We start from the raw sequence: 72,089 nt of genomic DNA, 5'->3' as shown, positions 1-72,089 counted from the left end.
TAGGCCTAACTGAAACCAACAGTTGCCCTAGAATGTCTGCTGCTTGTGGAATCTTGGAGCCAATATATGGTCTAGGGTCAAGTGTAAGATGACTTGTTGCTGTCGTGGGTGTACTTTTATTTGTGGGAATTTTGTTGCTTGAGATTACAAAGCACCCAATGTTTGTGGTCTTATTACTCAAATGGCACTTTGATGGATGCATGCAATAAAGAAATCCCTCCCATGTTTCTTTATTTATTGTCCAGGCCATCTAGAGTTCTCTCTGCGTATCCACCTGCCAAGACTGAATCTAATTATATATTCAGGTGATTGTAGGTCCTAAGATGACAATAAATATGCTTTCTGAAAAGAAAACATATCGATTAGGGTTGGGAATATCGCAAGTGAAGGAAAATTGAGATTGATGTCAAAGTTGGTTTGGTCTAATTTTGTCTAGTAGTACATGCGCAAGAAAGCTACATGCCAATACTTAGGAAACGTATAGTTTAGCTTGATCGAGTATGGAAAGGTTTTTTTTTTCTTTTTTGGTACATATAGAAGTTTCTTTTTTTCTGAAGGTGCAGTATATAAAGGTTTCCACCAGTTGTGGATGCTATATAAAAATTCTTTGAGATATGTGCTGGCTCCTTTCAGCAAAGGTGGACATTGCAGGCATCTGAGACTGAAAGCTTTTTTAAGTGAAACATGTCTATAAAGTGGCTAGATTGGGTAGCAACATATGTAGCTAATCAACTGGATTGACTTTGAGGATGGCTTTGGCAGACATTCCATTTGAGCTTTTAGATATTTTGCATGTTTTCTAATTCACACGGGTGTATTTAGTCTAGATTCGTTTAATAAATCCGGTTTACCAAAAAGAAATAAAAGCTGGCTCTTTTATCTCAAAGGACTTCGAATTTAAACGCTGAAGGACCGAAAGTGGTCTCTTTAATTTTTCTTTTCCTTTTTCGAAGGGAAATATCATCAGTATAAGTTCGAAAATAGGAGGGCCAACAATATTTAAGTCAGGTTGGCACTTTTCCCCGGCTGGTGTACCAAGTCCAAACCTAGATGGTGCATTCCCACCAAGATGGTGGTGGTGGTCGCTATTGTCAGAGGAGAAAAGCACTTCTATTGTCTTATAGAATTTGGTTTCAAATATAAATATAATCTTTGAGCTTGCATTTAATGTAGTTTTTGGCTTATCATCAGATTCCATCTGATTAAGGATAGCCTGATACGCCCAGCTGTGGAACTGCAACTATGGTTCTGTTCTCTGTTCCTTAAAATATTAATTGTTAAGCTTCAGTCATTCTAGATTTATGGTCAACAAGAAAGAACTGCTTCTAGGTAAGTGGTGATGGGTACAAAGTCTACTTTAACCGTTGGCCTAACACCCTCCTGCAAGGTAGGAAATAAATTCTTGTGAATAAAGCAATATACAATTAATCAGCTTCCTTCCATCTGTATTCAATGAGAAGAGATGCACATGAGACTGGTAACCGTCGCCATACATTGTTTTCAAACAGGTGGAAGATCTCTCTCTCTCTCTCTCTCTCTCTTACACACACACACACACACGTACACGCACACACAAATATTAATTTAAGGTGTTGAGTGTATCTTTATGGGAATGGAAAAACCTAAGTGAGCTCAAAAAAGGATTAGTTTTTGCCAAAGAAAAACACGAAATATTGCACCGATAGCTCTTATCTATTATTGTTTCTCTTCGTAGTTGGTGAGTTTGATAAGCTCTAGCTACATGCACATCATTGTACTAGGATATGGTCCTGAATCGTAGGACTCAACCGGAAGGTAATACCAGAAAACCAATCAAGCCTCTTGATTTAGCCACAAGCATTAGTTCTGATCCATATCGTAGTCTATGACAAAGTAGCTTCTCTCTTTCTCTCTCTCTCTATCCATCTATCTAGCTAAGGACATATTTTGTGGGATCATGGTTTTCTTCTTCTACATAGATGAACCTTCTATCTTCTAAAATGGAGAAATCTGTTGGGTTGTTTATCTACTTTAGGATGACAGAAACAGGAAACGGCAGAGATGTTCTTGGGTCATGAATTTCCCCTCCTACATAAAATAAAGGCCTTTTGTTGCTTATGATTGAAATATGTATCTTGGCCTTGTTCTTCCCATCTACATGACCTAAGGTGGCATCGACTTGGGAAGATATGCTAGAGTCTTATCTACATTGCATGGGCAATGAATTATCACAAAAACATCTCTTTTTATAAGAAGAAATTAGTTCAAATGTAGACCACCAAATCAATTTCCTTGGCTTATGACAGCACCTAGTGTTCTTACGTAAACACCTTGTTTAGGAAGAGTAAGCTAAAATTCAAGTCCATGCAAATTTGGACCTATAGGCATCTGAATTCCTAATCAACACATGCATGCGTCGTAATTTTATAAATGGTGGGACAATGTCCAAATACTAAACTTCCAAGTACATATATGCTGTATAGCACATGAAGTACAGTCTAAAGAATGCGAATACCTGAACTGATGGCTTGGAGATTAATATTGGTTGTGTCTATTGAAATGGAATCATTACCATAATTTCAAGACTTCAATCTTCTCAAACAAAAAAGAGAACTAATTTCAAGAATTAAAAAGTGGCTACTTTCCTTTTGTTGGCCAAACTCTATGGTTCAGGATATTTTGCTTTTCTACTGAAGATAGGTCTGGGAGGCCTATCTCTAGGATTCAGGCTACGATTAGGGTTAGGGTAGGGGTTTCTGGATGCAGAAGTTATATGAAGCTTTCAACCTGATGAACAACGTGAGGCCTACATTGGACCCACCGAAATGAACATGTTCCTGAGTTCATTCCAACAGAATACCTACCATACCTAACCACATACTTTCGTTCACCTATGTTCTGCCCTTTTGAACTTTTTTTTTCCTTCTTTTTTTTTTTGATACCATCTTGATCCATTTCTTTAAGGAAAAGCGTCCCATGTGAAGGGGCTTGTGTTGGTAATTAAGCAGCTTGAAATTATCATAATTCAAGCCTAAGGACGCAAGACCATTAATTAAGCAGCTTGGAATTATCATAATTCAAGCCTAAGGAAGCAAGACCATTAATCATTTCTTATACTGTCAGAAAGGCTTCCTATGATTTGTTACAATTAAATTTTCATAAATTGTAAAAAACATATTTCTCCAATGTAATAAATGGAATCAGGTGACAACTGTTACAATGAGTCAGGTTTTCTCCAAAAAAAAAAAAAAAAAAAAAAAAAAAGTATACAGAAAAAGCAAATGTCAGGTAGAAAAAGACTATGAAGCATTCTAAATCGAAATGTGAATGAGAAAAAGGCCTCTTTATTCCCTTACCAAGGATTAAAAGCCTAAAGTAAATAAATGGGTATCCCAATTCCACATTCTATATGGAGACTAAAGGGTAGGGAGTTTTTTGGTACTAATTTCATTTTTCTATACTATAGAATTAGAAAATGAACGGTTGATTCCCTCGTGAGACACTTTTGATTAAAATAGTTCTACGAATTCTGAAGAATTTTAGTTTTCATTTTTTTAAACTTGTTTGATCTTTTGATTTTTTTTAACCTTTCAACAGTAATTCATCTCCCACAGTTGTTTTTTGTATTAGGTACAGAGAAAGGAAGTGAGTATCTAAGCTGAAAGCGGTACATGCTTTTATATTCATTCTATACTCAGAATGATGGAATTTGACACCTTTATCCAATTAACCGTTGTCTTTTGTTTGACTAGTTGCAAACAGTGATGCCTATTTTAGCAATTGCCACATCTAGTTTGGCATTCAATCCACATCAAATACCAAGAGTTGTTTGCATATAAGATTATATTACTTTCACTAGGCTTTTCGGCCAGTTTTTATGATCACAAGGAGATAATGGTTGTGGCCAACATAAGTGTTTCTGATTACATCATGTTTGAAGACATCCAAAACAAAATAATTCATACTAAACGACAATATGAGAACCCTTTTGCAATTAATGTTGATCTAGAAATGAAGAAAAGATGCCCATAGTGATGTTTACGGATTTTAAGAAGTAAACATGGGAAAGCAATCCATTTCATTCAGCAGAAGTGCTGCTAAACACAATGGAAGTCAAGAAGTAAAGGTGATTAGAACAACTGGTCACAATCTTACTGAAAGCGACAAGTATATAGACTGATTATAGTCTTCACTAGAAAGAACACTGGGGAAGAAAGAATGAATTCTTGCAGACTACTCAATAAAGCAACATGCGGCAAAAGTTAGTGGATGATGATGCTTATCACACCAATTCAGAATCCAATTCAAATGGACAACAATGGATCATGGGGATTTTAGAATACGGTATGCGTGAAATCAAAGGAATATCCATATGGAAGAAACATAAAAGCCAATGATCTGTTAGGCAAAAGACAATGATATAGTAAGAAACAAATTGAGGTGGCTGTGCTGTTAGTAAGTTATGTAGAATGATCAATCTTGATATGTATTACACGTGGCAAGGATGATATGCTAAATGATAGTGATTAATCTATTGGTCAATATTTTGATATTGAATTATTAAATCTTACTGGCTGTTTTCATCAAAAAAAAAAAAAAAAAAATCTTACTGGCTGTGATCATTGATGCCAGTTCTAATCAAATGTATCAGTTTTTTTTTTCTTGACTATAAAGTGGAGAAGAAAGAAACTTCCCCCAGCAAATTTTATTGAAATAGAGTAAAATGTACAAAATAAAGATAGGAAGCAGTTACAAGGGACTGGAGACCAAATATTTGCAACAATGTACAAAGGGAGAAATTAAGAGCTTGATGACTTTGCTTTTCCATGGGACTTAGCTTTAAAAGGTGTACAATGTCTTGGAGAGGGTTGTATTAATAGAAGATTTTCTACCAAGAATGATTCTAGAGTTCCTCTGAAACCAAATATGCCAAAAAGGAGCCATGATAAGTTGATCCTACGCTCTTCTTAACTTGGATAATCTTCCTTCGATGCTAAAAAGTCCAAAGATCATGGATTTTAGAAGGCCATCCTTTAATTTTGTAAGTTGAATCAAGGTGAACCTGAGGCTTTTGATGAAGGGGTATTTCAGGAATAGGTGCGTGACTATTTCAGTATTACTGCCATACAAAAAGCAGCTTGAAGGGGAACCCCACACTTTTCATGCCAAAATCTCTACCATGTGCAACTTATTTTTCAAAGCTAGTGTCATAAAAAGTTTGATCTTCCTTGGAGGAGCCGCCCTCCAAATGGCTTTATAAAAGGGCCACAAGTTAGCTCCTTGGTTAATAAATTTATGAAGTCAGTCCACCGTATATGTTCCATTATTGTTAGTTTCCATTACCAGCACATATTAAGGAGCTTGCCCTTCCATATAGAAAGCCTAGAGCTGATTCTCTCTAACAGTGGTAGCCAGCACTACTTGGGTAATTTCTGAGTGACAGGCCAAGGTAGGTACAAGGAAGAGATCCTCTTTTGCTATTCAATTAGGTGGACACGCAGCTTGCCTCGTTTACTTCTATGTTAATGTATATCATAGACCTTCTATAAAAAAATGATCTTCAACTCTGAAGCTTCCTTGAATCCAAGGAGGATTTCCTTGATAATGACAATAGTCTTTGTCTTTCCAGCATAGAGCATAAGCGTATCATGTGCAAAATGAAGGCTTCTTAGATTTGAAAATTAGGGTTTGGAGTCAATACATTTAATATGTCTTGAGACCTAGGTTGTTAATCCAAAGATTGATTTTGATAATGCAAAATACTTAAGTATATTTGATACTAATGAAAATTTAAGAGCATGATTGTAAAAGAAGTTTTTGATGTTCATAAGTTGCACAAACAATCAAGAAGAAACTTCTCAAAACTCATCAAGAAGAAGTTGCTCAAGATGCTCAACAATGGAATAAAGGATAAAAGTTGATCCTGATATGCTTGAGCTAGCTCTGCACACTCAAACTAAAGATTTCACAGTCCAAGAGTCGACTCCAGAAAATCATGAGTAAACTCAACCAGATGAGTCAACCCCATTAAAATGAGAGCTGACTTCTGAATGATTTCAGAGTGCCCAGAGAGTAGTAGAAAAAAATATCTTGAACATGAGCCGACTCCAAAAATTTATGAGTCGACTCTACTAGATAAGTCAATACCACTAAAATATGAGTTGACTCTAGAATTATCTTAGAGTACGACAAAGAGCAGTAGAAACATTGAGCACAACTCGAGCCACCTTCAGAAATTCATGAGTTGACTCTAATGGAACTCGAGTCGGTTCCAGTAAAAGCCGACTTGACCTCAAATTGACTATAGTCAGAAGATAAAACTATACAAAGATACTGTGGATGATGAGTCAACCCCAGAAGAGCCGAGCTAACTCCTAAAGATTAAGAATCAACTCTTTTGATTTCTGACAGCATAGCAGTCGGTTTTTAGAAAATTTCTAACGGCTAGATATTATGTGCAATAGCTAGTTTAAACTTTGCAATGGCTTTCTCACCTCCTCAAGTAAATTTTGAACATATTTAAGTGCTGAATTCAATTAGAAAGATAGATCTTTTTTATTTTTAAAAAAGAAAGCAACAGTAGAGTGAAAAAAAGAAAAGAACACTTAGGAGAGTATTCAAGTCCATCTTTCAACTAGTCGATTGAATTGAAAAGAACTTGAAAGTATTGATTGAGTGATCTACTAGCTAGAGCATCTTCTTCAAGTATTTAATCAAGCCACTCTTGAAATTTAAAGAGGAAGTCATTGCATTCAAGAGATCCCAATACCAACTTCCTAGGGCTATAAAAAGTTTGCATTTCTTGAATTCTAAATTATTACTCAATGTATTCTTGAGTTTGTAATAAATTTTTTGGATATAGAAACTTAAAGATTTAAGCTAGACTAGATAATATCTATTTGAATCTATTTTTGTATCTGAATCTATCTAGATATGGATAGAAATTCAAGCATCTAATTAATATCTATATCTGTATCCATATCCATTAAAGAAAAATGGATACAAATATGAATAGATAACCATCCGATTCATATCCAAATATTTGATTGTATTTGTAATCCTATTTAATTTTATATAGCTCTAATAAATTTTAAAAAAAATAAATAACCATATTGACATGCTATTAACTTTAGGAGGTGTTTGGTTCATGATCGGAATCAGAATCGGAATGGCCAAATCCTCCGAAGCGCTTGGTTCATGATCGGAATCGAAATCAAAATCAGAATAAAAATTTAAATCCGTAGGAAAGAGTGAGGATTGAGTTCTAGGTAGATTGGACTATTTTCATTTTACCCCATAATCGGAATTGGAATGGGACTCCTCCCAACCAAACGGTTGGAATGGGAGTCTCCCATTCCCATTCTGATTTTGGACCCCCACTCTCTCCAACCAAGCACCTTTTTATTTCTCATCCATTTAATAATATCTTTGGTTCTGTGGTTGCAAAGTTTAATTATCTGACTTATATTTCTATATTTTTAGTATCCGATTTGTATCCATATCTATTTAAAATAAATATAGATATAAACTTTTATATCCGATTAATATCTATATCTGTATCCATATTCATTAAATAAAATAAATATGGATATGGATATGCTAATATCCGATCTGTTTTCAATCTTAGTTATTTGTGATCTCAAAGAAAATAATTATACTATAATCAAGAGGATTATAGTAAAATTTTTAAGTAGAGAGACTTAGAGTGTGGACGTAAATACTGAATTTATCACCGAACCACTATAAATTTATTGTGTTTGTAATTGTATGATTATTTGTTTTTAGCTTTCGCCACTTCCTATATTTTTTTCTTGCACTTCACAAGTATACTTTTAAAATTGATGGTTAGTGCACATACATGTTTAATTGAAAAAATTTTAAAAAAATCCTAATTCACTCTCTCTCTTGGGTTGCTACTTCTGGGTAATGCAGGTTGTTGGAGTATTCTCGATAGAACAACAATGACTAGATTAAAGAGAGGAGGGTTGTCCTATTGAAGGCCTTGCTTACATCTGTTCCATCTACCTAGAATCCCAGTAATAAGCACAAACACTAAGATAGATGATAGGAGAGCCTATACTATCTATGCAATCCATTGGAAGGAAATTCTTTACCCTATAACATTGAGAAGAAAATGTGATATCCAGTCCTAAAATCCCACCCCCTTCACAAATCTTAAGGCATGAAAAAGAAAATAAAAAAATATAAAATAGAAAAAAAGAATATTGGAGACTCCCGCTGGGAGTCTTCTTCCACGAAAGCAAATTAGAGAGAAAGTCAAATTCGGAAAGGATTCAGCCTCCCCGATGCCCTATATAAAACCACTCTTCCCTCCTCCATGGTTGGCTATGGCGAGCACCGATTTTTCCTTCTCTTTCTCCTCGGATTCCTCCATTGAAGCCGCGGACGCTCTCACCGTGTTTGTCTCAAATCCTTGCCGGAGACCTCACCAGTGATAGAGGTAAGCCCCGACGATGGAGGTAAGCCCCGGCCCTCCTTCCTCTCTTCCTTTTCCTCCTTTTTATGACATCGTATACCCCCGCCAGCCGTCGGATTTGCCAAAAAATCTATAAAAAGGAATGTCCTTATTTTTCTCCTATTCGATCGAGCCCTCTCTTCCTCATTTTTGGCCACCGACGCCGCCGTCCGTGGTGCCACACCCCTGTAGCATGACCCCGACCTCTCTACCTTCCTTCTCCGAAGGTTGTGGCCGTTGGTGATCAACTGATGATTGTGAAAATAAAATAAAGGGATCGGGTCTCCTATTTTTGGATCTTTTCCATGTTTCTCCCATCGGCAATCCTTACTGTCGGCCGTCCCCTGCCCATTATTGTCGGCCACCCACTACGGTCGGCCGCTACTGGTCCTCCAACCAAGAACCACCAGCCCCCACCCGCATGCCTCCCTGTTCGGCCAAGAGAAGAAAAGAAGAGGAAAAAGAAGAAGAAAAGAAAAAAGAAAAGAAAAAGAAAAAAGAATTTCCTCTCTCCTCTCTTATTTTCTCACTCTCTTTCTCTCTCTAAAATTTTTCTCTCTCTATTCTCTCTCCATCTGATTCATGGATCCTTGTATGAACTTGAGATGATGTACCAAATACAGTCTAAAATTACTTTAATATCCATGCAAGATATCGGACCTCACCCCGATCATGTCAAATACCCTTGAAACCTATTATTGATGAACCTATTGATTAATCTTGGCCTTGATTCCACTTTATGCTTCATGATCCTTTGATTGAGTCACCTTCATCTGATCCTTGGTTAGGAAGATCCTGAATTATCCCAACATCCGGACTGCCAGTCGAACTGGCCACCTAATCTATAGTCTTCTTTCTTTATTATTGAATTAATAAATAGAAATTAATAATTTTTTTAATATATTAAATAGGTTTGATAAATTTATCTATCAAAGTTTGAAGGGCTAGAACGAAAAAGGTAAGTAATCCCGACACTTCTTATTTACTTTTAAAATTATTGACTATTTTATCATGAAAAGAATTATTCTATATTTTCATAAAATAAGGATGGAGCATATATATTGTAAAATTTATGATTTATCATAAAATAATAATTTATGAATATTTTAATATGAATAACTTTTTTTATGAAATATGAACTCCATATTTATGAAATGTATGCCTTGTTATAAAGGAATGATTTCCAATTATTTTACTATTAAAGATTATTTATAGATTATGAACTTCATAAAATTATCTAGTATCTTATTTATACATGATTTAAGAAAATATGATTTGATGAAATATGATTTAAGAATATCTATCTTAAGAAATATGAAAAAAAACTCTTAGATAGCTATGTACGACCCTGCCAATGGGTAATAGTTATTAGCATATGATCCTGCCAGTGGATAATAATAATTGATATACGATCCTACCAACAGGTAATAGTAGTTGGTATACAACCCTGCCAACGGATAATAGTAGTTGGTACATGATTATAGCCCTATCACAGGTATAATAGTGATCTCAGTATTTAGTCTGAGAAAATTATAAAGAATTATGATATGAAAAGAATGACAAATGATTTATGACTTTATATACGATTGACATAATTTATGAATTTATTTATGCTATGTATTAAAAATTATGTTTATGTAAATTGCATGATTTATGCATATGCAAGAGCATTATTGATTTATGATATATTGTTATTATAAAAATTTTATGTTTCAATGATAATCATCTTCTCTAAATGATTTATTAATGTATGTATAAACTTATGCTTGATCTGGATAAGATAGTGTAAAGTTTACTTATGAGTTGGTGTAGCTCATATCTTTTTCTTTTTCTTTTTTTTTCTGTCCAGACAAATAAGGTTAGGAAACAAAGATGATCTAGGCTAGAGGGTCTACACCACTAAGCATGGAGATTTGCATTTGAAATTGAATTTATAGGATTATTATGGGCTTGTAATCAACTACTGATAAATTTTGATATATGGGTTTAGTATTATCTTTTGAATTTAGTCGCTCTGATCCATATTGGTTTATTTACTTGATGAATAATAAAATTAAATTTTTTTATCATAACTTATTTTTGATGGATTTTAATTGATTATGATTGATTGGCTTCGTATTATCATGGGCCCCATCTCTTGATAGCATGGTCGTGTTATGTCGCAGATATGGGGTGTGACATTTAATGGTATCAGAGTAATAGGTTTGATCATGGGTAAACTTAAAGTCTAACAATAGGTAGATAGGTCTCATTTAGCTAGATCATATTTAACTAAATAAGAATAAACAAGTTTTCTTAGAGTTTCTGTTACTCATTTAAGAAAGTTAATTAATGTTAGTATTTTTTTTATCTAAGTGATAATGAGCAACAGAGAGAATGAAGTCTCGATGAATCCTACCAATAGAAAGAGAGGAGCAAGAAGGACTACTAAGAAAAATACCAGCCAATCGATTGAGCAGGCCTCTACTTCATCAGTCACTCAGGCAGACATTGCTGGAGTATGCCAAGTAGTGGTCTAGCTTATTCAACAACAGCAGACACAAGTCACTCCTAAATCTGCACCATTTTTAGAGTCATATTACGAGAGATTTAGAAGGCTTAATCCACCACTGTTTGAGGATGGACCTGACCCTCTAGTTGCAGAGACATAGATTCGAAAAATGAAAAAGATGTTTGATGCATTATAGTATCTTTAGGATGTGAAGGTTAGGTTAGCCATTCCTACGCTAAAAAAAAATATCGAGTTTTGGTGGACTGCAATAAACATTACATATGAAAATAATGATAATCAATTGATATGGGAAGAGTTCAAAAAAAGATTTTATGATCAGTATTTTTCTAAGTCAGTGAGATTAGTGAAAGAAAATGAGTTCTTGGATTTGAGGCAAAAAAATGATATGACCATACTGAAATATGCAAACAAATTCAATGAATTAGGTCGATTTTGCTCCCAACTTATAGAGTCCGAAAAAAGTAAAGCAAATAGATTTGAGCATGGTCTAAGATATGAAATTCGCTCTCGTTTGTCCTCTTATCTTTTTAATGGCTATAAGGATGTACTAAAATGAGCTTTGAAAATTAAATTAGATATTAAAAGATTGGAGCAAGAAAAAAAAATAGGAAGAGATCTAGACCAACTGGGACTCAGAATGACCAACATGACAACTTAGAGAACCACTCTAATGAGAAGAAAGGAATCGAGACTTGTGAGTACTGTGGTAGAAATCAAAATGGGTCTTGTTATAAGAAACTTGGAATGTGCTTTGAGTGTTGCAAGAAGGGATATTTGGTACGAGATTGTCTTAATAAAAAGAATGACTCTAAGTCCACCAAACTCACTGATCAAAAATAAAAAGAGAATGCATGAGTATTTGCTTTGACTGAACAGGATGCCAATATAGGTGATCAAGTCATTATAGGTACAATTCTTATCAACCCGTAGATGCCTATGTGTTGTTTGATTATAATTTTGTTAATCTTTTGCATCTTCCAAGTTTAACTATATATTCAAAGAATTGAATAAATAACTATATGTGATCTCTTCACTTAAAAAAAGTTATTCTCACCGATGCTTTATTTAAGAATTACGTCATAAAAAAATTAGGGTTGACGAAAACTAATCTAAAGTATGATAAAGATAATATGAAGATAAAGTATCCTCATTTATTTGAAAAAGTTTCGAGGACGAAACTATTTTTAAGGAGGGTAGAATGTAATATCCCACCCTAAAATCTCACCCCCTTGCATAAATCTAAGGGCATAAAAAAGAAAACAAAAAAAAAAGAAAAAAAGAAAAAGAATATTGAAGACTCCCACTAGGAGTCTTCTTCCACGAGAGTAAATCGAAGAGAAAGTCGAATCTAGAAAGGATTCGGCCTCCCCTTCGCCCTATATAAAACCCCTCTTCCCTCCTCTATGGTCGGTCATGGTGGGCACCGATTTTTTTTTCTCCTCCTCGGATTCCTCCATTGAAGCCACGGACGCTCTCACCGTGTTTGTCTCAAATTCTTATCGGAGATCTCACCGATGATAGAGGTAAGCCCCGGCCCTCCTTCCTCTCTTTCTTTTCCTCCTTTTTATGGCATCGTGCACCCCCACCGACCGTCAGATTTGTCGAAAAATCCATAAAAAGAAATATCCATATTTTTTTCTATTCGGTTGAGCCCTCTCTTCCTCGTTTTCAACCACCGATGCTGCTGCTCGTGGTGCCACACCCCTGTAGCATGACCCCCATCTCCCTACCTTCCTTCTCCGAAGGTTATGACTGTCAGTGATCGGTAGATGATTGTGAAAATAAAATAAAGGGATCGGGTCCCCTGTTTTTGGATCTTTTCCATATTTCTCCCATCGACAATCCTTGCCACTGGCCGTCCCCTGCCCATTGCCGTCGGCCACCCATTGCGGCCGACCGCTGATGGTCCTCCAACCAAGAACCACCAGCCCCCACTTGCATGTCTAGCTATTCGACCAAGAGAAGAAAAGAAAAGAAAAAAGAAGAAAGAAAAAAGAAAAGAAAAAAAAGAAAAAGAGAGAGAAAAAAAAGAATTTCTCTCTTCTCTCTTATTTTCTCTCTCTCCTTCTCTCTCTAAGATTTTTCTCCTTCTATTCTCTCTCTATCTGATTCATGGATCCTTGTATGAACTTGAGATGATGTACCCAATGTAGTCCAAAACTGCTTTAATAACCATGCAAGATGTCAGACCTCACTCCGATCATGTCAAATATCCTTGAAACCTACTATTGATGAACCTATGATTGATCTTGATTTTGATTCCACTTTATGCTTCATGATTCTTTGATCGAGTCATCTACATCTGACCCTTGGTTAGGAAGATTCTGAATTATCCCAACATCCGAACTTTCAGTCGAATTGGCCACCCAATCTACAGTCTTCTTTTTTTATTATTAAATTAATAAATAAAAATTAATAATTTTTTTAAATATATTAAATAGGTTTGATAAATTTATCTATCAAAGTTTGAAGGACTAAGACGAAAAAGATAAGTAATCCCGACACTTCTTACTTACTTTTGAAATTATTGACTATTTTATTATGAAAAAAATTATTCTATATTTTCATAAAATAAAGATCGAGTATATGCATTATAAAATTTATGATTTATTAAAATAATAATTTATGAATATTTTAATATGAATAATTTTTTTATGAAATATAAACTTCATATTTATGAAATATATGTTTTATTATAAAAAAATTATTTTTTGATTATTTTACTATTAAAGATTATTTATGCATTATGAACTTCATGAAATTATCTAGTATCTTATTTATGCATGATTTAAGAAAATATGATCTGATAAAATATGATTTAAGAATATCTATCTTAAAAAATATAAAAAAAAACTCTCAGATAGCTATGTACGATCCTGCTAATGGATAATAGTTATTGACATATGACCTTGCTAGTGGATAATAGTAATTGACATACGATCCTACCAACAGATAATAGTAGTTAGTATATGATTTTGCCAACGGATAATAGTAGTTGGTACATGATTATGGCCCTATCACGGATATAATAGTGATCTTAACATTTAGTTTGAGAGAATTATTGAGAATCATGATATGAAAAGAATGACAAATGATTTATGACTTTATATACGAAGTTGACATAATTTATGAATTTATTTATGCTATATATTGAAAATTATATTTATGTAAATTGCATGATTTATGCATATGCAAGAGTATTATTGATTTATGATATATTGTTATTATAAAAATTTTATGTTTCAATGATAATCATTTTCTCTAAATGATTTATTGACTGATGTATAAATTTATGCTTGATCTGGATAAGATAGTATAAGATTTACTTACGGAGCTGGTATAGCTCATTTTTTTTTTAATCCAGACAAATAAGATTAGAAAATAAGGATGATCTAGGCTAGAGGGTCTACACCAATATTCATGGAGATTTGCATTTGAAATTGAATTTATAGGATTATTATGGGCTTGTAATCAACTACTGATAAATTTTGATATATGGGTTTAGTATTATCTTTTAGATTTAGTCCCTCAAATCTAATATTAGTTTATTTACTTGATGAATTTTTTTGTCATAACTTATTTTTGATAGATTTTAACTAATTATGATTGATTGGCTTCGTGTTATCATGGGCTCCATCCCTCGATAGCATGGCCGTGTTATGTTCCAGAATTGGGACATAACATTTAATGGTATTAGAGTAATAGGTTTGATCATTGGTAAACTTAAAGTCTAGCAATGGGTAGATAGGTCTCGTTTAGTTAGATCATATTTAACTAAATAAGAATAGACAAGTTTTCTTAAAAATTTCATTACTTATTTAAGGAAGTTAATTAATGCTAGTATTTTTTTTATCTAGGTGATAATGAGCAACAGAGAGAATGAAGTCTTGACGAATCCTGCTAATAGAGAGAGAGGAGCAAGGACTACAGAAAAAAATGCCAGCCAATTGATTGAGCAGGCCTTTAACACACCGACCACTCAGGCAGACATTGCTGGGGTATGCCAAGTAGTGGCCCAACTTATTCAACAACAGCAGACACAAGTCGCTCCTCAACCTACACCATCTTTAGAGTCATATTATGAGAGATTTAAAAAGCTTAATCCATCACTATTTGAGGGTGGACCTGACCCTTTAGTTGCAGAGATATGGATTCGAGAAATAAAAAAGATGTTTGATGCACTACAGTATCCTGAGGATGTGAAGGTTAGATTAGCCATTCTTACACTAAAAGAAAATGTCGAATTTTGGTGGACTGCAACAAGGACTGCATATGAAAAAAATGATAATCAATTGAAATGGGAGGAGTTCAAAAAGAGATTTTATGATCAGTATTTTTTTGAGTCAGTGAGATTAGTGAAAAAAAATGAGTTCTGAGATTTGAGGTAAAAAGATGATATGACAGTATTGGAGTATGCAAATAAATTCAATGAGTTAGATCGATTTTGCCCCCAACTTATAAAGTTTGAAAAAAATAAAGCAAATAGATTTGAGCATGATCTAGGATATAAAATTCGCTCTCATTTATTCTCTCATCTTTTTAATGGCTATAAGGATATACTAGAACGAGCTTTGAAAGTTGAATCAGATATTAAAAGATCGGAGCAAGAAAGAAAAAATAGAAAGAGGTTTAGACCAACTGAGACTCAGAATGACCAACATGACAACTTAGAGAACCACTCTAATAAGAAAAAAAAATCGAGACTTGTGAGTACTGTGGTAGAAATCATAGTGGGCCTTATTATAAGAAACTCGGAATGTGCTTTGAGTGCGGCAAGACGGGATATTTGGTATGAGATTGTCTTAATAAAAAGAATGACTCTAAGTCCACCAAACTTACTGATCAGAACCAAAAAAAGAATGTACGAATATTTGCTATGACTGAACAGGATGCCAATACAGGTGATCAAGTCATTACAGGTACAATTTTAGTCAACTTATAGATCTCATGTGTTATTTGATTATAATTTTGTTATTCTTTTGCATCTTTCAAGTTTAACTATATATTCAAAAAATTGAATAAATAACTATATGTGATCTCTTCACTTAAGAAAAGTTATTCTCATCGATGCTTTATTTAAGAATTGCATCATAAGAAAACTAGGATTGACGAAAACTGATCTAAAGTATGATAAAGATAATATAAAAATAAAGTATCCTCATTTATTTGAAAAATGAAGGTATGTCAAATTTCGAAGGTGAAACTATTTTTAAGGTGGGTAGAATGTGATATCCAGTCCTAAAATCCCATCCATTTGCACAAATCTTAGGGTATAAAAAAGAAAATAAAAAAAATAAAATAGAAAAAAAGAATATTGAACACTCCCACTGGGAGTTTTCTTCCATGAGAGCAAATCGGAGAGGAAGTCGAATCCGAAAAGGATTCGGCCTCCCCTTCGCCCTATATAAAACCCCTCTTCCCTCCTCCATGGTCGGCCACGACAAGCACTGAGTTTTTCTTCTCCTTCTCAGATTCCTCCATTGAAGCCACGGATGCTCTCGCCATGTTTGTTTCAAATCCTCGTCGGAGACCTCACCGATGATGGAGGTAAGCCCCAGCCCTCCTTCCTCTCTTTCTTTTCCTCCTTTTCGTGGCATCATGCACCCCCACCGACTGTCGGGTTTACCAAAAAAGCTATAAAAAGGAATGTCCCTATTTTTCTCTTGTTCGATCGGGCCCTCTCTTCCTCATTTTCGACCACCGATACCGCCGCCCATGGTGCCACATACCCCTATAGCATGACCCCCACCTCCCTACCTTCCTTCTCTGAAGGTTATGGCTGTCAGTGATCGATCGATGATCGTGAAAATAAAATAAAGGGATCGGATTTCCTATTTTTGGATCTTTCCCATGTTTCTCCCGTCGACAATCCTTACCGCCGGCCATCCCCTGCCCATTGCCGTCGGCCACCAACTGCGGTCGGTTGCTGCTAGTCCTCCAACCAAGAACCACCAACCCCCACCTGCATGCCTCCCTATTCGGCCAAGAGAAGAAAAGAAAAGAAAAAAGAAGAAGAAAAAAAAAGAGAGAGAAAAAGGATTTTCTCTCTCCTCTCTTATTTTCTCTCTCTCCTTCTCTTTCTAAAATTTTTCTCTCTCCATTCTCTCTCCATCTAATTCATAGATCCTCATTTGAACTTGAGATGATGTACCCAATACAATCTGCAACTGCTTTAATATCCATGCAAGATGTCGGACCTCACCCCGATCATATCAAATACCCTTGAAATCTACTATTGATGAACCTATTGATTGATCTTGACCTTGATTCCACTTCATGCTTCATGATTCTTGGATCGAGTTACCTACATCTGACTTTTGATTAGGAAGATCCTGAATTATCCCAATATTTGGACTGCCAGTCGAACTGGCCATCTGATCTACAGTCTTTTTTTATTATTGAATTAATAAATAAAAATTAATAATTTTTTAAATATGTTAAATAGGTTTGATAAATTTATCTATCAAAATTTGAAGGACTAGGATGAAAAAGATAAGTAATCCCGACACTTCTTGACATCCCCAAATCTAGGATATAACACGGCCATGCTACCGAGGGATAGGATCCACAATTGTTGGATGTATGCCCTAGAAGTCAATCTTGACTGACGCATATTATATTTCTAAGACATTATTTTATACTTAATGGGTATTTATATTTTTATTCATGTTATGTGCCCATGAATCATCCAAGAGATTAACAAGATGATGACACAGATTCTCAAAGAGTTGAGAATTTGAGATATGTATCATTGATGGTTAATTTCTAAATTGCTCCTGATCATAGGATCATCATGGAGGTGATTGATTCAGATAGACCAATGCACAAATCATTTTCTTCGGACAGATGAGTCTCAAGTCTGTAGTGTAGTGACACTGAAGCGAGAGTGCAGGTAGTTGTTAGAGAACAACTAGTACTGAGCATGACCAACATGAGAAGTCACATGGATGTTTGCTCACTCGTTAGTGACTTTTTCGATGTTGCAGTTGTATGACTGATCCTTTGACTTGCGATACTACAGCTGCTCGTAGTGAGGCTACTGGAGTTTGACTACACATAAACATAGATCTTAATGAGTCCTTATAGTGAATGTCGGTGATAATTGATCCACTGTAGGAGTAAAGTGCACACTTAGATGGGATCTATCGATTCTAGTAGAAAATAGTAGTCCTATAAAATTTATGAAACTGAGTCTTTAAGTCTATGGCCATAGCGGTGTGATTAATAAAAAAAATTTTTCATAAGAATCACATATAGACTCGAGCTGATTGAATCTATCACATGACTAATGATGAAGTTTGATGATTTATCTATGACCTATCATCCGATCGAAACTCACGATGGAGGGATTGTATCGTACATTAACTGCACCTAGAGGTTCATCACATTTTATTCTGCTGAGTTGTCACTACATACTGTTAGGTGTCACTGGTGAATTGTAAAATTCACGAGCATCATCTTGATGATCGATGATCTTTGGTGGGCAGAGTTGGAACGGTTTCAACCGATTGAAAAGAGTTTCAATGATATTATGATAGGAATCACAATATATCTTACTACTAGACAGAATAGAACCTATGGGATCACACATAAAGAGGCTTTTGACTGATCAGATAGTTGAATTACGATTATGAATTGTAACAGAATTTGATTATCAATTTGATTGATAATTGATCCAATGCAAAAATTACATTAAGTAACTCGCTAAAGAGTTAGTGAGTTATAAGAGGATTAATTAGCAATTGTATTGCTAATTGACTCAATTTGATTGAGCTATGGGGCTTGCATCAAGTCTAATTAAATTAGACTTGATATGGGTTTGATTTGATCAAACCTAATTGGGTTATGAGATAATCGAATTATATGAGAGAATGATTCTTTATTGAATTAGGATTTGAGTTTGACTTAACTCCTAATTAGATTAAGATGATTAAGTTTCTATTTGGATTAAAAATTTTCTTCTTCATGGATGCACCAAATCTTAATTGGATTAAGATTAAATTGAGTTTGACTCAAGTACCAAGAGAGAGTCCAAAAAGACTAGAACTCCTCTAGTTAGGTGATATCTAATCTAAATAGTTTGGACTCCAAATCAGATTTAAATTTTTATCTATTTGGATCTAATCAATTCTTAATATAATTAAAATTAGTTTAAATCAGCCACCTAAAAGAAGAGTCCTATGAGATTGAAACTCTTCCTTTCCATGCACCAACCAAGGTCCCACGCCTACTTGGATTTGGATGCCTAAACAAAGCCATGCCCAACCAATTTTTAACACCATTCTTCCTCCCTAATTAGCGTGTAAGAAGGAGTTTTAAATCTATTATTTTCGTGAGAAATCTGGGCACAAATCTGATGTGTGTTGGGTGGCATAAAATTAAGAGTCCATGGATGTTTGGACTCTAATCTTCTACTCAAAATCTAACTCCTAATTGCCTATTTAAACGTGGGTCATGAGGGATGGTTAGAGACCTGATATAGATCAGGTTTTGATGCCAAAAGGGAGGTGTTTTGTGCTGGAGAAAAATCAAGGGGAGAAGGGCATGATGAATAGGTCCATGGCGTGAGGTATGTGTCTCCATATCTTTTCTTTCTTACAACAACCAAAGGATGGTGGTTAGGATATCTCCTCTCTTCTCTTTTGTCCTAGTTTGGACATGGATTTTTCTTCTCCTTTTGTTCAAAAGTTGGACAAAAATTTTTATATCTCTAGTATAGAGATTTGGTGCGTGAGTTTAGGAAGAAAAGAAAAAAAGGGTTCTTCTCACGATCTCTAGCATAGAGATCAACATCCTCCTACTTCTTCTTCTTCTCTAAGAGTATCTTAAGAGAAAAGAAGATTTTCAACCATCAAGATATGATCTCTGTAAGAGAGCTAGCACTCCGATGAGATCAATAAGCTTCTGATCAAATTAAAGTCTCGTGTAGATATCTGTAGAGATCAGATACTTGTGCGGTTTCAAGAAACCCTCAGAAGACATCCATGATCATCAGTTTGTGGTGAAGATTGATTCGTGCCAAGGTATATTCTCTATTTGATTTCTGTATCTGAATCCTATCTCACATATGATGATCCTGTTTATGGTTTTAAGATTTGATCTTATGCATACTTAGATTAAATTAGATTTAATCTGAAATTTTTAAATTTTGCTGCATACTCATTTTGAAAATTTTTGCATGTATGAAACCATGAAACTCCAACAATGATAACATGAAGCCAATCAATCATAATCAGTTAAAATCCATCAAAAATAAGTTATGATAAAAAAATTTAATTCTATTATTCATCAAGTAAATAAACCAATATTGGGTTAGAGCGACTAAATCCAAAAGATAATACTAAATCCATATATCAAAATTCATCAATAGTTGATTACAAGCCCATAATAATTTTATAAATTTAATTTTAAATGCAAATCTTCATGCTTACTGGTGTAGACCCTCTAGTCTAGATTATTCTTATTTTCTAACCTTATTTGTCTGGATAGAAAAAGAAAAAAAAGATATTAGCTACACCAGTTCAGTAAGTAAACCTTATACTATTTTACTCAGTTCAAGTATAAGTTTATACATGCATTAATAAATCATTTAAAGAAGATGATTATCATTGAAATATAAAATTTTCATAATAATAATATATCATAAATCAATAATACTCTTACATATGCATAAATCATGCAATTTACATAAACATAGTTTTTAATGCATAGCATAAATAAATTTTTAAATTATGTCAACTTCGTATATAAAGTCATAAATTATTTGTCATTCTTGTCATATCATGATTCTTAATAATTCTCTCAGACTAAATGCTAAGGTCACTATTATACCCGTGACAGGATCATAATCATGTACCAACTACTATTACCTATTGGCAGGGTCGTATACCAACTATTATTATCTGTTGGTAGGATCGTATGCCAATTACTATTATCCACTGATAGGATCATATGCCAATAACTATTACCCATTGACAGGGTTGTATATAGCTATCTGAGAGCTTTTTTTTTAATATTTCTTAAGATAGATATTTTTAAATCATATTTCATCAAATCATATTTTTTTAAATCATACATAAATAAGATACTAGATAATTTTATAAAATTCATAATCCATAAATAATCTTTAACAGTAAAATAATCGTGAAACCTTTCCTTTTATAACAAGACATACATTTCATAAATATGAAGTTCATATTTTATAAAAGAGCCATTCATATTAAAATATTTATAAATTATTATTTTATGATAAATCATAAATTTTATAATGTATATGCTCGATCATTATTTTATGAAAATATAGAATAATTTTTTTATGATAAAATAGTCAATAATTTCAAAAGCAAGTAAGAAATGTCGGGATTACTTATCTTTTTCATTTTAGTCCTTCAAACTTTGATAGATAAATTTATCAAACCTATTTAATATATTTAAAAAATTATTAACTTTTATTTATTAATTCAATAATAAAGAAAGAAGACTATAGATTGGGTGGCCAGTTCGACTGACAGTCTGGATGTTGGGATAATTCAGGATCTTCCTAACCAAGGATCATAAATAGGTGACTCGATCAAAGAATCATGAAGCATGAAGTAGAATCAAGGCCAAGATCAATCAATAGGTTTATCAATAGTAGGTTTCAAGGATATTTGACATGATCGGGATGAGGTCCGACATCTTGAATGGATATTAAAGCAGTTTCGGACTGCTTTGGGTACATCATCTCAAGTTCATACAAAGATCCATGAATCAAATGGATAGAGAATAAAAGAAAAAAAATTCTAGAGAGAGAAAGAGAGAGAAAATAAGAGAGGAGAGAAAAAAATTTTTCTCTTTCTTCTTTTTTCTTTTCTTTGTTCTTTTCTTCTTTCTTTCCTCTTCTTTGGCCGAACAGGAGGGGACTAGAGGGACATTTGTCCATGGTCTGGTAGGATGCGGTAGCAAGGTCGGTGGTCTAGCAGCGGCGACCGACAGTGGCGGAGTCAGAGATGGCCGACAGCGAGGTTCGATCGGTGAGATTTTAGAAGATATCAAAAAAATAGAGGACCGTCCTCTTTCTTTGAATTTCTCTGATCATTGATCGATCATCGACGGTCATGACCTTCGGAGAAAATAGGTAGAGAGGTGGGAGTCCAAACCTAGAGGTGAAACACTGCAAATGACGGCACCGGTGGCTGAAAAAGAGAGGAAGATGGCTCGATCGAACAGAAAAAAATAGGATCTTGTCTTTTTATGAATTTTTTGATGAATCTGATGGCTGGTGAGGGTGCGTCGGGCCATGGGAAGAAGGGGATGAAAAAGAAGAAGGAGGGTCGGGGCTTACCTTCGACTCCGATGAGGTCTCCGATGAGAATTTGAGGCAAACCCAAGGAGGGCGTGGACGGCTTCAACGAAAAAATTTGAAAAGAAGAAGAGGAAGAAACTGGTGCTCGTCGTGATCGGCTATGGAGGAGGAAGGAAGAATTTTATAAGCTCTTCCTGGGGTTCCTAGTTGCCCTAGGAGTCCTTGATCTAGTCGGGCAAGGGGAGGAAGAAGAACACTCCCGTTGGGAGTCTTCATTCAATTTTTTTTTTCTCCATGGGCTTGATGGGCCAAAATTGAGTGGGCTTAATTTTTTTAGAATATGATATTACATTCTATCTTCCTTAAAAAAAATTTCATCCTCAAAACTTGACATATCTTTATTTTCAAATAAATAAGAATACTTTATCTTCATATTATCTTTATCATACTTTAGATCAGTTTCCATCAATCCTAATTTTTTTATGATGCAATTCTTAAATAAAGCATCGGTGAGAATAACTTTCTTAAGTGAAAAGATCACATATGGTAATTTATTCAATTCTTTGAATATATAGTTAAACTTGAAAGACACAGAAGAATAATAAAATTATAATCAAACAATATATGGGCATCTACGGATTGACTAGAATCGTACCTATAATGATTTGATCATCTGTATTGGCATCCTGTTCCATCAAAGCAAATACTCATGCATTCTCTTTTTGATTCTCATCAGTGAGTTTGATAGATTTAGAGTCATTCTTTTTATTAAGACAATCTCATGCCAAATGTCCCTTTTTGCCGCACTCAAAGCACATTCCGAGTTTCTTATGACAAAGTCCACTATGATTTCTACCACAGTACTCACAAGTCTCAGTTCCTTTCTTCTTATTAGAGTGATTTTCTAAGTTGTCATGTTAGTTATTCTGAGTCCCAGTTGGTCTAAACCTCTTTCTATTTTTTCTTTCTTACTCTGATCTTTTAATATCTAATTCAACTTTCAAAGCTCGTTCTAGTACATCCTTATAGCCATTAAAAAGATGAGAGAACAAACGAGAGTGAATTTTATATCCTAGACCTTGCTTAAATCTATTTGTTTTGCTTTTTTTCAGACTCTATAAGTTGGGGGCAAAATCGACCTAACTCATTGAATTTGTTTGCATACTCCAGTACTATTATATTATCTTTTTGACTCAAATCCAAGAACTCATTTTCCTTCACTAATCTCACTGACTCAAGAAAATACTGATCATAAAATATCTTTTTGAACTCCTCCCATATTAATTGATTATTATTATTTTCATATGCAGTCTTTATTGCAGTCCACCAAAACTGGATATTTCTTTTTAGTGTAGGAATGGCTAACCTAATCTTCACATTCTCAGGATACTATAGTGCATCAAACATCTTTTCTATTTCTCGAATCCATGTCTCTGCAATCAGGAGGTCAGGTCTACCCTCAAACAGTGGTGGATTAAGCCTTCTAAATCTCTCGTAATATGACTCTAAGGATGGTGTAGGTTGAGGAGCGACTTGTGTCTGCTGTTGTTGAATAAGCTAGACCACTACTTGGCATACTTCAGCAATGTCTACCTGAGTGACCGATACATTAGGGGCCTGCTCAACCGATTGGCTAGTATTTTTTTATAGTCCTTCTTGCTCCTCTCTTTCTATTGGCAAGATTCGTCGAGACTTCATTCTCTCTGTTACTCATTGTCACCTAGATAAAAAAATACTAGCATTAATTAACTTCCCTAAATGAGTAACGAAAACTCTAAGAAAATTTGTCTATTCTTATTTAGTTAAACATGATCTAGCTAAACGAGATCTATCTATCCATTGCTAGACTTTAAGTTTATCCGTGATCAAACCTATTGCTCTGATACCATTAAATATCATGCTCTAAATCTGAGATATAATACGGCCATGCTATCGAAGGATGGGACTCACGATAACACGAAGCCAATCAATCATAATCAGTTAAAATTCATAAAAAATAAGTTATGACAAAAAAATTCAATTCCATTATTCATCAAGTAAATAAATCAATATTGGGTCAGAGCGACTAAATCCAAAAGATAATACTAAACCCATATATCAAAATTCATCAATAGTTGATTACAAGCCCATAATAATCCTATACATTCAATTTTAAATGCAAATCTCCATGTTTACTGGTGTAGACCCTCTAACCTAGATTATCCTTATTTTCTAACCTTATTTATTTGGACAGAAAAGAAAAAAGAAAAAGATATGAGTTATACCATCTCAGTAAGTAAACCTTACACTATCTTACACAGATCAAGCATAAGTTTATACATGCATTAATAAATTATTTAGAGAAGATGATTATCATTGAAACATAAAATTTTTATAATAATAATATATCAAAAATCAATAATATTCTTGCATATGCATAAATCATACAATTTATATAAATATAATTTTCAATGCATAGTATAAATAAATTCATAAATTATGTCAACTTTATATATAAAGTCATAAATCATTTATCATTCTTTTCATATCATGATTCTTAATAATTCTCTCAAACTAAATGCTAAGATCACTATTATATCCGTGATAGGGCCATAATCATATACCAACTGCTATTATCCGTTGGCAGAGTCGTATACCAACTATTATTATCCTTTGACAGTGTCGTATGCCAATTATTATTATCCACTGATAAGGTCATATGCCAATAACTATTACCCATTGACAGGATCATACATAGCTATCTGAGAGTTTTTTTTTATGTTTCTTAAGATAGATATTTTTAAATCATATTTTATCAAATTATATTTTCTTAAATCATGCATAAATAAGATACTAGATAATTTTATAAAGTTCATAATTCATAAATAATCTTTAACAGTAAAATAATAGTAAAATCATTCTTTTTATAACAAAGCATACATTTTATAAATATGGAGTTCATATTTCATAAAAAAAGCATTCATATTAAAATATTCATAAATCATTAATTTATAATAAATCATAAATTTTATAATAAATCATAAATTTCATAATATATATACTCTATCTTTATTTTATAAAAATATAGAATAATTTTTTATGATAAAATAGTTAATAATTTCAAAAGCAAGTAAGAAGTATCGGGATTACTTACCTTTTTCGTCTTAGCCCTTCAAACTTTGATAGATAAATTTATCAAACCTATTTAACATATTAAAAAAAAATATTAATTTTTATTTATTAATTTAATAATAATAAAAAATTGTAGATCATGTGGTCAGTTCGACTGGCAATCCGAATGTTGAGATAATTCAGGATCTTCCTAACCAAGGGTCAGATGTAGGTGACTTGATCAAAGAATCATGAAGCATGAAGTGAAATCAAGACCAAGATCAATCAATAGGTTCATTAATAGTAGATTTCAAGGGTATTTGACATGATCGAGATGAGGTCTGACATCTTACACGGATATTAAAGTAGTTTCAGACTGCTTTGGATACATTATCTCAAGTTCATACGAAGATCCATGAATCAGATGGAGAGAGAATAGGGGAAGAAAAATTTTAGAGAGAGAAAGAGAGAGAGAAAACAAGATAGGAGAGAGAAAATTCATTTTTCTCTCTTTTTTTTATTTTCTTTTCTTTTTTTTCTACTTCTTTTCTTCTTTCTTTCCTCTCCTTTGGCCGAACATGAGGGGACCAGAGGGACATTTGCCCATGGTCCAACGGGATGCGGCAGCAAGGCCGGTGGTTCGACACCAGCGACCGACGGTGATGGAGCCAGAGATGGCCAACAATGAGGTTCGGCTAGTGAGATTTTGGAAGATATCGAAAAAATAGGGGACCGCCCCCTTTCCTTAAATTTCTTCGATCATTGGCCGATCATCGATGGCCATGACCTTCGAAAAAGATAGGTAGAGAGGTGGGGATCCAAATCTAGAGGTGAAACACTACAAATGACGGCATCGGTGGTCAAAAAAGAGAAGGAGATGGCTCGATCGAACAGAGAAAAATAGGGTCTTACCTTTTTGTGGATTTTTCGATGAACCTGATGGTCGGCGAGGGTGCGTCAGGTCATGGGAAAAAGGGGAAGAAAGAGAGAAAGGAGGGTCGAGGCTTACCTCTGACTCCGGTGAGGTCTCCAGCAAGAATTTGAGGCAAACCTACGGAGGGCGTAGACGGCTTCAATGAAAAAATCTAAAAGGAAGAAGAGGAAGAAACTGGTGCTCGTCGTGGCCGACGATGGAGGAGGAAGGAAGGATTTTATAGGCTCTTCCTAGGATTTCTAGTTGCCCTAGGAGTCCTTGATCTAGTTAGGCAAGGAGAGGAAGAAGAAGACTCCCGTTGGGAGTCTTCGTTCATTTTTTTTTCTCTGTGGGCTTGATGGGCCAAAATCGAGTGGGTTTGATTTTTTTAGAATAGGATATTACACTTCTTACTTACTTTTGAAATTATTGACTATTTTATCATTAAAAAAATTATTCTATATTTTCATAAAATAAAGATCGATTATATGCATTGTAAAATTTATGATTTATCATAAAATAGTGATTTATGAATATTTTAATATGAATAATTTTTTTATAAAATATGAACTCCATATTTATGAAATGTATGTCTTGTTATAAAGGAATGATTTTTTGATTATTTTACTATTAAAGATTATTTATGGATTATGTACTTCATAAAATTATCTAGTATCTTATTTATGCATGATTTGATAAAATATGATTTGATAAAATATGATTTAAGAATGTCTATCTTAAGAAATATGAAAAAAAGCTCTCAGATAGCTATATATGATTCTACCAATGGATAATAGTTATTGGCATATGATCCTATCAGTGAATAATAGTAATTAACATACGATTCTGTCAATGGATAATAGTAGTTGATATACGATCCTACTAATAGATAATAGTAGTTGGTATATGATTATGGTCCTATCACGGATATAATAGTGACCTTAGCATTTAGTCTGAGAGAATTATTAAGAATCATGATATGAAAAGAATGACAAATGATTTATGACTTTATACATGAAGTTGATATAATTTATGAATTTATTTATGCTATGCATTGAAAATTATGTTTATGTAAATTACATGATTTATGCATATGCAAGAGCATTATTGATTTATGATATATTGTTATTATAAAAATTTTATGTGTCAATGATAATCATCTTCTCTAAATGATTTATTGATGCATGTATAAACTTATGCTTGATCTGGATAAGATAATGTAAGGTTTACTTACTGAGCTGGTGTAGCTCATATCTTTTTTTTTTCTTTTTCTATCTAGACAAATAAGGTTAGAAAATAAGGATGATCTAGGCTGGAGGGTCTACACTAGTAAGTATGGAGATTTATATTTGAAATTGAATTTATAAGATTATTATGAGCTTGTAATCAACTACTGATGAATTTTGATATATGGGTTTAGCATTATTTTTTGGATTTAGTCGCTATGACCCAATATTGGTTTATTTACTTAATGAATAATGAAATTAAATTTTTTTGTCATAACTTATTTTTGATAGATTTTAACTGATTGTAATTGATTGGCTTCATGTTATCATGGATCCCATCCCTCGGTAGCATGGCCATATTATGTCCCAGATTTGGGACGTGATAGAAAAAGTGCAATTCACTTTATTAAAGACGTTTTCAAAGTCTAATTTTCATATTACTCCTTTGCACTTAGCATTGTTGCAATAAATAAGCATTTCATAATGCAAAAAAAAAATTCTATAATGACCCTTTCTTTAATAAATGTTGGCTGATTCTCATCTACTGGCTGGATTAGAAACCTTGCCCAAAAAAGAGCCAAAATTTTTGAAATAATTATATAAAGGATGTTAAGCAAATTGATGGTGCAAAAGTCTTTAATAAATAACAAGTCTTTTTTCTCAAGTATAAAATTAATGTAAACAAAATTAAGATGAGATAAATCCAATGTACTTTTGTGGAAATCATCCCCCAGTGCCAAGAGATTGTCTTTAGTTCAACTCCAGTATCTCCAAAATAATAGGAAGGGAAGTCTTTTGATCTTGGAGCATGTGGAAATCCAAAGGGATCCACTTACTGTCTTGGAAGATGGTCTGTCGGTTTGTGAAAGATAGAGGCCTTGAGATTAGGATTAAAACTGGATCAGATACGGATCGGATATCATCATATCTATATCCATATTTATTTTATCTGATAAATATAAATATAGATATGGATATTATTTAGATGTAAAAATTTATATCTATATTTATTTTAAACGGATATGGATACAATTCGGATACTGGAAGGATCGATATAATTATAAATATTACTTAGATAATTAAATTTATGACTACAGAATTAAAGATATTACTAAATAATGATAAATAAAATGAATAACATATTTATATATATGGTTGTATATTTTTTTTAAAAATTAATAATTATTATATAAAATTATATAGGATTATATGTAAATTCGAATATTTGGATACGGATCGGATGGTTGTCTATCCATATTCATATCCATTTTTCTTTGATGGATATGGATACGAATATGGATATTTATTGGATTCTCAAATTTTTGTCCATATCCAGATTGATTCGAATACAAAAATAGATCCGGACAAATAATATCCATACTACTTTCATCCTTACTTAGGATTTAGTTTTTATTAATCAAAAGGGACGCCATGATCGTCAAGTATGCTGTCAAATTTTTTATCCAACCTGACTGCCTATGGAGCAAGATGATAAGGGTATAGTATAAAGCGTGGAGTCAGGGGTCTTAGATCAGATCATCAGCGATTGCTCCTTCATTTGAAATGAGATTTGGCTTGCAGGCCTGTAGTAGTGGCATAAGTCAGATAGTTATTTGGGAATGAGACTTCGGTGGATATGAGCTTAGGATGCATGGATTTTTAGCCTACTTCTTTCTCGTTGGCCGATCTATATCAAGAGCAAGGTGGATGACCATCTATAGTTTTGCAATTTGCTCACTATCGGTGGTAGGGCCTAAAGGGCTCAAGATATCACCAGTTTATTTGGTGGTCCACTTGACGATTAGATTCTCACCACTCCGACTCTGGTTCATTACAGTTAGGATTTGAGGGTGTGGAGCCTTATACTACCCTAAAATTCCTATAAGAGACCTATCAAAGATGTGTAGGTCGGTGATGGATAGGAGGATCAAGGTTGCTTAGATTTGAAGAGCAGTCGCCCACCCTAGAGTGAGACTTTCTTTGGAAGCTTGCTTGCAATCAGCTTCCGACATGCACACTTCTTAAGGACAAGAGCATGGAGCTTCCAGTTTCTTGTCTGATCTACGCACTGGAGGATGAGTCAATAAAGCAAACAATTCCATGTTGTTTGAGGGCGAGGCTGATTTGGAGGAAGCTGGACGGCCAACCTTGGGAGGCAAATGTGGCCCTTGGCTGGAGTCCTTCCTAAGCGCGATCTATCAGAATGTAGCTAAGAGGATGACCTCTACCTGGGGGGATAGGGTGGCTTATGTCACCTATCAGATCTGACTTTTCAGAAACAGCTTGATTTTCGAAAGTGAGGTGGTGCTTGCACACTAGGTGTTGGAGAGAGCCATCTGTTTGACTAAAGAATATTGCCATTTCGATGTTGCTGATCCATTCCTTAATGCCTCCAATCCCTGGGACTCTTATGCTACTCTTGCAACAATCTAGAGGGTTATTTTTATCTTTTAGGAGCTCCTCCTTTGGGATTTATTAAGAAAAACTTCGATGGTAGCATCAAGAATGGAAGGGGTGGTGCGGGGTTTGTCGTCGGGGGCCCGGATGCTGGATTACTGACGGCGAGGGGCTCTTACCTCTTTGAGACTTCGGTCTCAGGAACTGAGCTTCATACCACCTAGGCAGGCATTATTTATGCCAAAGTGGTGCTACAAGTGAAGAGGGTATTCATTGAGGAAAATTCTACCACTATTATCAGCTGGACCCAGAACAACACAAAGCCATGGGAGGCCCATCTGCTTCTACATGACATCTGGACTATTCTTTGTTTTTTATTTGTGGTGTCATCCAGTATGTTTATCGGGAGGTGAATAGCATGGCTAATTGGATCGCTTCTTTTGTGATGGAATGCTCTGGAGGCTAAATCTGGAGACAGGACGACACCTGTCTGTTGGCTCTGTAGGATCTTTGTACTTGGACTATTTGGACTGCTCTCACACCAGAGTGGTGTGACAGCCCATATATATCAAAAAAAAAAAAAAGGAAAAGGGAAGACAGCAACATGGAGCTCATCAATGGAGAATGGAAAACAAGAGAGCTAAGGTCTGGTATTTGGTCACCACATAGTAAAAGCCAATTGATGGAGACAATTGGATTAGAGGTGCCAAATAAACCACTGTAGAACACGTGAAGCTTATTGAAATTGTCTTCACGTGACGAAATTTCCACTATTTGTTCCACTAAAGATGTAATAAGATTCCTTCTTTTTTACCGGAGGCCGCTTAATTAAAAAAATTCTATGTTCCTGTCCCCTTTTTTACCCAAATAATCCGCAACCCCTACCTCCAATAAAGCTCCTCTTTTCTATATTATCATTCAAAGGTTGCTTTAAAGATATTTTAACTGAGAGCTCCCATGAGGAAAGGTCAATAACCTTATCTTTCTTATCGAGCACATCAATGTCATGAAGCAGTTTTTTCTTCAAATCCCTGTTGGCAATCCTTTCAGAGAAGGCCCATCTTCTTAGTGATGATCTCAATCTTTTAAGATTTTCCACCCATTTATCTGCAAGGTTTGAACTACCTGATATATGACTCCAATTTGCAATCACCACATCATTCAGGTCCTTTTCTTTTGTCCACCAACTTTCAAAGATGAAAATCTTGCTGCAACTAAACTTGAGATTGCACTCCAAGGCTATGGGAATATGATCCGAGCCCGAGCTTATGGGAGCTCTCTAAATTGAAGCAGAAAAATATATCATCCCATTCAACAGAGAGGAGGACCTTGTCTCGTCTAGCATGCGAAGGGTGTTTTGCACCGTTACACCATAAAAAATATATCAGTTGGTTCTCTAATTTTATTCTCGGTAATTCTTGGAATGAGGAGGAAACAAGAGAGCCAAATCAAATGGAATGCATTCTTACTAACTACTTTGGAGACATACTCGAAACAGCTTCCTGCTCTCACATTGTTCTGGATTTGAACACACTTCTATAAGGAGCCACAACTAATGTAACTTCACTTGAAAAGCCTTCCATTGAAGAAGTTAAAACAACGGCCTTCAGTCTTCTGGGTGTTAAAACACCCAAGATAGATGGGTTTCCAAACTTTTTCTTTGAATGCTTTTAGGGAGTATTGGTTGGTGAGAGTTGAGGTCTGGAATCAAAAAATGAACAGGTGACTCCCATTCCACCATTTGGTTAGGAAGAGTTTCGTTCCTATTTCGACTTTGGAATAGAATAAGAATGATCCAATCTACCTAAAACTCGATCCCTATTCTCTCTTAAGGATTCAAACTTCGATTCAGATTCTAAATCGGATTCCGATTCTAATCAGAAATCAAATATTTTGGGAGATTTGATCATTCCGATTCCAATTTCATTTCTATTTCGATTCCAATACCGGAACAAAACACCCCCTAACGTTCTTAAGGAGTTATTTGAAGGTAAGTTGCAGTACATCACATAAATTACTCATAAATAGCTCCATTTCTTAAGAAAAAAGCAACTGGGCATCCATTACGATTCAGGACTAGATGGGCCGAATATCATTCAAGATCAGAACCAAAACTCTGGCTAGGACCAATTACAAAAGCTCAAATCCCTGCTGCCAAGACCACTTACAAAAGCTCAATCAATTTATAGGTAGAGCATTCTAGATTCTTTTCTATGTCCTTGTGTAGTCGTCACTTATTGCCACCAGAGAAAGAAGGAAAAATGGATAAGGTTGATTTCAAGAAAACTTGTGCAAACAAGGATTTTTCGATTGTCTCATTGCAAAAAGACGAATTGAAATCAAATGGCCTGGATGGGTTAATGAGATTCTTCTCTGGGAAAACTGCCACATTATGAAATGGGAAACCTAATTAGAAACTTGCAAAATGGGCTGCAGCAAGGGAATCTACTTCACCTTTCCTCTTTGTTTTAGTTGCTAACTTCCATTCCAAAATCACTGAATTTGCTGGATATAGAGGCTTCATTATGGAGGACTAAGAATGCTAAATTATATTAGCAACAAGATTGAAGGTTGATTTCAACAATAGCTCATTGGTTAACATAGGCGACGATGGGCAAAAAGGAGTCACAATGGCTGAAATTTTGGGACACTCCCTCTCAAAATTCCCTATCATCTACTTGGGTCTACCTCTTACTCCATGGTCTTTTACTTGTGCCGAATGGCAACCTCTTATAGAAGTTTTGAGTCCAAGATTTCAAGTTGGAAAGGACATATGCTTTCAGTTGGAGGGAGACTTATAATGCTTAACTTAGTTCTTTTAGTATGACTACCGTAACTTCATACCTTCGTTCCTCCTACCAGCATGCTTGGTGGCAAAACTTAATATGATTTACCAAGGATTCCTGTGAAATGTGCTGCGTACATCTATTCCATAAGCTGTTCTGTAAATTGAAGTGTTGTATGTAATTCAAACTAGCAGAGAGGACTAAGAGTCATCAATCTAATGAAATTTAATATAATTATTAGGATTTGGGCAAGCATGTGCTTTATCCCACGTCGATTATTTACTGAATAGATCTTGAATATTTATACAGAACCTATGAACCTAAATAAAATCTTTCAACTAGCTTTTTTTTTTGAGTGTGGTCTTGATTGTGATAGAGTAGACCTAACCCACAACCGATGCAGATTAGGATTTGACCGAATTTAGATTAATCATGATAGACTATAATGGTGCTTGTGATTAGATTTAAAAGAATTTGAACCCTTAGGGCATGTTTGGAAAACCCATCAGAATCCTGATAGATTTTTCATAGAATCATGGATTAGAAAGTTTATTTAAATAGAACCCGTATCAACATAGTCCCTCTTTAGTCTAAATCCCCAAGAAGGGAAAAAAAAAAAAACTTCCATAGGTCTTTTTTTATTCTGCAATCCAGCAGGCCCATAGATGGGATTTAGGCCGAAACAAGCAGGCTACCAAGGCCGATTCGCATAGGAAAGCCAGCCCAATCTCGCTGGATGTTCCAACCAAGCCCTTAGTCTTCTTATACAAGAGATTAGGCTCAAGCAAAGGAAGAACAAATAGACTAAGGCCTCATCATTATAGAAAAATATTTCCAAATCCTAAGATCCTTTCTAGGCAAACATCTGATTTACATTGGGCGCCTGATCTCAACTTCTTCTCTGGAAGGATGTATGAATGGGAGTTCTCTTGACGGCTTCCTTTCTTCCTAACCTATTCAGCAACGTCGTCAACAAAGATGTTACCTTGGAATTTTCTTTCTAACTACTAGAACATCAATCTAAATCTCCCTCCTCATATCAGTCTGACGAAGAGCTTCAAGGGATTAGAAGACTTCTAAACAACCTAAAAGACTCAGTAACAACAATTGTCAAGCACTTTGGAAGAGGGCTGGCACCAAAATATACCCAGTCATCTCCTTTTATGGATCAATCAATCATGTTGATAACACCTGGAATCTGGAAAGTTATCGTACCAAATAAGCTCAAAATATTTATGAGGTTAGCTACCAAAAATAAGCCAAGCACGGGAAGTTTGGAACAAGAAAGACTAACATACGTTGTTCTATTGTCCTTTCTGCAAAGCAAACTCTGAAAGCATCAGCCACCTACTTTTTAGCTACTCCTCTAACTCAATCTGAAGGAAGATCAATAGAGCTATGGGAAGGCAACGGTCAAGCAGGATGTCCTTCGGAGAACCATGGACAAAATGGTGATCCACCTTTCACCTTAAGAGCTACAAGCATGCATGGGATAATTTGGTGCTAGCAATCACATGGAACATCTAGATGGAGTGGAATAATAGAGTTTTCTTAGCAATGACGCATATTCGAGTTTGATCTAAGGAAGAGTCTTCTTGATCGACTCATGGCAAGATATCATCACATACAATCAGCATCAAGGATTTAAGAATCTCTTCAATGACCTGTAACAATACAAGGTCTGTAATTTTGTTTTCATTTGTCTTCGTTTCTGCTCTCCTGGTCTTTATTGGAGAACTTTGTCGTTTGCCTTCGTTTCCTTGATGAAGTCAGTCAGCGCTTGGAAACATGAGAGCTTCTTGACTGTAGACAGAAATGGGACCATTCCATTCTCCCCCTCTGTTTCCCTTTCTTGTACCCACAACCCCCTATTTCATTCCTGTTACCAAGAATATATTAAGAACATGAAGAGTTTAGTTTTTACCTCCTGAACTTTTTCGTATTGTTTGGGTGAATTTGCGACCAGGTCGATGGTAGATCCAGATTGCCACTAGATTTATTAGGAATAGTTATAAGCTTTACTTTGTTTAATTCTCCTGCTTGGTGACAATTTCACTTCCACCAAGCTTGAGTGCAATTTAGCAGATTTTGTAATTTATTTGTGGCTCCATGTTCATTTTTCAGTGAATAAATTATTTCATAGAGTGTACTTCAGTTTATTTAATATGGAAGCAAAAGCTTCTGATAGTCAATGTGTGCAAATGCTTTTAGTAGTGGAATGAAACCAAGTCATCAATAACCTTCACCAAAGAAAAATAAGTAGAAGAAGAAGCAAACTGTGCCGATATGTTCTGTCAACTAAAATTTGATGGTTGGTTTGGCTGGTTGAATCATTCGTTGTTTTATGGACTGTTCGAAGTTCTGTCGTTAAAGTTGCATGGCAACCCAACTTAGTATTGCAGTAGTTGGTTTGTTAGAAAGCCGGCTTATTGTGTTTGGATGAGAGTTCAGCAAAAAGAGGAGCCTCTCTAACAGACATTCCATTGTATAACCTGCAAGTAGGTGCTAGATCAAAACACTCCATGTATATGGAAATGAAGGTATAGCTGGAGAGACTGCTCACTTCTGTTACCTCGAAAATGGAGACTTCTCATTTCTACTTCCATTTTTGCTTATTTGTGGAAAAAGAAAAGCAAAAGGAAAACATCCAATAGAGACAAGAAAAATCTGTAGCAGAAGCCGCAGACTTTGTCTTGCCCTCTACGACACCAATATAGGTCAAACAAAATCTCTAAATCATATAGTTAGCATTAATTTACTTTTAGCAAACACCATTGGTCTTCTTGGCCATGACAAACTTCTTCCATGCTTCTGTGACCGACCTCTGCACCTCAAGTGCACCCTTCTTGATCACAGTCCCATTCTCTTTCACCCCATCGATCACTGGTGGCATTAGTACCTTGGAAGGCAGCGCATCGAGCTCATGCAGAACCTTCTCAATGTCGAGCACAAGTCGCTCCGCGAGCGTACGGCTGAAGTCCTCCCTGATGACAACACGCAGCACTGTAATATGCTGTGCATCAGGTGGCAATGTGTATGCCGGCACAATCCACCCAAACCTCCGCAGGAAGTCCGACACCTCAAACTCATCATGCCGGCTCCGGTCTTTCAATGAGAATGCCACTAGAGGTACACCATTGTCCTTCGAGATAATGTTGAACTTGCCAGTGCTCTCAAGGCCTCTCTTAAGCACCATGGCATTCTCTTGACAGTTCTCCATTATATTCCTGTATCCCTGCAACAATGCAGTGAAGGGATGGTTCGTCAATATTGCACACTAGAATCCAGCATTGATGACTATATTTTTTGTTTTTATAAGTGATGCATACAAGCAATGGAATCTTACCTCAAATCCCAAGCGAATTAGCTGATAGTACTGCGCAATGACTTGGCTAGAGCCTAGAAATAGTAAGAGAAGATTATTCTTTAGCAACGTAGCAAATGAATCTGAGTTGTGGAATAGTGAGAGGATGGAGTTAGTACCTTTGGAAAAGTTTAGGGTGAATGTTGGTTGATCAGCTCCAAGATAGTTGATGTGGAAGATGAGTTCTTCAGGCAAGTCCTCCTTGCTCCTCCAGATGACCCATCCAATGCCAGCATACACAAGACCATATTTGTGCCCGCTGACATTAATGCTCTTCACCAGTGGTAGCCTAAAGTCCCATTCAAGGTCAGGGTACAAGAATGGGGCAATGAATCCACCGCTTGCAGCATCTACATGGATTGGTGTATCCCAACTGCAATTTATCATTGCCTTTAAGTCATAACAACCACAGCACAAGAAATGTTACATTAAGAAATGATGATAATACACCAATGTCCTCAAGAGTTATAGGAAGCAGGACTTCCTATGAACTATCAAGCATGTTCATGAAGTGCTACTGCATATTTTTGGTGAGTGCAGTTTGCTATTTAGAGATCTTATTTAAGTGTTCGCATAATTGCCCATGCATGCAATAGCTAGTTGTATGAGCAGTAGAAATGATTAGAAGAACAATTGAAATATTAAAAACTTGAGCAAATCTTAATAAACATGGAACAGAGCATGCCTACCCTGTTTGCTTGTTCTTCTTTTCTAGTAGGTCATTCAGGAGCTTGACATCCTCAAATTCTCCATTGAGTGTTGAACCGAGGATTGCAGCGACACAAATGGTGTTCTCATCCACCAAGTCCACTGCCTTCTCAGGGTCCATGACATAATAGCCATCCCTCAGTTTCACTTCCTTCAGTTCCACTTCGAAGTACCTAGCGAATTTTTCCCAGCAAACCTATTTAATCCATAAAATAGTGCATAAAAATGTTAGATATTATAGATTGTAGGAGAAAGAGGATTGATAAGATTGGTTGGTGAAATGGTTCGCTTACTTGGACATTGGCACCAGTGACAATGTTGGGCTTGTCATATGGTTTTCCCTCAGCCTTTCTCTTGTTCTGCCATTTCCTCTTGAAGGCTAATCCAGCGAGCATTATGGCTTCGGAGGAGCCCACAGTTCCGACTCCTACCGCCACCTCCGACTCCCCAAGAGGAGCATTGAAGAGGTGGGCAATCATATTCACACACCGGTTCTGCATGAGCCAGTGAAAGCCTTAAAATTACTATTTTTTTAAGTAAAACATCAGTAAATAATGCGACCAGGTATATAGTAGCCAATGTAGCCAAACTCATCATACTGCAACTTTTGCAGCTCATTGGCTGCTAATGCCTTGACTACATCAGCAACAAGTGCATTCATTCTCTGGGAATTTTATGACATTGAAATGTTAAAATCCAAAAAATTTGAAATAAACTAATGAAATAACTGCCATACAGTAATGAAATTCAAATATAGAAGAGTTATCATTTTATCATGGTATGATCACAACACTGAATGCCTATTCTTATATAACTCAGTGAATTCTCTGATACCTAAAAACAAAAAAGATTAAATCATCAGAACAAATTTTTGATGCAGTTCTATTGTCATAACTATGTACTAGTTTGGTATATGTGGACTCTAGTTTTGGAAACTAAAAAAGCCTAGAAATGGTTAGGCCCAAGAAACCAGCCCAACTAGAATGTTTTTTTCTGTTTAATGTAACTAGATGGGATATTTTTTGAGAACTTTAGAGGGTATTCTTGTTGCAACGCTTGTATCACCCGACAAGAACGATTTGGATGGGACCCACACAGCTATGTTAGTTTCAATTATTCTATCCCTGACTCTATCAGGGCTAGCCGGCTCATTTGCACCTTGGATCCTGGTTTGAAAATAAGCGATGTAGTTTTAGATCCGTTGTAAGGTGGAAACTAAGTTGTCACTTTGGATCCACACTTTGAGAATCATAAATGCAATTGCGCATTACACATATATTGAAAATTTGTAAGCAAGTCATTTTTTGGTCTCACAATTCGTAGATGTCATAAACCATACAAAAATGGATCTCGTACAAAACCTAAAAACTAAAAACCAGTATACATGTCTTACATTTTTTTCACTTAGGGTATCTTTGTTTCGCATGCCACGTGACATGCTGGAACATTCACCACTATATTACAATGACATTTTGCATGCAGTGTGGACCCATTTGTTGACCTGGTTAGAATAAAACTTGTTGGCTGAACAAAGTATGTTTGAAGGCGAATAGTGCCATAAATAAGTTGGACTCAAGTTGGATCCATTCTGTATTTATATCCGAACTCGATAAGAAAAATCAAGTTTGAATTTAAATTTGAATATATCAAAATGATTAAGCTTCAAACTTGCATCCAAACTTGTTAACAATAGGATTCAAGTTTCTTTTTAAGATTCAATTTAGCATATAATTTTCGTAGGCCAACTAGCCATGGGTTAACAATTTCCAAAATTAGGACACTTATCACAATAATTATCCATATATGGTGAATTTATGGTAGATTATGATGGTAAAAAACCATGATATGCAAGAATTCAAGTTACAGAAGGATATCCCGCAGAACACCGAGATGGGGTACCATCCCATGTGTCGGAATAGGATCGTCTCGCTAGCATCTCAGCATTCCAATCGGGATATCTTGAAATATCTCCTATCTCAAGCGTCAGGACAGAGCGGGATGGCGACGCATCCCATTCCATGGGAAAATCGGGATAGTCCCATCCCATGTGATTTAAAACCTTGATGATATGAAAAGTGACTAGTTTATTTTGAAGAAAGTCCAATCATTTTAGAGTCAGATTATTCTTAATGTTCCATTTGACTAAAAATAATCAAAATCTACGAGTTAACTAAATTTCTAAAGTGCCATATGCAAGAGTTAAAAGAGAATGTATGAGAAAAACAAGTAACTCCAAACATAAAGAAAAAGAATGAATACAAGTCATATGGCTAATGTTTTAATATTTCTATATATATGATCACATGGATTCAAGTTGTAGGGCTTGAGAATTTAAGCATTAGTAAATTTGAGTTTGATCTAATAAGAAATCAGATCCTGTATAAAATCTGACTTCGATCTTATAAGATTATCAAAAATTGAAATTAAATTTACATATAATTATACTAAAATAATTAGATTTGGTTATCGAATTTTCAGATGTCATCAACACCTGTTGCTAGAATATTGTGTCTCTAGACGTCTCCCCTTTTTTTTAAGAGAAATTCACCTATCCCTTTATTAACACTATTTATCAAGCTGTACACAAGCATCTCTAATTATGAACTCTCTAATTACAATCTTATCCTAGTTCTCTATAAAAAATCTTATCTTAATCTTTTTTTTTTCTTTTTTGGTAGGGTTTACTTTAGTATTCTTTTTTGTTCCTTCACAGTTCTCAATGGAAGTATCTGCTCCACCCCCTTCCAAGGCCCTCCAAAACACGCTGACCAAGACAGCATCACATGGCTACCTGCCAAGTGGTCCCCCTATTGTTTTGAACATTTCTTGGAGGTCCCAACCTTCTTGCCTGTTGTCAAAACCTCTCTTTCTTTTTCTTTTTTTTTTTAACTTTTTGTTGATAAAGAAACCTCTTTTTCTTAATTATTATCTGCGTTTTGTCAAAATCTACCCATAACTACAATTTTATCATGATCAGAGATTTAAACATGTACATAATACATGCCCAATACTAATCTTAAATATATATAGTACCTTAATTAGGAGTATAAATTAAAAATTAAAACAAATTCTTAATTTCAGCATATTTTTTCCAATAAATCCAATCTATTAATTTAAATACAAAAAAAAAATTGACACAATGTTAGATACAAGTTCTCCTAACTAATAATATGAGAGGTAGTGGATTTGCCCATTTTCCAATCAAAAAGCAAGTTGTTCTGCCCAACAGTGATGTCCTCACGTTGAAGGTGCACCAAATTAGATGGACTCCTTCTACCCCAGAAAAGAATTAGATGGATTGCTCGACTTATTCCATACGTCCTTGACCATCGAGCAACTTTCATGCCACGTAGAAGAATAACACCCACAAACAAACAAATAATGGAAGCAACATAACGATTGACAAAGAAATATATTACTAAAAAAATGAATTATTTTATCTTTCTTTACTCATAATATTCTTCGTGCCATGACCGTTACTCACTATAACAGCGTTACAAATATTTACCGTTATTACTGTACCACTCCAAATATAATTAATATTTTCTTATTACTTTGATATACTCTCCTTATGAGTCATGTTGCAACACTGAACACAGAGATGCAATTCCTCATTCAGAGAGTTCAAAGCGATCGTTAATAGATAAGACCGGAATAAGTAGAGGAATAAGAAAGAAATTAGAGGAGATGGTCTTGCCTGGAGCTCGGTGGTGACGGGATATTCGTCCATATCGACGTAATTCTTGTTGATGGCAGCCATGATGAGCTTATCGCACTCCGGCTCCATCCATGTGGTCACGAACGATGCGAGGTTGAGCCGGGGGTTTCCGTCCAGCATCAGCTCATCGTTGATGATCTGATACGCGGCCTCCTTGGGTATCGAGTTCTCCGGCATCCGAAACCTGCCATAATCTCACCATCAAACACCCCGTATGCAAAACAGAGAAAGAGTAGATGGATGGGAGAGTTCGCCTCACCTTGGAAGGGCGGTTCGGACGTAGCGAGAGGCGAAGGTGGAGTGGACCGAGACGTCCGACTCTGACGCGGTCTTGGAGAGCACCATGGTTAATTCCCTTCTTTGGAGAAGAGAGGAGAGGAAAAGAGTAAAGAGAGAGAGAGATAGAAAGGGGTTTTGGCTTGGAGAAGGAAACTGGGGGAGGGGGGGATTAACGCTTTATATAGGGAGAGATGTGTAGGATTTTTTAAGATAATAGACATTGGGAGAAGGTGGTGGTGGGGTGGTTTACATTCACTCGGTATCATATTCTGGAGAGGAAACTTGATACCGGGTTTTGAAATGAAACTGGTGTAGTGGTCTTTAATTAATTGTCAAGGCCGTGAGTTCTGGAGAGTTTGTGGGCCAAAGCGGTGTGGAACAATGGAAAAAGAAAAAGGAAAACCGAGGGGAGGTCCGTTTGGACAACGCCTACCCAGGTTATAACCGGAATTTTACTTGAATCCAGAAGCACCGTAGTTAAGAAAATTATAAATGTGTGGTGGCTTATGAGTGGGGTGCCCTCGCTACGGACAATAACAATGGCACATGCCTATCAAATAATAATAATAATAATAATAATAATAATGGCACGTGTAGTGATGGGAAACATGAAAAAAGAGATTAAAATTTAGCTTGGGATGGAGGATGCTTGACATTTGGCTGGTTTGCGTTCACACTGGAAGCGTCATGTTGCAGGTTTTCTTGGACTTTTAAAATGTATTAAGAATCAAGTATTTTGTCGGAGTATCAAGACTTAGAAATGTCTTAGGCGTTTTATGGTGCCAAAATATTATCATACAAGTTAAAGCTACACCAGGGGGGGAACTTGGGACCTTGGAGGGTTATGAAAGCTCGATCATTACGCAATCTAGTGAAATGCACTATCTACTATTTTTTGGAAACTAAAAAACTAATGACTAATATAAAATATATGTTTAAAAAAAAGAGAAAACTGTCTACTGAAAAAAGACTAACCATGATGAAAACCATTTATACCAATGAATTTATTGCGGTCAAAGGCTCGGATGGATTGATTTCTGCATCTCCGCATGCAAGTTATTGTCCGCTTTAGTCGGTTTATGGCATACAGTCTCACAATTTTTCTCTTTACAAGACATCTCACTGAAGGGAAAGAAGATCTCGATTCCATATAAGTCAAATCTCTTGACTCATAATCGATGTGTATAGGACTAAAAGTATTGTTCTCCCACAATAGTAGCCCCAGTCAAGAGAGACTGTGTGCATGGATAGGAGACGATCCCCCAAACAACTACAATATTGCAGTTAAAGGTTCGGATGGCTCGATCTCTACGTTTATATGCATGAGGTATTGTCTGCTTCAATCAGCCTATGGTATGCAGCTTCACGATTTTGTCCTTTAGAAGGCATCTCATTGAGGGGAGAGAATGTCCTGATCCCATGTAAATCTAGATCTTCGTTGACTTACAATCGATGTAGAACTAAAGGTACCATTGTCCCACAGCAAAACCTATTCTGAATTAGAAGAAAGAGCGGATAATGCAAGAATTTAATACTAACACAATGTGGCATAACTGAAGAACTCATGCTGGAAACAAGATTAAATTAGGTTTGAATCTATGAAGTGAAGATTTTTTTATCATAATAAGTTAATGTGTATCATAAACTCTAACTATATCAAATCAGTGTCGAAAGAAATATTACCCTCTCTTGTTTCTCATAATCAAGAAACCATTAATTATATGAAAATACCTACATATTCAAACATTACAAAAAATTCATGCATTAGCGACTGCAAAAAAGCCATCGCTAATAGCACTATTCACTGATAATATATTATGACCAAAAATCTTTCCGTGACTAAAAATCGATAAATTATTAGCGACGGCTTAATTGATTATTAGCGATGAAAAAGCTATCGCTAATAGTTTATAAGCGACAGCTTTAGCGATGGAGGTCATGCCGTTGTTAATAAATTAGTAATTTTTTTAAAATTCAACCGTAACCTTAGTAGTGATGAAAATTTTTATTAGCGATGGCTATAGCGACGGTAATTTTGCTGTTGCTATTACTGTCTCTATTTCACCCCCCATCTAATTTCTAACTTTTCACTTTCCCTCTTCTCCCCTCTTTTTTCTGTCTCCAATCCTCTCGCCGCCCCTTTCTTTACCCCATCTCCAGTCCCCCTCTTTCTCCTGCCACTGGATCCCATCTCCTCAAGCCTCTGACAGTCAGATCTTGTTTCTCCGAGCCCCCGACGGCTGGATCCCGCCTCTTCGAGCCTCCGACCACTTCCCCAAACCACCTGACCGCTTCCCACCTCCTCGAGCCTCCGACCTTCTCCTGCCTCCCCGAGCCCTCGACCGCCTTCCCAAACCCTTGGCTCACTTCCTCTGGCTACCTCCTGTCCTCCTCTTTCCCCCACTGTCAGATCCAGCTTCCCATAGCCACCGACCGCCTCTCAGAGCCCCGAGCCCCCGACCCTCCTCCTCCCTGCCGCCTCCCCGAGCCCCCGACAGCATCCCTGAGCCCTCGGCCCACTCCCCCCTTTTTTCCCCCACCTTCCTCTTTCCCCCTTCCCATTCTTCTCCTGCCGCACAGCGCCGTCTCCTGCCGCATAGCACCACCTTCGTGCCGCAGCGCCGTCTTCATGGGTTTGATGAGTATTAGTGACGGCGATGGCAATGGCTGCATAGCAATCATCAAATATTATTTTTTAAAATTTTTTAATATTTTTAAATTAATATTTATAAGATTTAGTTAAATTAGATTTAATATTTAAATCAAACTAATAATATCTAATTAAATTTAGTTAAATTAATTTTAAATTAATAATATTTAATTAATTTAAATTCATAATATTATTAATAATATTATTATTGATATTATTATTTTAATAATATTATTAATAATATTATGAATTTTAATATTATTCTCAGAGGTGGAATTACTCCGGAAAGCTCTCCAATGAGCCTAGGCCAAGATATGGCTCGGGCTTGGCTTTTCCTAAAATCATCGGGCCTAAGCCCACTCCGAAGCTTGAAAAAAATTTTTGGGCTATGCTCGGGTAGGGGTGGGGGGCTCGAGGAGGCGGTCGGGGGCTTGGAGAAGCTATGATGATTGCCTATACGAAATGCATCTAAAGAGTCTAAAGAGAGATCAATGGAGGTGATGCATTTCTGTTCTTATTGTTGTAGTTGTAGGGCAAGCTTGGATGGTCTGTTACATTGCAGACAACCGCTTGCAGCCATCTTATAGTTAAAGGTGCAGAGGAACTTGCAATGCCTTATTTTTTAATGGCAGATCTGAGTCTTCTTCTTTTTCTCTTTCTTTTATTCACTTTGTTGGTCTCTGATTTAAGTATTATTTTTAAGTTTTTATTTTATTTTTTAAAAAAATTTTACTCCTTATTTGCAGCCTTCTTACTTTGCAGCCACTTCATAGTTCGGACTTGCCCAAATGGGTTTGGGCTGGGCTCGGGCCTGGGCCTGGGCCTGGGTATGGTTCAAGTCTGATTTTTTCTAAAATCATCAGGCCTAAGTCTGCCCCGAAGCTCGAAAAGAACTTTCGGGCTAGGCTCGGAGAGGCGGTCGGGGGCTTGGGGAGGCTATGATGACTATCTGTGCGAGATACGCCTAAAGAGTCTAAAGAGAGATCGATGGAGGTGATGCATTTCTATTCTTATTGTTGTAGTTGCAGGGCAAGTTTAGATGGTTTGTTACCTCACTGACAACCGCTTGCAGCTAGGGATGGCAATCGAGTCAGGTTGGGTCATAAACGGATCAGGTCAATACAGGTCGAGTCAGAAAATTGTCAACCCAAATCCGACTTATTTATTAAACGGGTTAAAAATTCAAACCTAAATCCGATCTGTTTATTAAACAGGTAACCCGATCCGACCCATTTAATCCATTTATTAAATATATCAAATTAGGTTAAACGGGTTAAACAGGTTAAATAGGTCGGATTAAATGGGTCAAAAACAAGTTAAATAAGTTTTAAACATGTTAAATGGATCTTAAATGGGTTAAACATGTTAAACAGATCGAGTTAAATAAGTCAGAAATAGGTTAAACAGGTTAAATGGGTTATCTGACTCAATCCGACCTGAATATTAAACGGATTAAATGAGTCAGATATCTAAAATTCAAATCTGACCCACTTATTAAACAGGTTAAACGGGTTGACCCGTTTACGACCCAAATCCGTTTAGCTTAAACCCAAACCTATTTATAACGAGTCGAACATGGGTCGGGTTGGTGGGTTGGGTCATATTTTGTCAATCCTACTTGAAGCCACCTCATGGTTAAAAGTGCAGAGGAACTTGCAATGCCTTATTTTCCAATGGTAGATCTAAGCCTTCTTCTTTTCCTTTTTCCTTTGTTTACTTTGTTGGTCTCTGATTTAAGTATTATTTTTAAATTTTTATTTTATTTTTTAAAAAAATTTTCAATGGGTTTGAGTCAGGCTCGGGCCTTCTAGAGTCATGATACTTTAGTTGAAGCATTTGAAAGATGTGATTTCAAATCACTGCAAGTAAACTACTTTCAGGTAAACATATGATGAATACAAGTGCAATATATCTTTGGAGGTGGCAAGATCTGGGCATCAACTGCAGCAAGCTAATTTCTAACCATGATTCCAAACTCTTTTGCATATTTTTCATAAGAAAACTTACAATTTTTGGACTCGAAATGCACACTTGAAAGACAGAATCATGTCAAAAAATAAAAAAGATTCAAATCTCCAGGATATTGTGCTCCCTATCTTGAGGGTGTTCGTATGTAAAGATCAATATTTCAATTACTTGTCGCTCATTCAACTGAGCTCATTATCATAGCCATCACATCAGGTAAGTCAAACAGCTGAGCTCATTGTCCCTCATTCAGTTTTAAATTTTTATATTTAGAAGCTTCACATAGTTAGGTTTGAGTCGGAAGAAAGAGATCTGGGGGTCAAAAGTCAATCTTCCTATTCGATGGATGGGATAGAGGTGTAGATATATCCGTATTATCGAATAAGACGTGTAGGAATAATTCGTTCGATAATCGAAAGAGTATATTGAAATATACTCCTCCGTGTCGGTTTAGACTTGAGGCGGAAGAGATGGATACAAGGGGGTCAAACATCCGAAGGGTACCAACCATCCGATTTATACTCCTCCACTTGCAATGAAATTTTGGACCTTTGACTCATTTTAAATACTTATCTTGCATTGCCACCCATCTGAAGGGTACTAAATATCAGAAGGGTACCAAACATCTAAATACTTGAATTGACTTTTATCCCCTATATTCTTATGGTTGCCTTCTTATTTTTCCTGATGATGATCCAAGCTAAATGGATATTGAAGGGACTGGCTCCACAGATTGCTATGGTCTCTTTCTCTTCTATCCATATGATGTCTTAAAGCTGATGGATGCCGAAGATTAGATTTTATGAATATTGTTGGGTATAAAATACCCACAGCCGAAACCTTCAACGGAATCGACATCAACTGCAGCTCCGCCCGGACTCCTACGGGAGCCGGGCTCCACCGCCGACAGCAAGTGCAGCTCCGCCCGGACTCCTACGGGAGCCGGGCTCCACCTCCGACATCAGTTGCTGGTAAGCTCCGACCGGACTCCTACGGGAGCCGGACTTCACCTCTAACTTTGGTTGCAGCACAGCTCCGCCCGGACTCCTACGGGAGCCGGGCTCCGCCTCCAGCACCGACATCAGCATAGCTCCGCCCGGACTCCTACGGGAGCCGGGCTCCGCCTCCAGCACCGACATCAGCACAGCTCCGACCGGGCTCTTAAGGGAGCCAGGCTACGTCCTCGACGCCAACGACTGCAGCCGCAAGCAGACTTCGCCCGAACTCCTACGAGAGCCGAGCTCCGCCCCCAACGTCAGCTCCGAGGGGGTTCCGCCCGGACTCCCCCAGAAGTCGGGCTCCACCCACGACCCTGCTCCACTTCCTGTGGCGGACTCCGCGCAGTTCCATCATTCCCTGACAGGCCGCAGTAGCCATCGCCGCCCTGCTCCACTTCTTGTGGCAGATTCCGCACAGCTCCACTATCCTCTGGCAGGCCACAGTGGCGGCCACGAACCTGCTCCACCTCCTGCGGCGGATACCATGCGATTCTCCTATCCGCTGACAACGGACGCTGCTCCACCCCTCATAACAGATTTCACGTGGTGGGCTGAGATGATGGCCACGTGTCCACTCCACTATCTTCCGCAATCAATTCTCCTGACCATGGGCGGCCCACTACCAGGCGGTTACAAACATCGCCATCAATCCGTTGCCTCCTCCGTCTATAAAAGGGGGATCCAGATACGTTATTCTCTAAGCTCATTTCTTATCTCAAAACTCTGCTAAATTCTCCGTTCGAGCACTCCATTCTTGTTGAGGCAGAGAACTGACTTGAGCGTCGGAGGGTCTTGCCGGAGCAACCCCACCTCCGGTTTAGACTTCCCTTGCAGGTCCCGGAGGCGATCGCGGCTTCCCCGACTCCAGCTTCTCCGGCGCTAGCGGATTTTTGCACCAACAGGATTGGCGCTAGAGGAAGGGGGTGTATCTTCGCAGCACCCTTGTTCTTGAAGGAGTGTTCAACGGAGCTGCCTCCGACCGTCTCTCCGTCATCCACTCCTAATCCTCCCCCGCGAGATCGACACTCGATGCCTCCGCGCAGGGCGTCCACCCGACGGTCCACGGCCTCCGCGGCCAGATCTCAGGCTCCGGCCTCCCCTCCCGTCTCTCAGCCAGCTCCTCCTCCCCCTCCGGCGACGGCGGTCGGCGCGGAGCAGTTTGACTTGCTGGCGCAGCAGGTCAAAGGCCTCGTCGAGGCCGTACAGGCAATGCAGCAGCAGCCACCGCAGGCGTCGGCACATCCGGAGGGGGCATCTTCGGAATGCTAGAACCCGGCGGTGGGGCGGGCCACCTGGGCTAGCCGCCCCGTCCTTCCCGGGAAGGCGAATCCGAGGGTAGAGAGCCCTCAATCGGACCACGACTCCACTCCTGGGAGATCCCTGCCCCCGTTCTGCCAAAGGACCCTCGAGACGCGAAGTCGAGAGGACTTTCTGGACTGGAGGCTCCAGGAGATGAACCGGCGGATCGAAGAACTCCGCCACGCGCCTCCCACTTACGGTGAGGATATCTGCACCGACCCTCCCTTCTCTCAAATGATTATGCAGGAACCGATCCCGCCGAATTTCAAGCTCCCCCAGTTTGAAAGCTACGACGGGACGTCGGACCCGGTGGATCATCTGGAGGCCTTCCGAACGATGATGCTGCTTCACGGTGCTCCCGACGCCATCTTGTGCCGGGCTTTCCCGTCTACTTTGAAGGGAGCAGCAAGGAACTGGTACTCGGCTCTGAAGTCGGGTACCATATTCTCCTTCGATCAAATGAGCCACCAATTCGTGGCCCATTTTGTCAGCAGCCGGCGCCCCCGGAAAGGATCGGAGTCCCTCATCAGCATCAAGCAGAGGGAAGGGGAGTCCATCCGGGCCTACGTCAACCGCTTCAACATCGCGGCGTTGGAGGTCCGGAACCTGGACCAGTCGGTTGCTATGGCCGCCCTGAAGGGTGGCCTTCAGAAGAATGACCTCTTGTACTCCCTGGAGAAGAAGTACCCCAGGGATTTTGCTGATTTACTGGCTCGGGCTGAAGGATACGCCCGAGCGGAAGAGGCCTTCAAAATGAAGGACGAAGAGACTGCGAGGGAGCGTCAGGCGGGAGATCCTAGTAAGCCCGCAGTCGAGAAGAGGCCAAAGGAAGCCCGACCTCGCTCCCGATCCCCTCCTGGACATAGGCGCGCCCATACTCCCCCCAGGGCGCGCAGGCAGAGAAGCCCGGACAACAGGTTTCGGCGGGGTTCCCCGCCAGGGAAGTTCCGCAACTACGCCCCCCTCAACGCCTCGAAGGCCCATGTACTGATGGAGGTCAGGGAGCTGCTCCCTAGGCCGGAGAGGATGCGCACGCACCCCGGGAAGCGCAACCCCAACAAGTTCTGCCTCTACCACCGCGACCACGGCCACGACACCGAAGAATGCATCCAGCTCCAGGACGAGATCGAGGAGCTCATCCGGTGAGGTCGACTCGACAGATTCATCCGCCGCAGGCCTGAGGGTAGAGGAGACCGGCCAAGAGCCCTCCCGCCGCCCGAACTGCAGAAAAGGGAGGAGCAGCCCGGGGATCGGCCTCCTATCGGAACCATCGACTCCATCGCCGGAGGGCCTCAAGAAGGAGCGGGAATACTGTAAATGTATCGCTTACTATTTCGCTTTGAATCTACCTTTCTTTTTAGCTAACATGCTCCTCCCACCTAGCGTGGATGTGTGACCGGATATGATTCCTCCAAAAACACGGCCATGTCAGAAACAGGAGGAGAACCTCGTCCTGACATGAGCAAGGTCAAAGGCCCGGTTCTTTTAGATCGGATGGGGGGAGAGGCCTCACAATGCCCTAATGTGCCCCCACAGCCTTGTTAGGGATAGGAGGAAAACCTCGCCCTAACATGAGCAAAGTCAAAGGCCCGGTTCTTTTAGACCGGATGGGGGGAGAGGCCTCACAACGCCCTAATGTGCCCCACAGCCTTGTTAGGGACAGGAGGAAACCTCGCCCTAACATGAGCAAAGTCAAAGGCCCGGTTCTTTTAGATCGGATGGGGGGAGAGGCCTTACAACGCCCTAATGTGCCCCCACAGTCCTGTTAGGGACAGGAGGAGAACCCCGCCCTAACTTGAGCAAAGTCAAAGGCCCGGTTCTTTTAGACCGGATGGGGGGAGAGGCCTTGCAACGCCCTAATGTGCCCCCACAGCCATGTCAGGAACAGGAGGAGAACCTCGTCCTGACATGAGCAAAGTTGAAGGCCCGGTTCCTTTAGACCGGAGGGGGGAGAGGCCTTACAGCGCCCTAACGCGCCCCCACAGGCCAGGCTGATAACGAGAACCTCACACCGGCTCAAGCAAAATGGAAGACCCGGACTCCTACGGGAGCTGGGTTCCGCCGCCCAGGAAAGCTTCGCCCGGACTCCTACGGGAGCCGGGTTCCGCCGCCAAGGAAAGCTTCGCCCGGACTCCTACGGGAGCCGGGTTCCGCCGCCAGGGAAGCTTCGCCCGGACTCCTACGGGAGCCGGGTTCCACCGCCAGGGAAGCTTCGCCCGGACTCCTACGGGAGCCGGGTTCCGCCGCCAGGGAAGCTTCGCCCGGACTCCTACAGGAGCCAGGTTCCGCCGCCAAGGGAAGCTTCGCCCGGACTCCTACGGGAACCGGGTTCCGCCGCCAGGGAAGCTTCGCCCGGACTCCTACGGGAGCCGGGTTCCGCCGCCAGGGAAGCTTCACCCGGACTCCTACGGGAGCCGGGCTCCGCCGTCAGGAAAGACTTCGCCCGGGCTCCTAAGAAAGCCGGGCTCCATCCGCTACTTCGCCAGCAAGGGTTAAAAATGGTGGCGAGGCTTGGCCACATGATGAGATCAGATGGAAGGGAAGAGCCCCTTCCCACGACGACCTCTAAGCCAAACAGGCCAAACGACGAGAAAGGGTCAACGAACGACAATATCGGTGCTACGCGCGGACAAGGTAACACAAAGTGCTTTTTCCCCATTTTTGATATATGTACTACAGGGCCAGGACGGCCAGAGAAAAAGGGACAAAACGACAAGAAGAAAAAAGGGGCAGCTACAAAAAGGGGGTGACTACAAAAGAACTCTAAGGAGGTCCTGCTCCCTCTAACCTAGGGTGATCACCTCCATCCCTCAACCAGGACTGCCTCAGGCTCTCCACCGTTTCCTCTAGTCCTTCCTTCTTTTGCAGCATATCCTGGAGTGCCTGGCGAAGTCGCCGGCTCTCAGCCTCCGCTTCCCGATGCCACTTCCTCAAAACTCGGACTCCGCCTCTGCGTCCGCGACGGCCTTCCGCTCAAGCCCCAGTTGGATTTTTACTTGTTGAAGCTCGGCTGTCTTCTCCCCAAGGGAGACAGAAATCCCTTCGACAGTGCCTCTTAGGGCTTGGAGCTCTTCGGTATCTTGGGCGTTAGCGAGCTGCGCCCTAGTAACCAACTGCCTCTGGAGACGAACAACCTCGTCCGCCGCCCGACGGAATCTCCCTTTGTACTCTTCTACCTGCCGGCGCCAGCTGGCCCGCTGCACATCGTGGCTCATCTCAGCATCTTGAAGCTGCTTCTGGAGGTCGGAGACCTTTTGTGACCATATCTGCTCATCCTGCGCTGTGAGCCGGGATGAGTTCTCTTCCAGCTGGCCGATCCTCCTCTTCGCAGCTGACAGCTCCACCTTAAAGGCGCTGATCCTGGCTTCTTGAGCCCAAGTTCGGTCGCTGGCGCTCTTCGTGCATTCCTCGAGCTCCTTTACGAAGTTCGCCTTCCTCCGGCTGTAGTCCATGATTGCCTTCACCTGAAGACTCCTGAAGTGGGCAGCCTCAGCGGCGGCCTCGGAATAGCATTTCTTCGCCTGGCAGAGCTCGCCCTCCGACTTCTTCAACTTCTTCGTCAGGTGGAGGACCTCCTTTTTTAGCCGTTGGATAGTTGACTTCAGCGGGACCCCAGGGGCAAGGGGAGTGCTTCGGCAGGACACTGCCATCGGAAGAAGCAAACGTCAAAGACCAACTCATTACAAGGAGAAAGGCAGAAAAGAAGGAGCAGGGGGAAAGAAAGGCCATCCACAATAAGAAGTTCGACTTTATTGATTAATTTTGAAGACAAGCGGAAAGGAAATATGGCGACAAAAGAAAGATACAAGATCGGAGGTCTCAGACCTCGGGGGCAGGGGGTGGAGAGCTCGGCGCGGGGGGTGCGACTGCGGTAGCGGCGGACGAAGGGGCGGCCTCGTCGTCAGACTCCTCCAAAAAGCCGAGATCAATGTCGGGGTATCTACTGGCCACCCTCTCTCGGCAGAGCTCGAACCCCTTGGTAAACGCCTCCAGGCCGAACTGGACGTTCAGCTCCCTCATCTCCGCAGAGGCCTTGAACTCCTCCACCGCAAGGGTCCTGGCCTCCGAGACCAGAACCGGAGTTTGCTCGGCCAGATGGGCGACCTCGGCCTCCACCTTCTTTGCCGACTCCTCCAAGCTTCGCCTCTCCTCCTCCCGGGCTCGTCTTTCCTCTTCCCGATCTTGTCTCTCTCTCTCCAGGGCCTCCCGGAGGGCGGCCACCTCAGCCGTCTTCGCTTGAAGACGAACAACCTCGTCTTGGCAGTGCTCCTCCGCCCGAAGAAGGTCCCTTCTCATGCGGCCCGATGCCTCGACATAGGTGAAGAGCTGGTGCCCGATCTGCAAGGACAGATAGAGAATTACAACAAAGACCGAGCAACTGTGCAAATAAAAACCCGCTTACCTCAAGAAAAGACCCCAAAGTGTCCCAGGCCCGCTGCTCGGGATCGACGCGGTCGGTCCTCTCCACGACGTCGGACAGAATGCAACCATCGAGTAGCCGCTGGATCAGAGCCTTGTCGTTGAAGGGGTTCTCCGATCCCCCCTCGGAGCAGACGGACTCGTCTACAGCGGCTCGGTGGCTGCTCACCCTGCGGGCCACCGATTTTCTCCTCCTCCCCGCGGCGGGCGCCTCCGTGGGGCGGACCTCCGGAATGGGGACCCCAGTCGGCGGGCTCCTTGGGGAAGCCCGGGGGGCCGCTGGCTCGGCATCCGAAGGAATGTCGATGGCCGGGGTCGCCTGGACGGGCGCGGCCAGGCTCGTCTCTTCCACCCTGGCCCTCTTCGCCGAACCGGAGGTCGTCGCGCCCTTCCTCTTCTGGGCTCTCATAGCCTTGGCGAGCATCCGCGTGGCTTCGGCGTCCATTGCTAAAAAAAAAAAAAAAAAAAAAAAAAAACAAACAACAACACAAAACAGAAGAAGAAAAGAAGAAAGAAGAAGCAGCACCGATCAGTCCAGAGTCAAAAAAAAAAAAAAAAAGAGAGAGAAAGAGAAAAGAAGAGAAAGAGAGAGAAGAAGAAGGCAAGAAAAGAAAGATAAATACTTGCTGGATCTTGAGAGCTCAGGCCGATGTTGAAGAGAAGCTGCTCCCTCAGAAGGTTAGGAAGGGAAGGAGCGGGATAACTCAGAAGCTTCTGGGCAGCCTGGAGGTCGTCCTCTCCCAGGCTGGGAGCCCGACGGATGGAATCCCTCAGAGACCCCCAAGGGGCAGACCTAGTTCCAGGGTCGGACAGTAGACGAAGAGAAATTTCTCCTTCCAGTTATGAATCGAAGAAGGGGCGCCCTTCAGCAACCCCTTCTTACCGAACTGGGGGGAGAAGTACCACCAGTCCTTCGCTGAAGGATGGCGTTTGAAGGTGTAGAAATGTCTGAACAGGGAGAGGGATGGCTGGACCTCGGCTATATGGCAGAGAGAGAGAAACCCTATCAAAAACCTAAAGGAATTCGGGGCGACAGAGGCGAAAGAAATGTCTAAGAAACGAAAGAAGGCGGCAACAAAGACGGGAAGCGGAAGCCGGAGTCCGGCACAGAATGCCTCCTGGTACAAACAAAAGCGACCAGGAGGGGGAGCGCTGGCCCGGTCAGAGGGGCCAGGAAGCTCCAGGTCGTACTCGGAAGGAACCCCATACCGAGCCCTTATCAGGAGGAGTTCGTCCGGAGTCGACGAACACGGAATGGCGCCCGGTGCGAAAATCGGGCGAGGCCCTGCCCCGAATGCGGGTTCGTCCGCAGAAACGGGGGCCTGGGGGTTCGAAGCAGAAGAACTCCCAGAACTTACGGGGGCAGAAGAGTCGGAAGATATTTTTTTTGGGGGAAGAACCTAAAGGACCCTAGAAAGGCAAACCGAGAGGGGAACGAGACGCCGAAGGTCAACTCAGAAGAAGACACGAAAGAAATGAAAAGAGGAGAAGCCCCTAGGCGGTAAGAAGAAGAAGGTTGGCACTAACCTATCTTGCTCTGGGGACCCGGGAGCGAGAAACAGAAGGCGCCTACGGCTCGAGAGGGCGTTCGCTAGAGCAGACTCTCGGGGAGATGACAGATGCCAGCAAAAAATCAGAAATGGAGTGGGACGCCTGAAGGGGGGAGGACGGGTTTAAATAGACCCTGGGATCCGGCGCCATAATGATCTCGAATCCCCCCAGGCCAGTCCGCATCCGACGCGTGTCCCACTCCCCGTGGCAGGCGACTAAAGGCGGCTGGCGGTTGGCAGGGTCATAATTGCACCGTACCTGGGCCAGCGTACCTGCGGGATCTTCGAAGCGTCCCCTCGTACCGCTCCAATTCGAAAAGACTCCGGCACGCGCTCATTTAATGCCAAAATTTCTGGGAGCGGCAGGGCGCAGGGTTCGAAGGGACGGTTTCGACTGTACCTCTGTGTACTTCCTTCGTTTGAATTTCAAACTCGGATGTAGGGGGACTGGTGTTGGGTATAAAATACCCATAGCCGAAACCCTCAACGGAATCGACATCAACTGCAGCTCCGCCCGGACTCCTACGGGAGCCGGGCTCCACCGCCGACAGCAAGTGCAGCTCCGCCCGGACTCCTACGGGAGCCGGGCTCCACCTCCGACATCAGTTGCTGGTAAGCTCCGACCGGACTCCTACGGGAGCCGGACTTCACCTCTAACTTTGGTTGCAGCACAGCTCCGCCCGGACTCCTACTGGAGCCGGGCTCCGCCTCCAGCACCGACATCAGCACAGCTCCGCCCGGACTCCTACGGGAGCCGGGCTCCGCCTCCAGCACCGACATCAGCACAGCTCCGACTGGGCTCTTAAGGGAGTCGGGCTACGTCCTCGACGCCAACGACTGCAGCCGCAAGCAGACTTCGCCCGAACTCCTACGAGAGCCGAGCTCCGCCCCCAACGTCAGCTCCGAGGGGGTTCCGCCCGGACTCCCCCAGAAGTCGGGCTCCACCCACGACCCTGCTCCACTTCCTGTGGCGGACTCCACGCAGTTCCATCATTCCCTGACAGGCCGCAGTAGCCATCGCCGCCCTGCTCCACTTCTTGTGGCAGATTCCGCACAGCTCCACTATCCTCTGGCAGGCCAAAGTGGCGGCCACGAACCTGCTCCACCTCCTGCGACGGATACCATGCGATTCTCCTATCCGCTGACAACGGACGCTGCTCCACCCCTCATAACAGATTCCACGTGGCGGGCCGAGGTGATGGCCACGTGTCCACTCCACTATCTTCCGCAATCAATTCTCCTGACCATGGGCGGCCCACTACCAGGCGGTTACAAACATCGCCATCAATCCGTTGCCTCCTCCATCTATAAAAGGGGGATCCAGATACGTTATTCTCTAAGCTCATTTCTTATCTAAAAACTCTGCTAAATTCTCCGTTCGAGCACTCCATTCTTGTTGAGGCAGAGAACTGACTTGAGCGTCGGAGGGTCTTGCCGGAGCAACCCCACCTCCGATTTAGACTTCCCTTGCAGGTCCCGGCGGCGATCGCGGCTTCCCCGACTCCAGCTTCTCCGGCGCTAGCGGATTTTTGCACCAACAAATATATATACTCAATTTCATTCAACTTTATTCATATATAGTCAATTAGATTTTATGAACATATATAACTTCTTTAACGTTGTCCTTGATCTGCAGCAGATGGCTTTTCGAGATCGAAGCTGTCACAACCGAGAAGAGAGCTCTGGAGGAGAGAGTTCTCATGCCGCTAGCTCGCATGCTTCTGTGCCATACATATCATGCGGTAAACTCTGATACTTTAAATATTTTTTTTTATATTATTTTATCCTTTATTATCTAATATAATATTTTTTATGATATCTTGATACTTTCAGATTCAAACGATGTGGGATCACTAGTGACCCCATGGTCACATGGAGCCACGCTCGGCTCTCAAAGTCAGAGACATGGTAGAGGATCCCCCCGACTTGCGGCACCTCCGTCTCTATCGGAGGATAGAAAGCTCGTCCATGTTCAAAACCGTACGTAAGTACTATATATCTTCACTGAATATATTTAAATTTTAGTCATTTTAGAGTCTAACATTTATTGTTCAAAATAAATTTTGCAGCACATTTATAGAGCTTGGGGTGCCTCATGTGGTTACCGACATCATCCGATGATTGATGTCGGGACCGGTGAACGAGTTCTCTAGTTGGCCATTGGAGGCTCGTGATGTAGCCTAGGAGATGTCTCTGGTAAGTTAAAGATGTTTAATTTTTAAATTCACGATAGATTTGTATTCTATTTATTGATACATGGTTGTTTCTATTTACAAAGGTACTATTGATTCGAGACTCCTCAGAAAAAGGAGTCTAGCCGTCAGACCTTCGAGGAGATGGCCACACGGAAGTTCCAGGATGGGCTATACAGTCTTTAGCAGTCCGCTATAGCACACTCTAGTTTCGAGTCATCATCGGACTAGAAGTCTTATACAGATCACTGGATGCAAGCGGACATACGAGAGGCCCTCTGTGACCAGTGGAGTACTAAAGAGTACTTTGATAGGTGGCAGAGAGCATGGTAGAATCGATCCGCCCAGTAGCATCCGATCCTGCCACTGACGGCTCCGTTGGCACACATGTTGTGGCCGATAGGTTTGTAAAAATTCTATCTTTAAATTAATTTCATATTAAATTAATCATATATATATATATTTTAATTAATTTAATTTTATATTTATTTATTGTAGACATGATAGCTGGGTCGTGAATGGGGTAGCTGCCGATATGGGAGGCCACACAACAATCTAGGAGGACTGGTGATTACTTAGATCCTCGTTCTCGACAGATCGCGATAATAACTTAAAACATTATTTATTAAGTTTTTATATATATTGATATATATGGACTAATGAATGTCTAAACTGCATAGGTAGATTATACGGAGTATATCGTATCGCGGCATGGCGAGGACCCATCCTCTCAGCCCCTTTTTGATCTCGAAGGATGGCTCAGGGCCACCGGAGGGGTGAGTAGGAGCCGGATCATAGGATTCGACCACAGCTTCGACCCTCCACCAGCTCGAGGATCTTCATCGACATCCTCCTCTCAAGACTCGACGATCCAGACATAGGCTGACGCACATGTGGAGGAGGTCGTGCAGAGGCTTTGGAGTCAGCGACTCAGAGCTTCTGAGACGCCATCCGCGATACGATCATTGAGATTCTCCAAGATCCACATCTGCACGATTAGTTGAGCTCATTATCATAGCCATCATAGCAAATAAGTCTAATAATAATTTTTTTATTTATTTTAAATTTTTTTATTTAAAAGCTTCACATATTTAGGCTTGAGTCTGGAAAGGAGATATAGCGGTAAAAATTCAATCTAATCATCCAAACGATGGGTCGGAGATGTCTATAACTTCATATTATCGAATGAAACATATAGGAATAATCTATTCAAAAATCATAGTATATCAAAATATATATCTCCATATCGACATATATATTTTCATATCAAAATTTATTAATAATATTTTATTTTTTTTATTATAGGATATTGGGATATTCGGCTCTCATTTACCAACTGCTAGAGAGGACATACAGGAGCAGGAGGAGGACGATGAGGAGGATCGTACATAACTTTTTTTATATGTATGCAATTTTGATACTTGTAAAGCAGTATCTGTATGTAAAATTATATAATTTATATTTTTAATATAATATAATTAATTTTATATTTATGATTGTGTTACATAATTATTATTATCTTGTTTATAATAAATTTTAGAAAATATTATTACTTGTTACTGTAATTAAAGTAGGTTTTAAAATATTTAATTATAAATTTTTTAAAAAATTAAAAATTATTAGCGATAGCATTAGCAACGCAAACTGTCGTCGCTAATAATTTTTAAATTTTAATTAAAAAAAATAAAAAACTATTAACGACGGCAATAACAACGAAATCACCGTCGCTAATAGTTTTTTAACAGTTTAATTAAAATAAATTAAAATTATTAGCGATAGATCTTTGTCGCTAATACCATCGCTAATTATTTTTATTAAAGAATGTATTTTTGCCATCGCTAATAATGATAATTATCGATGAGATTATTTTTATCGAATTTTTAATAATGATAAATTAATTATTAATGATGATAATTAGCCATCGCTAATTTTTTTTTTTTTTTTTATAATGAAATGAGCTTGAGAATGATCATGGGGTTGTTCTATTACGAACGAAGTATCCCAAATTTAAAACATCAAAACTACCGTTTCCGCACCAACAATAAAAAAAAATATATTTGATGCTTGTAAAACGGAGATCGGAGCCTTATGCTATAGAATACCTTTTTTACTTGCCCATCCAAATAGGTTGGTGATACTATGATAAATGGCTATCCAAAAACATATTTAAAAATATAAAATTTATATTGTTTTAAAAATAAAATAAGCTATTATATATCATCATCCATTCAAGCAACGCATTAATTAATATATGTACGATGCAATGCAAGAATTAGTATAGACACATGCTTTGCAAGGCCGAGGGGACAAGAAAGAGAATATACCACAAAAAAATTGTATTTAGACTATTTGGAGCTAATTATTGTATTCTTTTTTCATAAAAAAGTCCAATAATAAACTTTTCAGAATACGATGGTCTTCCCTAGTCTTTCTCCGATATAATATAACAACCTCCACACACGTCCATCGTTTGAATCGTTCAACCATTTCTTTTTCTCTTTTTTTTCCTGTAAAATCTAAATCGTTCAGTCAAATTCTATATAACAACTACAGATATGTATATATATTTTTCTTTTACATAATAATTCATTAGAGAATCCAAGGAGTTAGAAGAAAGCAGCTTCCTAAGCATCTTTATTTTTATTGTTTAATATAAATGCAATAAACCATTTCTTTTTCTCTTTTTTCCTATAAAATCTAAATCGTTCAGTCCAATTCTATATAACAACTGGAGATATGTATACATATTTTTCTTTTACATAATAATACATTAGAGAATCCAATGAGTTGGAATAAAGCAGCTTCCTAAGCACCTTTATCTTTATTGTTTAATATATATATACAATATAATGTCTCCATTTGTCTATGTATGATTGGCATGAATTTATGTCCTTGTCTATAAAAAACCCTTTCTCAAAAGGTTCAACCTAATCCAAATGAAAGGCAGCAGTTCAAAGCTGTTTTATTTATTTGCTTTTTTCTGGGTGTGGAGAGCGTGGGAAGGTACTCTCTCCCACAGCCTTAGTGCTACAGAAATATTAGAACACTTCCAAAGGGATTATTATACGCCTATTTGAAACCTAACGTTATTAGCAGTTTAGTTCAAACCTCTTTGCAAAGCAATTCAAAGTCTCATTTTGTCATTTTTTGCTATAATAATTTCCAAACAAGGTGTTTGACTAGGTCATTCAACTAAAAGACCCACGACCATTGGAAGACACGCATTGACAAAATGTCTCTACTTTTTTTTTGCGATACATCGTTGGAGCTAGCCCATAAGTTAGCCAAAAGCACCTTGTCAAACACGTTGTTAACCATACATCAATAATAGCATACACATTTAATTTGATAGAAAATTTGACTTCAATATCAACTCGTTGGGGCGAGCTGAATCCTAAAGTCAGCAACATAAGCTCTCAATCAAACACTTGCTCATGGAAAGAATTTTCATTAGTATCGATATATTAAGTAAATATAATTATTAATAATATAATTAATTTCTATATTAATTTAGTTATAGTAATTGAAAAATTTTTTATTTGATACAGCTTAATAAGCTATTAAATTTCTTATAAACAGCTATGTCAAATAAGATTCCTACTTAATAAAGAGCTGCTCCATGGGGAGCTTTGCACAAGCAGAAACTCCATTTTAATGTGTGATGGCTTTAAATACTGTGTCATGATGACACAACGGTATTGCTGAAATTTGGATCACGAGGAGGAATACCGTCACCGCCCCTGGGGGAAGGAAATGGTGCGATTCATTTCTTCCCCGCGTCATAACGTGGCGTGGTGGTTTTGGTGTGTCGGTGGGGTTGGTTGAAGGGTGGGCAATGGAAACCGCGGCATCCATCCGGTGGTCGGTCCCCACACCGACTTTGTGCCCAAAGATTTTTTTTGCGCCGCTGAGGGAGGGAGGACGCGGCTTTTCTCCACCGTCTATCTTTGTTCTTTCCGTTCTCAAACTTCTTGCTTCCATACCGTACGATGTCGTCGATTCTTCCGCATCAAACCGCGCCAAGACTAACGGCCACCGGAATCGACACCGGTATTATTGCGGAAAGGTGGGCGAAGCTGAGTAAGTTCTGTGGGCCTGGACGCAGGAATGGTCGTTGAGGTTTGCGTCCTCTCGTCAATTTGACTTGGTTTTTGTTTCGAGGAAGGCAATGGGAAAAAAAAAAAAACCAAACAAAAAAAAAAAAATTTTGGAAAACAATTTTTTAGTTTCCATCCAGTAGGTGGTGGAAAAATTAGAAAAAAGTGAAAAAAAAAAAATTAGTTTTGACTAAACTAATCAAGAAGATTGGACTTTGTTTGTTCATAAAAATCTTAGAGATTCTTTGTCCACCATCTCGATGGAGCTTCACCTGATTGGGTCATATAGCATAATTAATAACGGAACAGATATTTAACGTAACTCAATTTTCTTCTTAAATTTTTTCTGACCAAAATATTATTTCCCTCCTTATACTCTATTTTGCTCATATTTGATCAGGAACAACAGAACATTATAACAATCAATAGAATATCATAAAAAATAATAAAATATTATAATAATAGTATGATATCCTATAAATAATTATCGAAAAATAATATTACTGATACAGGATATCATACTAGGCACAAATTGTCATAATATTATTCAGAATGTCACAGGATTCATAGAAAGTTATATAAAGCACGAAAAAGTAATAATAATTTTCTTTCTTAGTTTTATAATATTCTGAATAATATGTATGACTTTGTGTGTCTTTATATGATATCCTGTTGGTTATTACGACTTCTTATGTTCTAAAAAGAAAAGATATTTTTGTCAGAGAAAATTTGAAAAAAATAAAAATAAAATTGTATTAAATATCTGTCTCATTATTAATTATGCTGTATGACTTAATTCAACGAAAGGGCATACCTTTTCTCCATTGAAGGTGATGGATAAAAAATTGAACTCTTATGAGAAAAAATCAAGTCTAGAAACCAAGGAGCCTGCTTGGTGCCTATTTGGAGTCTGGCTTTAAGAAAAACCTGCATATAAATACCTGAATCAATCGTGCACACAGCCCCAGGGACAAATTCATGGAGGTCCATCATTTGGTGCTCATTATAATTACAGTGATGATATCTATTTTACTATATCATATCAACGTTTTTGATGTGTTCATGCACGAGGCATGTCTGATGATCCATGTTCTCCGCACCCAAATTTTCTCATCCTATGCTTTTTTTTCACACTACCACTCCCAATTCAATATTTTGTCATGCATTTTGAGTCTAGAAATCAAGGAGATTGTTGATCCTTGACCCTGCTAGATATAAGTTGCAACAAACTTCAATCCATGCAGGAAAGAGTGAATAAAGGTCTATCATCATCTCATTCAAACTTTGAATCTTTAATTGTTAAGACAATGGTGTGAATGCCAAAATAAGCCGCTTTCAAAATAATTATGGTGATAATTATCGTTTTGAGCAATCTATAGTACATTGACCAACAATAGTAGTCATGCTATGCATGCCACTGATACTTCCCCAATCACTGGTCTCATTGATCCTGTTACATGTGGTTTTGTCAAAAAAAAGATTGAGGAATTGAAATTTTGGGCGGTTTGAAAGGTATTTAGGAGTTGAGGCCAATAAATTGCTGTTAGAACTATGAAACCCAGAGTAACGATACCTTACGTTGCTTCACGAACGGGCAAAGAATCGATTCTCTTTTTTTTTTTTTTCTTTTTATTTTCTTAGAGTCGTAGGCCTGTTATAGACTAGAAGGCATTTGCCGTGGATTGGGGTGCAAGCACTACCTTTGCCTTTTGCCTGGGAAACATATTATGGAAGCTTCGAGCCCGCGAATCACCTTCTCCGGCTTCGTGCCGTAACCCAGGCGCAGCAGTGCAGCTTTGACTGCCATATGGAAATTTCCATGAAGACTTCTCGCTTGATCACATTTGGGAGGAGGAAAGGTCAACGGTCGGTCAGTCTGAGATCTCCAAAAGAAATTCCATAATACTACGGTAAGGAAATGGAGCCTGATGTTATGTGAAGAATCAAGAGACCAACAGGCATTTAGCACAACTTTGAAATGGAAATATCAACCGTTGCTGGGAATTTTCCACCCACTACCACGGAGATAATATATAGTATTCTCCAGCCCAAAGAATACCAAGATGTTCATTGCTGAAATTTTTCAGCCAAATTAGAATTTCCTAGTACAATTGCTTTGTGATATTTGTTTTTAAATAAAGTATCACCTATCATAAATATAAATGTCATCGATTTCTTTATTGTTAAAGTTCTATTTCATGCAGTATTCCATGAGGGTACGAACATCACAGTAGCTGAAGAAATGGTCATCAAATACATGTGCGATTTGATTATTTTACTATGCAAAGAGAATAGATTTAGGGACAACAAATGAATAGATGAATACAAAGATTGATGTGATCCGGTCTACAGCCTATGTCTACAAGCAGAGACGATCAGAGAAAGCTTCATAGAAAAAGTATAGGGAGGAGAAACTCTGTATACGAAACTCTCAATGTCATGAGCACTTGAAAGCCCTAAAATGCAAAAGTGGAGCAATCCCAAAAGCCCTGGAAAGGGCGAAAAGACCTACATGCGTGTGGACACCTAAAAAATTCATGTTGGAGATGTACCCCCGAAGGCCGAAGGGCCTGAGCCCTCGAATGGGCCAATTGCGAGACATCAGCCATAGCGCAAATGAGGCCTCTGCTTGGCCCTTAAACCAGGAGCCTTGGCCCACTGCATGGACCTCCACTCCCCATTATTGGGCCTTGTCCCGTGAGCCAAAGGCCCAAATAGAGAAACTTCCTTTACAGATTATCTTGTAAACACAGGACACCGTAACAAATCGAATATGATGTCCTGGTGAAATTCTTTGTGCAATGTGGGCGGTGTAGAAAATCCGATATAGAGTGCACTGTCTTGTCCGATTGATCTATATAGTCACCACTTTCCAACATATATTTAGTGCCTGCACTTTGGATTTTTCGTTTAAAAATTTTGTATGACGAAAATACTCTTATCTTTAGAAAAAATTATGACATTCTATGTTAATATTATGACATCCTGCATCCATAACATGCACAGGATGTCATAATTTTTTTCTAAAGAACAAGAACATTTTCGTCATTTAAAATTTTCAAACGAAAAAATCGATCAGCAGGCATTAAATGCGCGTTGGTAAGTAGTTGGACAAAAATGTTCCTCTCATATTATGATATCCGAGGCCATATTATGACATTCTAAGCTATATTATGCCACAAGATATCATAATTTTTTTCAAAAGATAGAGATATTTTCATCATAAAAAATTTTTAAATGAAAAAGTCGAACTGCAAGCATTAAACGTGTATTGGAAAGCAGTGACCACATAGACCAATCGGATGAGGCAGTGCACTCCATGTTGGATTTTGTCCACCGCCTGCGGTGCACAAAGAATTATTCATGATGTCCATAATCTAAATTTCTCAAGTGAATTCTCAGTGTTTTCAAATAGAAGAGGTGATGCTACTACAATTAAGGTCATTCTTCGGATAAAATTTCTATAGCCGGACCGATCATGAAAGAAATTATAGTCGGACATGCTTCAAGAACATCCATAAAAGATGGGTGGCCGTACGTAAGAAAAAAAGAAATGGATAAACCTGAGTGGTATTTGAACAGTTTAGATAAACATCATGTAACCCTCTTTTTTGATGGATGTCCCAATATATGTACGTGGCAGAAGATGACGGTCTGACTATAATTCTTTCTATGGCCAACCCGACTATAGAAATTTTTCCATTTGCTTCAACTAAATGAAAAATAACAAAGTTTACCTTTTTTTTTTCCTTAAAAAAAAAATATTAGTCTCACGTTTTAAGATCAACTAATGGATCCAGCAGTGTCTACTTCTATGATCTAATATATTAAACGGCTTCTTTATAATTTAGAGATATTTTTCTATTTTTAATTTTATTTCAATATTATTATCAATTGAAAGTGGTATTTGTCAAAGTTTTCTGGTAATATTTTCTGAATTTGATGTTTAAAGAGTAACGGGGGGACCTAATCCTGGCACAAAGAAAAAGCCCTTTACAATCCAATAGCCAGCTGGTATGCCATGTGATAAGAGGGTACTAGTAATACTTGCAATATCCTTATGATTTATGATAAATTGCATTAGGATAGTATTACAGTGATCATTATCAAAATCATCGTTGTAATAGTAAATAGTTTCATATCATATAAGTTGGGTAGATAGTGCCCATCACAATCATTATTACAGTCGATGATGATTTCAAAGAGTTTTATTATAATAAATAACATTGTTATATGAACATTCGAGGAAAGGAACGAGCAAAATAAAATAAGAATATGAGAGAAGCAAAGGAAAGAAGAGAAAAAAAAAAAAAGATGAAATAAGAAAAAATTAGATGAAAGTAAATAAAAAAGAAAAGATGGCATTTCGACTAGGCATTTGGAAAAGATATCAATAGAACGAATGATAGAAGAAGAAGAGGATATGGGCAAAATTTTGGTGTTCATTCAATCTCATACTTCTGTACGTAGTAAAATGTATATTGCTAATTGGAACCCTCCCCTGAGCCCCTGATTCTTGAAAATTTTGGGCTCAAATTTTGAGAATGCTCATTTTTGTATAAAGAATTTATTGTATATTCAAGTAGAACATAAGCAATAATAAATTAGGAAGAAAAATAAATATTTATATTTAATAGGGATGGCAATCGGATCGGATCGGATCGGATCGGATCATAAACGGGTCGGATCATAAACAGATCGGATCAGAAAATTATCAATCCAAATCGACCTGTTTATTAAACGGATCAAAAATTCAAATCTGAATCCGACCTATTTATTAAACAGGTAATCCGATCCGATCCGTTTAACTTATTTATTAAATAGGTCAAATTAGGTTAAACGAATTAAACAGATTAAACAGATCGGATTAAATGGGTCAGAAACAGATTAAACAGGTTTTAAACAAATTAAACGGATCTTAAATGGGTTAAACAGGTTAAATAGGTTGGGTTAAATGAGTCAGAAATAGGTTAAACAGGTTAAATGGGTTATTTGACTCAATTCGATCTGTATATTAAATGGGTTAAATGGGTCAGATATCTAAAATCCAAATCCTACCCAATTATTAAACGGATTAAACGGATCAATCCGTTTATGATGTAAATCTGTTTAGCCTAAATCCAAACCTATTTATGACGGATTGAATATGAGTCGGGTTGGCGGATCGAAATATATTTTGCCAGCCCTAATATTTGAAAATGAAAATAGAGTACGGCCAACTATAATAACAATACTCAATGGCATTATATCAACAAAAATTCAGTTAGTTTGTGCATCACATATTAAGAGGTCATGATTTGTCAATTGTCACTCATACAATAGGCATTTATAATCTCAGTAGTAAGTCAACCATATAACAAAAGTTATCTGGATAATAGAGAGTTATTCATACAAAAAATCTCTAAAGCAGCAGATACAGGTTATTGAGTCAGAAACTACCAAAACAAGGTAGCTACTGTTGGATGTAGAGACTAATCCTCTTTTTTTCTTAGTTATTTTATATGAAGCCCAGCCCATTGGGACCCGTTTTGGGCTGAAGGCATCAAGGCTTCTTGACTTCAGTTTAAAATTTTCAAAAAAATTTGGATCGAAAAGGTACAGTATGACCTTCTACCTAATCATTGGCCATAGGAAGGGATAAGATCACACGGACGACGGAAATAGGCATTGCAAGTTGGTGCAAAATGGTCATTGGGGGTGGTTGCAACCAACGAATAGCCAATCTTATCCATCGTTGAGCCAAGATTATCCCTTCCAAATACTCTTCTACTTAAACCCTAACCCCTTCCGATCAAGCTACCATTGAAGCCCCTACCACCTCCCTCTTCCTCCTTCCTCACCTCCGGCAACTGCCACACTGCCATAACCGAGCCTCATCACCCCCAAAACCCCCTTCCTCCCTAGTCTCCTTTGTTTTCCGAATTATTGGGCCTTTTGGCCATCGAAAATTGGCACCATCGTCTGTGACCCACCAATGCCGCCACCCTTAGTGAGTCTTCCTCCTCCCTGTGTTCTCTTTTTGGCCATGAATGCCACCACCAAGGCAGCATAGGATAATGCCTCTTTTCTTCTCTCTCGGTTTTCTTGTGCACGGCCAAACCACCATCTCAAGCTGCAACCATGCTGGCCGCATCACCATAATTTGACCACTCTAATCGCATCACCTCTGCCCTAGCCACCCTAGCTACATCACCACCAGACCCCAATCTCTTTTTCTCTTCCCTCCATCCTCTCTTAGAAAGCCACGGTAAGACCCTATTTCGACATAGAAAGAGAGAAACCAATCTTATGAACCCAACTCTTGATTGGGCCCCTAATTCATTTAGATAGATTGGTTCCGTAACATTTAATTTGGGTTGCTAAGATCAGGCTTAGATCGGGGTCATATTGAGAATCTCTCTCTTCGTCCTAATTTTTCTTGAATTGAAGGCTAATAAAATTGTGCTTATACCAGAGTTTTCAATATCAAAGGAGTGCCAGATTTAGAGATCGGACCATAAGTTGAAGGTTATGACTTTTGGATAGGAATAGGTGAAGCATAATCTCTTACCTAATCCCTTCCTATTAGATGGGATAAGATCATGCGAACAACCAAAATGGGCATCGTGGGCCAGTGCAGAACAGCTATTCGAGGTGGTTGCAGCCAACGAATAGTCGGTCTTATATGTCGTTGAGTCGAGATTATCCCTTCCAAACTCTCTTCTATTTAAACCCACTCCCTATCGATCAAGCCATCACTGAAGCCCCTACCACCTCCCTCTTCCTCCTTCCTCACGCCTAGCAACCGCCACACTATCACAACTGAGCCCCATCACCTCGAAAACACTCTTCCTCCTTAGTCTCCTTTGTTGTGAGAGTTATTAGGCCTTTTTGGCAGTCGAAAATCAGCACCACTGATTGTGGCCCACCATCACTGCCATTCCCCGTAAGTCTTTCCCCTCTTGTTTTTCTTTTGACCATGGATGCCACCACCAAGGCAGCATGGGGTGATGCCCCTTACATTCTCTCTTGTTTTTTTTGTGTATAGCTGAACCACCATCCCAAGTCGCAACCACGCTAGCCACAGCACCACAGCTCGACCGCTCTGACTGCACAACCATTGCCCAAGCCACCCTCCCTGTACCAACATCAGACCCCAGTCCTTTTTTCTCTTCCCTCCATTCTCCCTTAGAAAGCCATGGGAAGACCCTTATTTCAACATAAAGAGAAACCAACCTTGTGGACCCACCTCTTGATTGGCCTCCAATTCATTTGGATCTATACGGTTCCCAAACATTTAATCTGGGCCACTTGGATCAAGCCCATGATCAAACTTAAATTAGGGCCAAATCACGGGTCTCTTGCTCTTCGCCCTAATTTTCTCAAATTGAAAGTCAATAAGATTGTACTTGTACCAGAGCCTTCAAAATCATAAGTGCATCGGATTTAGAGATCAGGCCACGAGTCGAAGGTCAGAGATTTTGAATTTGTTTGATGGTAGGTTCCTTTATTCTCTAGATTTTTCTTAGTATATATCATATATTTTAGACTGAAATTTATAAATATATATATATATATTAACATATTTAGAAATTATAAAAATATTATATTAATATGCTTTCATGACAACATAATTCAAAATTTATGGATCAAGCATAAGGTATCTAATATGATTATCGTAAGCTACAAATTTGAAATAAATTGATTTTTTTTATTTTAATATTATATGATATTTAGAAAGGATATTATGCATGCCTACTTTTGCATAAATTTTTGAATTATTGTGTTTTGAAAATGAAATATAGTACTTTGAATTTAAGGTTATTATGAAAACAACTATGATTATGTTATAAGAATTGATGAGAAATTTTTTTTAATTAGACTAATATCTTAGTCTAGCTAACAAAATCGATCATTGGCTACACGTTAGAAACTAATTTCTTTTGGGTATAGCCAATTGAGGCTAATCATTAGTAAAGTTAGTTTTTCTGAATTTAGTCAGTTGGGGCTAATCACTAGCACAAGTTAATGCATCACGTGTTGGCTCTCAGGACTAGTCTCTTTATCTTATCATGGGGTTTATTATGATTATGCAAATCAGAGCTAGTTTCCTTATGAGTCTAGCCAGTGAAGCTAATTACTTATATACGTTGATGGATTATATATTTAATATTTAATGGATAGTCTTTTCTGGGCCTTGTCATAGGGTTGATTGTGGCCGTAGTCATCAAAAATTGAGAGAAGATTTATGTTTTACTATTATATATGACATATTTTGAAAAAAAAATTATATTAATGTACATGTCTTATTTTTATCAAATTACTATGGTTAAAGTAAATTTAATTTATGTTTGATCCTTCAGAGATATTAAAAACTTATCGAGTTTGTAAAACTCACTCTCTCTTTTCTATTTTTTCGATTTGAAAGAGTATATGAGGCTTGGAATCGAGCGGTACTGAAGAGCATAGGATTATAGATGGCATCTACTTAGTTTTATCTTTGAATAAAAATTGATTTAGACCTTATATTATTCGTTCTTATTACATTTTGTGAAGTTTTTTTTTTATTTCTTATCAAAAAAAGTATTTTTTTATTAAATAAATATATTAAAAGATTATTTTTATTATCATAGTCTGAATTTGGATTCATATGATATATATGAATAAAAAGACAGGCCTTACATATCCTGTGGAGTCAAATCCTAGGGATGTACGATCGTCTGCACACATTCGACTTAGACTGTCGGATTGGAACATGACATTATTCATTAAATGTACTAAGGATGTAAAAATTCAGATTGAATAAAAGTCAACACCTATTATTTTGGTAGAGTCAATTATTTAGTATATTGAAGAGGCTTGAAATTAGACTAGATGAAAGATAAGCTGATTCCTTTATTTTAATCTGATTCTTCTCTTGGTTTTATTCTATTGTATTTCCTTCCAGTCACCTAGCGGATTTTAATTCCTCTCACTTGATATATAAAAAAAAATCTAGGTATTCGCTAATTGATCTAAATTATAATTAAAAAAATAAAATATATATTTTTTAAAAAAAATTAATGTTAAAAAATATTTAATTAAGTTTAAACTTAAAATTAGCTATCCACTTAAGTTTCAAGTAAAAGATCCTTCTCATTTGAAATGAAACTTAAAAGTAACTACTCAAATGGGATGAAATGACCCAATAACCCTTGCAGTTGTAAAATAATACTACACTATGTATATAATAATAGTAAAGTAATATATAAGTATTAGGGATGGCATTCCATATTGACACATAAGATTTTAGAGTATCTTTTATGTGCACCACATGGTGAGATGCTTGATAAGTCTCAATCAGGTGGGAGACTTGGAGGAGCCATAAAGAAATATTAAATTAATAAGATAACACGGCATCATAATAATTTATTATATTAACATAATACTAATACTTAATATTATATTAATATAATATTAATACTTTAATATAATAAATCTATATAATATGAATATAAATATAATATTAAGTATAATATTATATTAATATATTAGTATAAATATCATATTAATAGTAATAAAAATATGACATTGGTATATATATTAAAATAATATTAAAATATAATAAATATTAATTTCAGTTTGAAAGATATTTTTTTGAGGATAGAAGTCCCATCACTGGGTTAGACGATGATCGAAGTAGGGATAATTTGGGACAACTATCATATAGAATATCTGGTCAACCAATGATCTCACTACCTTCATCTATATCATCTTTGATCTTGAAATTATTATCTCAGACCAAACTAGCACTTAACCCCTGCATTGCGAGTGTTTAATTGATAATAATGATAATATTTTTTTATTAGTAATGTTAGTAAATTTAAAATATTAAATTAATAAGATAATATTATATTATAATAATTTATTATATTAATATAATATTAATATATTAATATTATATTAAGTATAAACTAGACAAAAATCTTCATTTTATGTTTCAAATTAAAAGTAACTTCCCACTTGAGTTTAAATTAAAAGTAGCTCTCCATTTCAAATATAAATTAAAAGCAACTCCCTATTTTTAGCTGAAATGATCGTTATACCCTTATACTCTCATACGATTATATAATAAGACAGTATTATTTTACAATAATACAGTACTGATTTATAATAAGACAGTATTTTTTAATATTACAGTATTATTTTATAATACGTAATATAGTACTGATTTATAATAAGGCAATACTATTTTCTAATATCGCAGTATTATTTTATAATATGATAGTACTATTTTATAATAAGACAGTACTGTTTTATAATAGTATTATATTATAATAAGACAGTACTATTTTATAATAAGACAATACTGTATTATAATAAGCAAGTACTATTTTGTAATATCCTTACATCATAATAAGGTAGTATTATTTTACAATAAAGTAGTATTACATTACAATAAGATAGTACTATTTTTAATATCACAGTATTATTTTAATATTGATTTATAACTGCAGCAGTAATTTGATCATTTATGCCAATTGGGGAGCTACTTTTAAGTGAAACTCAATTGGAGAGCTATTTTTAATTTTAAACTCAAACAGAAAGTTTTCACTACTTTATCCTTATATTAATATCATATTAATATTTTAATATAATAAATTTATTAATATATTAATATAAATATCATATCATATAATATAATGATAGTAAAGCAATATATGTGTGTCAGGGGTGACATTTTGTGTTGGCAAGTAAAGTTTTAGAGTATCTTTTCTATGCGCCATGTGGTGAGATGCTTGAGAAGTCTCAATCGGATGGGAGGCTTGGAGCAGCCATAAGAGAATATTAAATTAATAAGATAATACTACATCATAATAATTTATTATATTGACATAATAATAATATATTAATATTATATTAATATAAAATTAATATTTTAATATAATAAATCTATATAATATGGATATAAATATAATATTAAGTATAATATTATATTAATATATTAATATAAATATTATATTAATAATAATAAAAATATGATATTAGTATATATTAAAATAATATTAAAATATAATAAATATTAATTTCAATCTGAAAGATATTTTTGTCCTCAAATTTCAGTCTGGATGATCTTAGGTATTCGACCTCGATAATAGATATTCCATCATTGGGTTAGACGATAATCAGAAGAGTAGGAATAATTTGAGATGACTATCATATAAAATATCTTGTACAACCAATGATCTCACTATCTTCATCTACATCATGTTTGATCTAAAAATTATTATCTCAGACCAAACTAGCACTTAACCCCCGCATTGCGGGTGTTTAATATATAATAATGAGAATATTTTTTTACTATTAATGTTAGTAAATTCAAAATATTGAATTAATAAGATAACACTACATCATAATAATTTATTATATTCATATAATACTAATATATTTATATTATATTAATATAATATTAATATTTTTAATATAATAAATTTATTAATATATATAATATTATATTAATATATTAATATTAATATAATATAATATAATATAATAATAATAAAGTAATACATGGATATTAGGGATGGCATTCTGTGTCAACACATAAGGTTTTAGAGTATCTTTTCTGCGCACCATGTGGCGAGATGCTTGAGGAGTCTCAATCGAGTGGGAGGCTTGGAGTGATTGTAAAAAAATATTAAAATTAATAAGATAATACTATGTCATAATAATTTATTATATTGACATAATAGTTAGATATTAATATAATATTAATATTTTAATATAATAAATTTATTAATATGGATATAAATATAATATTAAGTATAATATTATATTAATATATTAATATAAATATCATATTAATAGTAATAAAAATATGATATTAGTATATATATTAAAATAATATTAAAATATAATAAATATTAATTTTAGTCAGAAAAATATTTTTATTCTCAAATTTCAGCCTAAATCAGTGTTCTGGATAATCTTAGATATTCGACCTTGAGGATAGACATTCCATTACTGGGTTAGATGATGATTAAAAGAGCAGGGATAATTTGGAATGACTATCATATAGAATATCTGGTGCAACCAATGATCTCACTACCTTTATCTATATCATCTTTAATCTTAAGATTATTATCTCAGATCAAACTAGCACTTAATCTCCGCATTATGGGTGTTTAATTGATAATAATGATAATATTTTTTTACTATTAATGTTAGT

At 37.9% G+C, this 72,089-nt stretch overlaps 1 protein-coding gene across 1 annotated transcript; it reads right to left on the bottom strand.

Moving 5' to 3' along the window:
- Positions 1 to 35,226: 35,226 nt before the first annotated feature.
- LOC105056494 (glutamate decarboxylase 1) lies at positions 35,227 to 40,907 on the bottom strand. The gene is made up of 7 exons (XM_010938712.4): positions 40,713 to 40,907; positions 40,433 to 40,637; positions 37,029 to 37,229; positions 36,717 to 36,931; positions 36,147 to 36,400; positions 36,010 to 36,062; positions 35,227 to 35,898 (listed from the first exon to the last, which is right to left on the bottom strand). The coding sequence occupies exons 1-7, from the start codon at positions 40,796 to 40,798 to the stop codon at positions 35,425 to 35,427; spliced, it is 1,488 nt and encodes a 495-aa protein (XP_010937014.1). The 5' UTR covers positions 40,799 to 40,907; the 3' UTR covers positions 35,227 to 35,424.
- Between the last annotated feature and the right edge of the window lie 31,182 nt (positions 40,908 to 72,089).

The sequence above is a fragment of the Elaeis guineensis genome, chromosome 13, assembly GCF_000442705.2.
Source record: "Elaeis guineensis isolate ETL-2024a chromosome 13, EG11, whole genome shotgun sequence".
In the NCBI taxonomy this organism is placed as follows: domain Eukaryota; kingdom Viridiplantae; phylum Streptophyta; class Magnoliopsida; order Arecales; family Arecaceae; genus Elaeis; species Elaeis guineensis.
This window is presented reverse-complemented; position numbering and strand designations above follow the sequence as displayed.

Excerpts from the sequence above, each read along its gene's own strand:
- LOC105056494 (XM_010938712.4), bottom strand. The coding sequence starts at position 40,798 with ATGGTGCTCTCCAAGACCGCGTCAGAGTCGGACGTCTCGGTCCACTCC. Across the intron at positions 40,638-40,712 it reads GTCCGAACCGCCCTTCCAAG|GTTTCGGATGCCGGAGAACT; the intron begins GTGAGGCGAACT and ends AGATTATGGCAG. Across the intron at positions 36,932-37,028 it reads TCACTGGTGCCAATGTCCAA|GTTTGCTGGGAAAAATTCGC; the intron begins GTAAGCGAACCA and ends TGGATTAAATAG.